Source organism: Miscanthus floridulus, chromosome 5, assembly GCF_019320115.1.
Source record: "Miscanthus floridulus cultivar M001 chromosome 5, ASM1932011v1, whole genome shotgun sequence".
In the NCBI taxonomy this organism is placed as follows: Eukaryota; Viridiplantae; Streptophyta; class Magnoliopsida; order Poales; family Poaceae; genus Miscanthus; species Miscanthus floridulus.
Genome location: NC_089584.1, coordinates 19,958,464 through 20,030,300, shown reverse-complemented (window position 1 = coordinate 20,030,300; position 71,837 = coordinate 19,958,464). Strand labels below are relative to the sequence as shown.

The 71,837-nt window shown below is 44.1% G+C and overlaps 4 protein-coding genes across 7 annotated transcripts in view; 2 read left to right on the top strand and 2 right to left on the bottom strand.

The window, feature by feature from the left end:
- LOC136451708 (uncharacterized) overlaps window positions 1-785 on the top strand; it is a 2,031-nt gene extending 1,246 nt beyond the window's left edge. The window contains exons 2-4 of one of the 2 annotated variants that reach the window (XM_066452393.1): window positions 1-237; window positions 374-567; window positions 753-785. The exon at window positions 1-237 is cut by the window's left edge and continues 26 nt beyond it. In XM_066452393.1, coding sequence (XP_066308490.1) covers window positions 90-237; window positions 374-528 — 303 coding nt within the window. In that variant the 5' untranslated portion in view covers window positions 1-89 and the 3' untranslated portion in view covers window positions 529-567; window positions 753-785. The other variant, XM_066452392.1, reaches the window with a different exon arrangement.
- Window positions 786-24,560: 23,775 nt separating this feature from the next.
- Window positions 24,561-43,328, bottom strand: LOC136449633 (metal tolerance protein 7-like). 2 transcript variants are annotated; one of them, XM_066449740.1, is made up of 6 exons: window positions 42,941-43,328; window positions 26,158-26,276; window positions 25,798-26,043; window positions 25,444-25,524; window positions 25,134-25,364; window positions 24,561-25,029 (listed from the first exon to the last, which is right to left on the bottom strand). In XM_066449740.1, exons 1-6 carry the CDS (start codon window positions 43,044-43,046, stop codon window positions 24,685-24,687), a joined length of 1,128 nt encoding a protein of 375 aa, XP_066305837.1. In that variant the 5' UTR covers window positions 43,047-43,328; the 3' UTR covers window positions 24,561-24,684. The 2 variants fall into 2 exon arrangements, with proteins under 2 accessions (XP_066305837.1, XP_066305836.1); XM_066449739.1 differs by lacking the exon at window positions 42,941-43,328 and adding an exon at window positions 39,074-39,659.
- A 24,613-nt stretch (window positions 43,329-67,941) lies between these two features.
- Window positions 67,942-71,048, top strand: LOC136454361 (uncharacterized). Its single transcript, XM_066454807.1, has 2 exons — window positions 67,942-68,177; window positions 69,695-71,048. Exons 1-2 carry the CDS (start codon window positions 67,942-67,944, stop codon window positions 71,046-71,048), a joined length of 1,590 nt encoding a protein of 529 aa, XP_066310904.1.
- Window positions 71,049-71,451: 403 nt separating this feature from the next.
- LOC136451706 (protein NEGATIVE REGULATOR OF RESISTANCE-like) overlaps window positions 71,452-71,837 on the bottom strand; it is a 1,783-nt gene continuing 1,397 nt past the window's right edge. Inside the window, exons 1-2 of one of the 2 annotated variants that reach the window (XM_066452390.1) lie at window positions 71,829-71,837; window positions 71,452-71,724 (exon numbers count right to left, since the gene is read on the bottom strand). The exon at window positions 71,829-71,837 is cut by the window's right edge and continues 1,397 nt beyond it. The gene's annotated coding sequence lies outside the window, so the exon portion shown is untranslated. The remainder of the gene's footprint in view (window positions 71,725-71,828) is intronic. The other variant, XM_066452391.1, reaches the window with a different exon arrangement.

The following is a 71,837-nucleotide window of genomic DNA, read 5'->3' as shown; positions in this document are numbered from 1 at the left end:
AGTTACAGTTATCTCTGAACAGCTGGACCTCTTACCAACTTCAGCACATCAGTGGAACATATCCATCAGCAAAGAAGCCAAGGATCAAGATGGCACTGCGACGGGCACTAGGATGGTCGGAAGGGGAGGTTATGCGACCAGAGTCAAAGCCCTGCTCCCGGTTGATGCGGCAGACTGCTGGCATCTTCTCTGTTGGTGGTGGTCTGGCTTTCTGGGTGCTCTGCCGCCTTCACTATGGTCAATGTTCCTATCCGTCCTGCTGTCTCCTTAAAGCTTTTTGTATAACTCCTGCATCTTGTCAGCAGTAGTTTTTCTTTCTCCTTGGGGTCAAGCTAGAACTCATACCATTTTGCTGAGACTGTCTATTCTGTAGGTCCAAGAATAACTGTTCCAAGGAGTCTCAGGTGGGCGTCATGCGGAGCAGTCTCTATGAGCGCGACATCAGCCTTGCTTGTGCGGCTCTTTAGCCCAGAGTGTGAACCTCAAAACATAGCTGCCTTTGACAAACCTGAACTAAAGGCCGAATAGCATAGAATTGGTGTTAATCTACCAAGAGGCAAGACCTATCCAAGTTTTTGTCCATATAATAATCCTAGCAGTTCCTGTAAGATACTTTTGCATGATATACAACCCGCCATGAAGTGTTATGTTATGTCATCATTTGAATTAGCATTACTGGTCACCATGTATGGTAGATTTACATCCGTGTAAGTCGGTAAGTGTGAGCTGGTGTAGATGCTCTGAGATTGAAATGTTGTATCGCTGGAATCCAGAAACTGTTGTTTGAATATATATATATATATATATATATATATATATATATATATATATATATATATATATATATATATATATATATAGAGAGAGAGAGAGAGAGAGAGAGAGAGAGGGAGGGAGGGAGGGAGGGAGAGGGAGAGAGAGAGAGAGAGAGGGAGGGAGGGAGGGAGAGTATATTGAGTAGCCGGCTACAAAATGAGTTATTTTGTAGCTACCTCTATTTACGATAATTTTATATACTAATTTATGATAATGTCAATACATATTTATGATAGTTGGGTTACTGTAACACATGGGGATATTTACTGTAACGTTATAGTAAATCACTTAGTAAAGAGGTACTATAATCTCGTAAATTAACATAGTAATTATTGTAACTCAATATGGCTACAGAATAAGGGCAGTAGTTCTCTCTCTCTATATATATATATATAACAAATAACGATCTGCATACAAAGTAACGATCTATAACACGACAAAAACATCTAGATGCCCTTATAAAAAGAGCTGTGGGCTCATGAAACATGCGTTGCTACGGGACAGCTAAACTTTTATACTAAAAACACATGGATCGCATGATAAGATAACAATACTGTAAAATTAAATACCGACGTTAAAGTGATATTTAATTTAAAAAACCAAAGTTTGTGAAATTAACATAGTCACGAAGAGCGCGGCATCACAAGCTCTACTGTATAGACATTTCCGTGCTAACACTACAGGATATTTCATAATAATGCAAATCAAGCTAGCAAAAGGCAATGCATATCTTGGTATTAAAGCATAGAGTGAGATATAAGGTTCTTAGGGAGAGAGAGAGAGGGAGGGGGAGAAAGGGGAGGGAGTTAGGGAGGGAGAGGGAGAGAGACATTATTTTAATTTGTTACTTAGCCATACAACGAAGCCTAAAGCACGAAGCCAAAAATCACACAAGCTAAGTGGTGGTGCAAAATCGTAACATTTGAACTTGAGCCTGACCAAAAGCTAACAGCAATAACTTGCAAGATTACTATATTCTCAACGCAATGAGTTCAGCTAGTCATCAATTTAACACTTTCAGAGATGATTTTTTTTACAAAACTGCATCCCATTCAAAAGAAACGCTATAATTATGGTAACTCAATCTAATATCATAAATGGCGATTCCCCTAAACAACATATAAGCCTTAAAGAGGAGTTATATCCTTCAATCTGAGAATACTCATTTTGTATCAATTAACTCCATCCTTTAAATCTACCAAAATATTTGATAATTCAGCAATAAATCATCGCAAGCACCTGACCTTTTTGCACATTCATTCAAACGCCCTCAGATCCACATCATGCCACACGAAAACTTTATCCGATTCACTCTGATTTTCGACTAAACGTCTAGCATCTTGATTGACAGAGGAACAGCAAACGCACACGGCAGGCAAGGTCGAATTGGGAGAGGATGCTGTCAGCAACCTTGATGGTCATGTCAATGTTCTCGTGCGCCGTCCGGATTGCGTGCGTCCTCACCTGCAACCCCACCAAGCAGAGGACATGTAGATCTATTTCAGAAAAGCTTATGAAACAAACAAAATCTAAATCTCTATCCCCTCTTGGCCGAATGTCTTCACGATGTGTCAAAGCAGGCTCCCCAATGAACTCCCAGTCTTGTCTAGTGTGAGAAGCAACAGCAGACAACCTACCGTGAGGACCGGTGTAAGTTATAGTTCGTTATTTGTCGCTAGATAGCTCAAAGATCCGAAATGCAATGGATCACTAAAAAGAAATGATACAACAGTATTGCGTGTGAGTTGCAATGTTATCTTGAATCAAGTCAATTTGAATGGATGATTTAGAGATGCGTCACTTCTTGGGAGCAATTTCTTATCATTCATGTCTTAAATCAATTAGATTGCTTGGTTGTAAAGCTAGATATAATTCATAAAAAAGACACTAAACTGGAAGCAGCAGAACAAGGTTGTAAAGAACAGATGCTCCATACCTGTGGGCATAACATGCGCTAAAAATTTTGAAGTCTCCACTGCTTGGGATTAACACCTTCCTTTTTCAACTTCTGAATGAGCTGTGGTCCAAGTCTCTCCTCAGAAACAGCTGTGTAGTTGTTTGCCGAATGAAATGTAACATGAAAAACAGAGCACACCGATTAAAGGGCAGTTCTACATCTAGTTGTTATAAGCAGAATGAAAATAATGAAATTGTAAAAAAAAAAAGTAGCAGCCTACGTGCTGGAGAGCACTGAAACTACAGAAAAAGTGATTTTTTAGACGTAGTCAATGCATATCACCAATTAAAAAAATTCAGAACAGTGTTTTCAGAACTGTTTCAAAAAATAATAACCACTAAATGGGACCATGCATTTTATAGAACATTTTGTTCTTCTAGTGATAAGATGAAACATCACAAGGCATATAGAGAAATGGGAAAGTAAAGCAATAACGAAGGAGAAAAGTCATGTAAAAATCAGTGGATAACAGTACCTAGTTTAGTAAAAAACAGAGGCCATAAATTGCAAATTATTCTTTGGAGCACAGGCATCTGGTTTTTTATTTTTATTTTTTTCAACAAATTCATGTACAGTAGGAACTGAAGACTTTGCATATGTAGTATTGTAAGCACCAAGATGCATTAAAACATTGATCCAAATGGAACCTGTAGGATCTACAGGAAGATAAAGGAGGCCTAGAGGGGGGTGAATAGGCCTGTAAACATTCAACTCAAAACTCTGTCAGAACAGAGGGTGGCACTGCCTGCCTGCAGGTCGGCACTACCGCTCTTCGAAAATAAATCTAACACAGCTAAGATTTTACAAAGATAAACCTGACCCCATTAGCTGCTTAATCCTGCAAAAAAAGATAAGATTCAGTTCGAAGATTGAATACCACAGAAACTCCACACAAGAGTGGATCGAGCAACCAAACCCTAACACCAGCTACCAAAGAGCTAAACCAGCAAGTAAACAAGATGAAGCACGCGAGACACAAGATTTATCCCATGGTTCAGCTCACCACAAAGGTTTGTCTAAGTCCACGTTGTTGAGGAAGCCACAAAAGACTTGGGCTTGCCACAAAGGCTTGCTTTACCCTCGTTCTCAAATCAAGAGGATGATCTCTTGAAGTGAGAGGTGATTTCTTAGCTCTGAGAATGAGGTTACAAACCTCCCAAGGCTGCCACATGAGTTGGCAAGTCCAAGGGCGACGCCTAGCCGGCTAGGAGCAAGCTCCAAGAGTAATAGACTCTAGAACCGCCAGTCAAATATGAACTAAATGCTCTTAGACTTTGGAAATCAGTGGATCTGCTCTCCAATCGAGTTTTGCTGCCTTTTCTCTCAAGTTTTGATGGTTGGAATCAAGGATTTGCTTGAGGGATAAAGGAGCAATAATAGAGGAGAGAGGGTGAGCTTTGGTTCTGTTCTGTTTCGAGCAGAATGACTGAGTGAAGTGGATGACCATTGTGGGCTGGGCCTAAAGGATATAAATACCCCTTGGGTCCAATGGTCAGTTAAGGGCGGCACTGCCGGCCTCAGAGGGCAGCATTGTCGTCCTGACTATATTGGTCAGGTAGCAATTAGGTTCCTACAGCAGATCATATGAATATAAAACAATCTAAACTCAGAATATGATAAGCTAAAACAATAACCATGAATACATGTTCATATCTAAAGCAAATTAAGTCATAAAGTAGCTTAATTTTACAAAATAGAGTTTTGAGCGACTCTCAAACTCACAACCTAACAACTATTCTCATAGGATCTGGATATAAAGCGCAGCTACAGAGAACTCATGGCATGCATCAAAAATCTATTGACCCCCTATAATTTTCTCTCCCTTTGGCATCAAGTACCAAAAAAAAGAAGAAAAAGAAGAAAAGTCACTCGTCACTGTCGGAGTCAATGCGGGCACGTCCTGCGACGTGGGTGTGTGAAGTGAAGCGTGCTGAACATCGCGGAGGAGATGCCCCAGCTGAAGTAGAAGGACCTGGCTGATCCATCGAAGGACGCGGTCTCCTGCAATATGTGCGAAACAAGGCTGCCTGAACCTGTGGATCAGCCTCTATGGAGTGAATCTCTGACCAAGGTCCTGCTGCCTTAGGGGCTGCTAAAAATGCTGCCTCTGTGGGTACCCGTAGTACTGACTGAATGGCTCATATGAGTGCCCATACTGCTCATCATCTGGTTGTTCATAATGGTGCTTATGTGGCTGATCCTGCTCCTCGTCAGAGGAAGAAAGGCGAGGCAAGTTAGGAAACTGAGGTGGTGACTGCACTGGTGGAAGGGTTGGCAGCCCTGCCATTTCCCTAGCATGCCTCACTGCTTCCCTGTTTTCCATTCTATCCTCATAAGCAGTCTGTGAAGCATATGCACAATGAGTAAAGATTGCCTTTATCCATGCACTCATCTTCCCCCACTTTGACTTCTTCTTTTGTTCCCTAGCCCTGGACAGCTCAGGAATATCTCTATGTGTAACTCTAGAAGAGTGAAAGCCTGCTACCCCACTATCTCCATGTCCTCCAGAACAAGTGCGCTGAGTAGCTGACCCAAGTCCCCTTAAGCCACCATGGGTCTTTTTGATCTTGTAAACAGTGTGCTCACAATCCTTAGGGAACCACATGCCAGTCACTCTCTCAATCACAAACATGAGGTAAGGAGCATAGGGCAAAGATCTCCTCCCATCATCCATGGCATATGCTAGCTCAATCCAAATAAACCTTGGAACATTAAACTTTCACTACTAGGAATCCTAGACAATACATTAGTGATGTAGCCATTCAAATCTGTTGCATTGTCTTTGGGGTTAAGAGTGATCCTGAAAAGATTGTTCATGATGTAATAGAAGCTCTTGAGCTTGGTCCTTGACCAATCAGGAACTACAAGATTTTGATTCTCCCACATGAAGCTTACTTCCATTGGCTCAAGACGACATTCATTATGAATCCTCTCATATCCCCTGTGGATGTGTCCAAAACCAAGAATACGACAGAAGGTGACAAAATCAATGCGATAATGTCGCACATCAGTCATCCAATGAAGCTCATCCACTTCCATGTTCCAATAGTAAGTGGCATGGAACTATGCAAGAATCTCCCTGTTCCAATCATGCCTGAAACTCATGATATCTGTCATCTCAAAGCAGTCATAGGTCTTGATGGCTACAGCAAACCCATGATCATCCCTGCTCTCCAAGTCACCAAAATCAATGTACTGCATCTTGCTAATCTTGCCCTTTGGCTTAGATAGGATGGTTGTGGCATAAAAATCAGATTGGAAAGCATTCCAAAATCTATAATCAATGCCACTGGACCTGTTAGAGGAGTAAGGATCAATCTCTCTAGCTTCATCTGTCTTCTTCTAGCTCATGGAATAATCAAGAACTGTATGATTGTCACTATTTTGGGGAGGATTGAGGTTGAACCCATCAGTGTTTTCTCTCATGTAGCTGTTATCAAATTCTAAAATGTGCAGAGGAGAATCAGGCCACAAACGAATGGTCATTCCCATCCTCTGAATTCTTTCTTCTTCAGCAAGGTCTTCATCAAGATTTCTATCACTGGGAATATAGCTTGCCTGTCCCCTGCCTCTCTTTACCTTTTGCTTAGTTGACATCACCTTCCTTTTTCCTCGGTCCATCTATGCAATTAAATAAGACTTGATAAGAAACTGTATAAGATAATGAGTTAGAAATAGTTGCAAGCAAGTTTTAACAAGAAAAAGAATTTTGAAAATGACACAGGAAGCTTTACTGGATTTGGAATCAGCAAGGTAGGGTGGCACTGCCGCCCCCTAAGGCCGGCACTACCTCCCTCAGTTGCTTCACTAGTTCATTTTCAACTTTCTCATTTTGGTTAAATTCTACTTCCAACAATGTCTATCCATCATCACAATTTCATAATCATAGTCTAAAAATAGATATATGAAACCCTAGCCATGGATTTGAAAGATTGAGTATGAAAAACTTTAGAAATAATTTTGATAAATGAATCAAATCCATTCTGAACTTCATCATTTTAATGAGATTGAGTATAGCCGTTAGAATCTGCTAGGGGTGCTATTAATGGTCCCATGGGTGGTATTGCCGCTCTCCCCAAAATCATCCAACCGGTGAAATTCAAAATCACTTCGATTTAATCATCAAAATCCTTTCTAAACCCTTCATACTCCCCCTAGAAACAAAAATCTATGACTAAAACCTTCACATTGCATAGATCGAATAGGGTTAGGGTTTCACCTTGCTTCCAAAATGATGGAATGGAGGGAGAAGAGGAGAAGGGGCTCGGCCAGGAGCTTCCTGCAGGGGGCCAGCGACGAGGAGACTTGGCCGGCTGTAGGGGCGGCACTACCGGGGTGGCAGATCGTAAGGAACAGCGACGGTGCGTGCTTGAGAGAGAAAGAGAGAGAAGCATGGGCGTCGGCGTCAGCTAGGAGAGAAGGAAAGAGTTGAGTCGGGGGCCAGAGAATGGAATAGATAGAAGAAAACGGGCCCCGCAACCCAGTCAAAATTGGTAGAAAATGGCCCAGTTTTCAGAGGGCAGCACTGCCGGCCATTATGGGTGGCACTGCCGCCCTGCCAATTTTGCAGGGGTTACACTGAAACTTTATGACCTCCTTTACCTCAGATATGGATATATATTATCTAAATATCATGACCAGTAAGCAATCAACAATACAAACAATGGTCATGACTCTTAGTTGGCCTTTTGAAGTGGTTTTGAAACACAATATAATATCCTTTTAAATTATTTTCCTATGGCGCTAGGTTGTCAAACCGAGGTTTGCCATATTTCAAACCATGTTACGAAAATCAAGTATATTTAGCTCACTACGTAAAGCACAAAACCTTGACTCATCGAGAGGCTTAGTGAAGATATCGGCTAGTTGTTTTTCGATGCTCACATGATGAATTTTGATATCTCCTTTGGTTTCGTGGTCTCTCAGGAAGTCATGTTGGATGTCTATATGTTTGGTTCTTGAGTGGCTTACGGGATTGTTTGCAAGCTTTATGGCACTTTTATTGTCACACAAGAGTGGGATTTTGGTGAATTGATATTCGAAATCACGAAGGGTTTGCCTCATCCAAAGTAGTTGAGCACAACATGCACCGACTGCAACATACTCAGCCTCGGCGGTGGAAAGGGCTACACAATTTTGCTTCTTTGAACTCTAAGACACTAGGGACCGTCCAAAGAATTGACATGTCCCTAAAGTGCTTTTTCTATCTACCTTGCAACCGGCATAATCAGAATCCGAATAGCCAAGTAGATTGAACTTGGAGCCCTTGGGATACCACAAGCCAAGGTTAGGAGTGTGTACTAAATATCTCAAGATTCTTTTAACAGCCACTAAATGATACTCTTTCGGGTTGGCTTGAAATCTAGCACACATAAACACACTAAGCATTATGTCCAGCCTAGATGCACATAAATAAAGTAGAGAGCCGATCATGGAGCGATATACCTTGATGTCCACGGCTTTTCCTTCATTTAGATCAAGATGTCCATTGGTTGGCATGGGAGTTTTGATAGGCTTGGCATTCACCATGTCGAACCTTTTTAGCATATCATGGGTGTACTTGGTTTGGCTAATGAATGTCCCTTCCTTCATTTGCTTGATTTGAAATCCAAGGAAGAACTTCAGCTCACCCATCATGGATATCTCAAATCTCTTAGTCATGATCCTACTAAACTCCTCACAATACACATGGTTAGTACTACCAAATATTATGTCATCGACATATATTTGGCACACAAATATATCATTTCCAACTTTGTGAGTAAAGAGTGTAGGGTTAGCTTTTCCTATTTTAAAGCCTTGTTTGAGCAAGAATTCCATAAGGCATTCATACCATGCTCTTGGTGCTTGCTTAAGCCCATAGAGCGCCTTTTGGAGTTTATAGACATGGTTAAGGATGGCAACGGATCGGGTTTGGGGCGAATATCCGTGGGTTTCAGGTTCTGTGGGTTCGGGTTTGGGGATGGTTTTTCACCCACGGTTTTCGGGTTCAGGGCCCCGAAACCAATCGGGTTCGGTTTCGGGTTTGGTTTTCCACCCGTGGATATCCAATGGATATCCAAAATAAATCATTTGGAATTAAAACTCATGTTTTATAATATACTAATAATAATTTGTTTACTTAGATTATTAAATTTATTTAAAGTTGACTCATGAATATATTTATTATTTGTTGCCTCTTGTTTATACATGTGAATATGTGTATATATATCCACGGGTTTCGGGTATCCATTCGGGTTTTGGGTATCCGTTCGGGTTTTGGGTATCCGCGGGTTTGGTTTTGATGATGGATTTCCACCCGAATCGGTTTTCGGGGCGGATTCGGGTTTTGATTTTGGGTTTCGGTTTTAGGTGCATGGAGACTCCACTCGATCCAAACCCGGCCCGTTACCATCCTTAGACATGGTTGGGGAACTTGGGATCTTCAAACCCCGGTGGCTGCTCCACATACACCAACTCTTGTATTGGGCCATTGAGGAATGCACTCTTGACATCCATTTGGTACAGCTTGAAGTCATGATGGGCAATAAAGGCTAGAAGCATTCGAATTGCTTCAAGTCTTGCCATCGGTGCATATGTTTCTTCAAAGTCCAAGCCCTCTACTTGAGTGAAGCCTTGGGCCACTAATCTTGCCTTGTTCCTTGTCACCATGCCATTTTCATCTTGCTTGTTGCGGAAGACCCACTTGGTACCAATGACATTGGTATTGGGCCTTTCCACCAAGTTCCACACTTGATTTCTCTCAAAGTTGTTGAGCTCTTCTTGCATGGCCATGACCCAATCCGAATCTCCAAGTGCTTGTTCTACCTTGAGAGGTTCCAAAGAGGAAACAAACGAGTAACATTGACAAAAATTTGCTAAATGTGAACGAGTTGTTACCCCCTTTCTAATGCTCCCAATGATGTTGTCAACGGGGTGATCCCGTTGTATAGTTTGACGTAGCCTTGGATGCTCAACACCTCCTTGTTCTTCTTCTGGACCTTTAGCTTCTTCTTGTTCAAAGATAGGCTCTAAGTTGAGCTCTTGAAGTGGTGGAGTAGGAGTTGAAGGAGCTGCTACTGAGGTGGATGGGGCAGCACTGCCACCCTCAGGGGCGGCACTGCCGTCCTGTTGATTTTCAGCAGGTGAGTGCTGCCCTTGTCGATGGAGTACGTCAGCAGAAATTTGTGCAGCAACAGCCTAGGGATCCTCATCATCAGTGGCTCGATCTTCTTGTGTCCTAATGTTGCCTATAGCCATTTGCTTGATTGCCTCACATGGTGGATCCTCCTTTTCTACAACACTTGAATCAACTTGCTCCACTTGAGAGCCATTAGATTCATCAAATGTCACATCTACCATGACTTCAACTCTACCCATGGTTTTGTTGAAGACACGATAGGCATGCTCATTTGATCCATAACCAAGAAGAATGCCTTCATCAACTTTAGGTGCGAATTTAGAGGTTTTGGGTCTTTTGTTAAGTATAAAACACTTGCACCCAAACACTCTAAAGTATGACACCTTTGGTTTATTACCGGTTAGAAGCTCATATGAAGTCTTCTTGAGTTTCTTGTGTAAGTAGAGGCGGTTGATGGCATGGCAAGCGGTGTTGACGGCATCACTCCAAAAGAGGTCCGACGTCTTGTACTCATCTGGCATTGTCCTTGCCATATCAAGAAGTGTATGGTTCTTCCTCTCTACTACACCATTTTGTTGAGGGGTGTAAGGAGTTGAAAACTCATGCTTGATGCCCTCATCATCAAGAAACTCTTCAACTAGAGTGTTTTTGAATTCAGTCCTATTGTTACTTCTCATCTTCTTGATAGGAAGACTGAACTCCCTTTGTGCCCTTCTCACAAATATCTTGACTTTCTCTTGCACCTAGGACTTATCATAAACAAAGAACACCCAAGTGAAACAGGAATAATCATCAACAATAACTAGACTATATTTGTTACCACCGATGCTCAGGTAGGCGACCGGTCCAAAGAGATCCATGTGAATTAACTCCAACGGTTGTGTGGTGGTCATGATGCTCTTTGGTGGGTGAGGTACACCTACTTGCTTTCTGACTTGGCAAGCACTACAAATCCTATTTTTCTCAAATTGAATATTGGTTAGTCCAAGGATGTGGTTGTCTTTTAGGAGTTTGGCCAAGTTACTCATCCCAACATGAGCTAGTCGGCGATGCCATAGCCAACCCGTGCTAGATTTTGCCACTAAACAGGTCTCAAGCTTAGCTTTACTTTTGCTAAAATCAACTAGGTAAAGCTTGTTCTTGAGGTGACCCGTGAAGAAAATAGAGGAATCCTTCCTCTTAGAGACTTCCATACCCTAATCCATGAAGAGACAATTGTAGCCCATCTCACACAATTGAGAGACAGACAACAGATTGTACTTCAAGGAATCAACATGTAAGACATTTGTAATTGAATGATCAAGTGTCATAGCTACTTTACCAAGTCCAATCACACCCCCTTTTGAATTGTCACCAAATATGATATTCTCATCTAAGTTTGTAGTTGGGGAGTATGATAAGAACATACTCCTTTCTCCGGTCATATGATTTGTACAGCCGCCGGTCGGAAAAACATGCCTCGGGGAGCTTACTGGAAACGATCGGACACTGGGGCTTCAGCGTCCGGTCAGTTTTGATCGGAGCGTCCGGTCAGCGTCATAACCGTTGGAATCTGACGAACAGCGTTTGAAGGCGATGACACGTGGCGTCCATCGGGCGACCGGACGCTGAGGGCCAGCGTCCAGTCAGAGCGCGTTTTGCCCAGTGAAGGGGTATAACGGCTCTATTTGATTGGGGCTCTATTTATAGCCCCATGGCCGGCTATGGCTCATATCTTTGGCCATTTTCATTGACATAGCAACCTTGTGAGATAAGCCAAAGCCCTCCCACTCATCTACATCATTGATTCATCATCATAGTGAGATTGGGAGTGATCCAAGTGCATTGCTTGAGTGATTGCATCTAGAGGCACTTAGTGATCGTGGTTCGCTGCGGATTTCGCTTGTTACTCTTGGTGGTTGCCTCCACCTAGACGGCTTGGAGCAGCGAGGATCGTCGAGCGGAGGTGGTGATTGTCTCCGGCTCCGATCGTGGTGATTGTGAGGGGTTCTTGACCTTTCCCTGGTGGAGCGCCAAAAGGTACTCTAGTGGATTGCTCGTGTGGCTTGTGTGATCCTCATCTTGTGTTGGTTGTGCAGCACCCTATTGAGGGTTTGGCGTGTAAAGCCAATTAGCGCGTGAACCTCCAAGTGAGTGAATCGCCACAACGAGGACTAGCTTGCCGGCAAGCAAGTGAACCTCGGTAAAAATCATTGTCTTCATCATTGATTCCGAGGTGATTGGTCATCATTGTTATTCATCTTTGTGATTGATTGGTTCATTCATCTACACGGCGGTATAACCCTCTTAATCACTCTCTTTACTTTACCGCAAACTAGTTGACAAGCTCTTTAGTGTAGCTAGTTGTGAGAGCTTGCATGCTTGGTTGGTGTGGCTCTTTAGTTAGCCTTTAAGAGCACATTAACATAGGGTAGTGTCATTGATCTTGTGTGAATTGACATCAAGTACCCAACTTGGCCCATCAGAGGAGTATGCTTGCAACACAAGTTTAGTTCCTAGTTTTAGGTCCCCAAATATTCTTGGGGCCTTGCACGTTAGTCACAAGAACTTTAGGAACCCAAATGAAAGCATTAAGATAAACATTTTGACCATTGCCAACAAACTTGGCAAACACTTCCCCCTTGCTGTTGTGCTGTAAAATAAAGTTAGAATTCAAACATTATTGATGTGTTTTTGCCTTTGGTTGATAAGCATATCTATTTGGAGTGACCTAGATAGATTTATTTGGATTCTAGACAACCTGCTCAGGATGAGACACCTTCTTCTTGGGCTTGACATGAGTAGAGGAGGAGGAGGTGGTCTTCCCTTTTCTATGGGGGGCGGCACTGCTGCCCATAGGCTGCGGTGCTGCTCTGGCCTGGCCTTGTGCCACCATCTATGTAGACCTATCTATACATTCCTGCCCTTTGCTCATGAACTGAACACACTCATATCCATTGATTACCTTTCTCCCATTGGTTTTACCTCCATGAGTGTGCCCAAGCCCATCCTTGATGTGTGGATTTCTTCCATCTTTGTATTGTGGCCTCTTTGGTTGTTCAACTTTGCCACCAGCAGATTTCTTGCCTTCCATGCACCTTTTGCCTAACATAGCATTGAGCCTCGCAATCTCCTTTTTCATAACCTCTATGTTTGCAAGGTTAGTGGAATAAATATTTAAGTCAAGATTATAGCATTTTCCACACCCTTGGCTAGTGAGGGAATAAAAATGGCATTTGTGTTAGAGGGCAGTGGGGTGCTCTCCCATAGAAGATTATATTGCTCCTCAAGTTTGTTGTGCTTTTCAACTAAGACACAATACTTGTCATTGAGTCCAATATTTGCCTTCTTTGTGAGAGCATGTTCTCTTTGTTCTTCGGCCAAGGCCTTTTTCAAAGAGTCCACCTCACTCCTTTCTAACTCAAGAGCTTCCTTGCAGCCAATATACATCTTTTCTGTTTCCTCAAGATTTTCATCTCAATCGGCTAGCTTGGCTTTGACACTTTCTAATTCCTCCATTAGATTTATGATGAAGAGCTTGGTCTTAGGATCCAAATTTTTAGTCAATTTAGCATATTTCTCAACATCACTAGTTTCATCATCACTAGAATCACTAAGTTCACTACTAGAGATGTCACTAGGAGGTGGAGTAGATTTGGCTCTTCGTTTTACCTTCTCACCCTTTGCCATAAGACAAATGTGAGTGGAGTGGTGGTCATCATCATCGGACATGTTGTTGAAGAGCCTTGGTGTAGAGGATGGCTTTTGAATGGCCACGGTTGCAACCTTCACATCCTCATCACTTGACTCCTTAGTTGAGTCCCATTCATGCCCAATGTGTGCCTCTCCCATTTGCTTATATCTCATTTTGTGTTCATGATTGCCTTCATTGTTGTCCCTCTTGTATTTGTTGTCTTTCTTCTCATAGGGACACTTAGCAATGAAATGCTCGGTGTTGCCACAATTGTAGCAAGTCCTCTTCTTCTTGTTTGGAAACCTTCTTTACACTATTTTATACCCATTCCTTTTCAGCCCCTTATGATAGTTCTTCATGAACAAAGCCATGTCATCAATCTTCATGTAATCAGCCCCATCCATCTTCATCTTCACTTGAGGATGAACTTGGATCATCATTTTGTGGAGTTGACTTGATTTCCTTGGGCTAACTTGTTGATGTTTGCTTGCTGCCCTTTGCCTTGTTGGAGGTGCCTTGATTGCTTGATTTATTGGCCTTGAGAGCTACTTCCTTGATTTTCATGCCTTCTAGCTTGGCTTGCAACTCACCAAGTCTTCTCTCATTGGCTTCTTCTCTTTGCATGTCAAATATCAATAATCTTCCAAGCACATCATTTGGTGTGAAATGCTCAAACTTCTTATCTCTAATCAAGGTAACTACGGTCTCATTTCTTGGTGAGTAGGCTTCCAACATAACCTTCACCACTTTGTGATCATCAAGCTCATCACATCTATAGCATCTAATCTTGCGCACCAAGGTCATCAATCTATCAAACATCTCTTGTGGCCCCTCTCCATCAACAATCACGAACCTATTGAGCTTAGCCATCAACGAATCAATCTTTGCTTTCCTCACTTTATCAACACCTTCATGTGCTAGATGCAAAGTGTCCCAAATCTGCTTTCCAACATTGACATTCATCACTTGGTTGTACTCATTTCCATCCAAGGCACTAAGAAGAATGCTAGTGGCTTGGCCATTGAGATGGACAGCAGCTAACTCCTCATTTGTTGGCTCTTCGGGATCTTCCGGTAGATGCAATCCATTCACCACAATCTCTCAAAGACTGGGGTGAAGACCTACAAGATAGGCACTCATCAAGTGCTTCCACTTGGCACTAGTTTGTCCCATCAAAATGAGGCAACTTGCCCACGGGTACATTGATAAAGGACCTTTTGTTATGGTTAGACAAATAAGAATAAATAAAGGATATGGCAGCATATTTGTTCTTGTTGTTGTTGCTACCCTTGTCATCGCTATCCTTCTTCTTGTCCTTGCTCTTCACCTTCTTGCTATCTTTTGAAGCATGGTATGACACATCATCATCTCCATCATTCGAGCTACTAGAGAGCTCACTAGATGATGCATCATACTCATTCTTCTCTTGCTCTTAAGCTCTTGCTACCCTTCTCTTGACTCTTGCCTATCTTGTGATTCTTCTAGCTTCTTTTCTCTTCTTTTTGTCCTTGAGCCGCTGCTCTTCCTTCTTCTTTTCTCTAGCTTCTCTTATTGCGATCTTGGCGGCTTTTCTTTCTTTTCTTGCCTTTCTTCTTTCGACATCGGTGGTCTTGGCTTCTTTGATGGTGGCATCACTTGCTGTCGACATGGATAGCTCGCTGCTGCTGCCGACATCCTCGATGTGCACACTGACTTGTGTTTGCATCGTGAACGGTCCTCGACCCTCCTCCTTCTTCCATACTTCACGTGGTGAAGCGTATACGAAGCAACCTCGCTCTAATACCACTTGTAGGATCTAGAAGAAGATAAAGGAGGCCTAGAGAGGGTGAATAGGCCTGTAAAAATTCAACTCAAAACTCTATCCAAACAGAGGGCGGCACTGCCGCTCTTCGAAAATAAATCTAACACAGCTAAGATTTTATAGAGATGAACCCGACCCCATTAGCTGCTTAATCCTGCAATAGAATGATAAGATCTAGTTTGAAGACTGAATACCATAGAAACTCCACACAAGAGTGGATCGAGCAACCAAACCCTAACACCAGCTACCAAAGAGCTAAACCAGCAAGTAAACAAGATGAAGCATGCGAAGACACAAGATTTATCCCATGGTTCAGCTCACCACAAAGGTTTGCCTAAGTCCACTGTTGTTGAAGAAGCCACAAAAGGCTTGGGCTTGCCTGCAAAGGCTTGCTTTACCCTCGTTCTCAAATCAAGAGGATGAACTCTTGAAGTGAGAGGTGATTTCTTAGCTCTGAGAATGAGGTTACAAACCTCCTAAGGCTGCCACATGAGTTGGCAAACCTAAGGGCGACGCCTAGCCGACTAGGAGCAAGCTCCAAGAGTAACAAACTCTAGAACCGCTGGCCAAACATGAACCAAATACTCTTAGACTTTAGGAATCAGTGGATCTGCTCTCCAATCAAGTTTTGCTACCTTTTCTCTCAAGTTTTGATGGTTGGAATCAAGGATTTGCTTGAGGGATGAAGGAACAACAATGGAGGAGAGAGGGTGAGCTTTGGTTCTATTCTGTTTTGAGCAGAATGACTGAGTGAAGTGGATGACCATTGTGGGCTGGGCCTGAAGGGTATAAATACCCCTTGGGTCCAACAGTCAGTTAAGGGTAGCACTGTCGCTCTTAACAGGGCAGCACTGCCGCCCTTAGCCAAAATAGGTAAGTTGAGGTGAAATTTGGATGGCTATTTTGACTAGGTGAGAGGATGTAAATCTGATAATATGAGCATCTGGTTCAACAGTTGACCAACTGTTCTAAAATCCCTCTTAATAGTACGGCTTTCCCTAAACTCAATTTCAAAACATAAAAGAATTTAAACCTGCTTTGAGCTAGGTCTAGCCACCTTTTGTAATTAGGACACCTGCAACCTGTACATCATCCTCATTTTTTAATTCCCTGCTTGTCATCTCGATAAATCTCATTAGTCCTATAATTTGGTGGTCATTAATGCCAAAACCCACAATAGGACTTGATTGCACTTATAGAACCACTAACCTTGGTTTTAGCAAAGACATGTCTCTTGGGTCGACATGAACTGAGAGGGTAAAGAATGCAATGTGAAAGTGTAGTCCCTCACTTTAATAGTAGAGTAACATCCTAGAGCACATGAAAACTGAATGAAACATGATGGGGCATCGAAATGGTAAAGAATGCATTTACAAATTATTCACAAGCCATGAAAATATTAGAAGTCCGAAAAATTACTGAAGTATATAAAAATGGCATGTTCATATCCTGCTGGTACTGATCTAGATTTAGGATATTACCTTAGGCCTAGGAGTTCAAGTGACATTCTGGATGCTCCTAGTTAGATAGTTTTGGATGAAGCCATGCAATTTCCATGGCCGTGCCCCACCTGAACCTGTCAATGTGCTAAATAGAATTGATAGCAACAAAATGTTGGCTGGCATAAATTTGCTAGGTTATGTCTTCAGTCTGCCAAGCATAAAAACATATATTGAAAAACCTCAATGTGTAGATGATGCAAACAGGAAGTATAACTCACATTCAGATCTAGTCTCATAGGTGCTTTCTGGAGCCTTCGGTAGGAAGGCAACAGCCAACAGTACTCTAAAAGTGAAAACCACACAGTGTGCATAAATCGTTATATATTTCTACTACAAGAAGTATTTATAAATTATAACTGGTATAACAATTCACCAAAGCAGTTGCAGCAAAAAGGAAATCATTAGTATGTTGCCCAGCACTGACTTCATCAAGATCATGATAAACATGTATGCAAACAACTGAAGAAGAGCAGCAAACAACCTATGTTAGCCTCAACATATGTTGTACGTAGCTGAAGAAGAGCAGCTGAAGAAGACCCGTGATAAACATGTATGTGAAATACCTATTACATCATTACTCAATTTTATGAGACATATACCAAGTTTCTACAACTGAAGAAGAGCAGCAAACAACATTTGTTGTATGTAGCTGAAGAAGAGCAGTTGATGCTAATCTGACAACTGTGTAACAAGAACACAACAAAACTTCACTGATCATCATGGGTAAACATTGAGAGCTTGATAATTGAATCTAAACAATTGGGACTTTATTGGAATTGAATTGATGTGCAAAAGCTATGGCATTTGTAGGACACATGCTGTGTACTGCAACCAAGATAGACATGCTTGGTGTTTTCACAAACATCTTATGAGCAATCACAGTAGTGCCATGATCCTAAGACTAAGCAAGATTTCCCTAATCTCTAACCAGCAAGATTTCCATAATCTCCAACCCAACAGAGAGTTGGTCAAACCTACCAGCAACAATGGCATGGATAGGTGCTTGTAGATGCACTTCCTTGTTTGTGGCAATATGCTGATACGTATGGGTGGCCGGCGTGGTGGACGGTTATCGCGGATGGTGGCGAAGTCTTCAGCGATCGCGTCCCTGGTGAGTGCGGCGAAGGCCCTCTTCCTGGGTAGGGCCGGCGGTGGCGGCGACGACGTGAGCGGCTGCAGCAGGTGCCCTCCACCCCCAACATGAGATGTGTTTACTTGTAGTACAAAACCATGATGGAATAAAAAGAGACTATGAACTATCAATTTACTTATATTCAGGATCAAACTTTAGATGCTTTGTACAGAACTATCAATTTCCAAAGAAACTGTAAACAAAATGACTTTAGAATAAAACACACAGACGTGACCTTAAACTTGTTAGTTAACTCTGGGAGCCTTGAAATTTGTAGTGCTCGATAAATTTAGGCCCCTCAGCCACGTTCCCGTGTGGAAGGATGAAAGACCACCGAGTATTAGAGTTGAGGATGACCTAAAAGTGTACATAATTTACCCAGTTAGTCTAACGCAGCGTCAGGAATTGCATGGTTTCAGATTTAGAGATGATTCTAAACTCGAGCAATATATCAAAGACCATCCCTATGCAAAGCTTCAAGTAAATTTTGTGTAACTATGATCTAGGCATCTATTTTCCCCTTATTCTTACTAAACTTCACCGTGTGCGAGTTTCAGTTGTATTGTAGTGTAGGGTGTTTTGTATAGCAAAGAAACTCATGCTATGCTAGTACAGATCACCATCTACCGCTTGTAAATTTTCCATGACAATGAACAGTAGTTCTATCGACAAAAGATGCTCGATAGTCCTCCGAGAGGTATCCCATGAAGGTAGATTGATTGGTGGAGGTGCGCATAATCAGGAATCGGATGGTGACACAAGACGCAGAGACAGCGATTTAGACAGGTTCGGGTCGTCTGATCAACATAATACCCTACGTCATGTGTCTTTGGTGTATTGTATTGAATATGTGATGTATGTATCTTATCCGCTAGGGGACCCCTGCCTCTCCTTATATACTCTGGAGGGGTAGGGTTACAAGAAAAGTATCCTATTTGGTACTATACAAAATCTTGCGGTGCACGCCGAGCAGCGCCATGCACGCCTTGATCTTATAGGCTGGGCCACCTCTAATGGTACGATCTATGTCTTGTCTTGTGGATATCGGGGCCATACCCCCACAGCTAGTCCCCGAGCCTGATAGTAGGTGACATGGTCACATGGTGCTAGGGTCAGAAAGTAAAAGAAAGGCAGAAGACCAGCCGAGCAGGCAACCAGTCCATGAGCGGAGCCCTAAATTGAAAAGCGCACATTCATCGTAGGGTGAAGTGTGCCCACTTAGTCCCCGAGCCTGCTGTAAGATGAAGAATGAATCTTGTAGCAGGGTCAAAGAAAAAGAAGTCTGAAAGCTTGTCGACATCATCTGACATGCGCGTATCAAGACCCCAGACGTGCTACCCAAGATCAGCACCCTGATCCGAACATCATGGAGTAGCTTGATAGCACACCGATGAGAAGTTGCAAGATCTAACCACCAAGGGAGTCCCCGGTGTAGCTGGCCACGTCTGAGCACCGAGGAGCCCCCGGTGTAGCTGGCGATGTCTGAGCACCGAGAAGTCCCCGACATAGCTGGCAATGTCCGAGCACCGAGGAGTCCCCAGCGTAGCTAGCAATGTTGAAAGGTCCTTGTTTGGTTTTGGTAATTGAGTGACAACCTAGGTGGACTAATTGTGTTTATGTGAGATACATAGGTGATTAGTCCACAGGTACATGTGTGTGAGCAACATATGCCATAAAAGTGAAAATGGCTTGGAGATGTTGCAAAGCTCACACATGTGATGATGAAGGAGCTTAAATGCACATGAGACATGACATTGAGTCATGTGATCAAGGTGGAGAAGATCAAGACAAGACTTGGCTTGATGGACCGGTTGCAAGCGTGAAGGGCAAGTCGAAGGCTTTGAAGTGATGGACCACGTGGTGGTGAAGCTTGAGCAAGACTTGGCACCGATGGATGATGGCAATGGTGAAGAGCAAGTAGAGTCAAGATCGATGAACCAATATGATCACATGATGATATGAAGTGGATCATATCATTGTTGATCGTGTTGGTGCATGTGTTGCATCGACATTGAAGGAGATGGAATGGAATGCGCAAGGCAAAGGTATAACCTAGGGCATTTCATTTCACCGGTCATAGGTGTGTAGAGAAGTTTTATGACCGGGTTTAGGATAGATGGCCAGTACTATCAAGAGGGGCAAACTTGTTTGCATATCGGTCATCTAGTGCCACTCGAGTGATCTAACTTTGCATTAGTCGCTAGGATCGAGTGGCGTGGCAAGTTGAGTGGCTAACATCCTTTGGGAAATGATTGTGAAAATGCTAACACACTTACACATGGTGGTGTACACTTGGTGGTGTTGGCACATTTATAAAGGAGGTGCGCTTTAGGGAAAATGGAATGCCTATTTTCTATTGCGCCGGATGCAAATTCTTGTGGTTAGCACATTGGAGCAAGGGTGAAGAAGTTAGAAGTGGAAACGAGTTAATCGCGAAGATGCTGGCGTCGGTCAACTGATCGGACTGCTGGATCTGAATGCACTGGACGCTGGGTCTGAAAGCATCGGACGCTGGCAGGCTGCGTCCGGTCAGGCTGACGTACGGTGACGCAGTAGCTGGAGTGTGACCGGACGCTGGCTAGCGTCCGATCGCGTTCGACCGGACGCGTCCAGTCATGCTCCGGAGCTTACTAGGAAACGACCGGACGCTGAGGGTCCAGCGTCCGGATCAGTTGAAGCTGCTGTGTCCGGTCAGGTCAAGTGACCGTTGGAATTGGGACACGTGGTCATCTGCGAGCGACCAGACGCTGAGGTCCAGCGTCCGGTCAACTACGACCGAAGCGTCCGGTCGGCCCGACCGTTGCCCAGTGAAGGGGTAACGGCTAGTTTAGCCCTTGGGGCTATAAATAGAAGTGGCCTTCGGCCATGGCTGGTGTGGAGCACCTCAAGGGACTTAGTGTCCATGCTTGTGAGTGCTTGGGAGCCCTCCATCATACATATACTTGATAGTGATCATTCGATTGTGTGAGTGAGCGATTCTAGTGCGATTGCATCGTGAGGTTGCATCAAGTGGCACTAGGTGATCGAGTTGCAAGCCGGTGGTGCTTGTTACTCTTGGAGGTTGCCACCTCCTAGATGGCTTGGTGGTGGTCTCCGTCGAAGCGCGCAAGAAGCTTGTGCGGCGCTCCGGAGAAGTGCTTGTGAGAGGCATTGTGCTCGCCCCGCGGGAGCCGCGAAGAGCAACTCTAGTAAAGCGTGTCATTGAGCTACCCTCACTCAAGGGGTAGGTTCTTGCGGCGCCCGACGTGCGGGCTTAGCGGGTGATGCTAATTAGCCGCCGAACCACCAAGTGAGCGGTCGACACAACGGGGACTAGCGTGTTGGCAAACACATGAACCTCGGGAGAAAAATCATCGTGTCAACATTGTTCTTCCCGTTGGTTTACATCCCCATTACACAAGCTTGCAATTACTTTTATACATATTAAGCTTGTGTAGTTGCTCTTGTAATTAGATAGCTTGTGTAGCTTGCTAATTACCTTCTTGCTTATGTAGCATAGAAGTAGCTCCCTTGCGTGGCTAATTTGGTTTTAGTAACCTTGTTAGTCACATTGCTTAGTTTGTGTAGCTAAGTATTTGCGCTCTCTAATTAGGCATTGGTTGCCTTGTTATTGAGCATTGCTAGTGAGCTTAGTTAGCTTTGTGCTTTTGCTTACTAGCATGTGTAGGAGCTCTCTTGTCACTTAAAGTACTAGTGGCATAGGTTTGTGTAACCTTGCTCCTAGAATTGTTTAGGAGAGCTCTAGCTGGCCCGGCACCTTTGTTGCATAATTGTTATCTTTGTAAGGTGCTAGTGAACATATATAGTGAGGTATAGTCTTGGCTAGACCATTAGTTTAAATTCCGCATTTGTATCGGTTAGCCGACGCGATTCATTTTAGAAAAGACTATTCACCCCCCCCCCTCTAGTCCGCCATCTCGACCCTTCAGATGTCCGAGCGTCGAGGAGTCCCCGACGTAGCTAGCGAACACCGACGATGTCCGAGCGCCGAGGAGTCCCCAACGTAGCCAGCGATGTTCGAGCCCCGAGGAGTCCCCGGCGTAGCTGGCGACGTCCAAGCATCGAGGAGTTCCCGACGTAGCTGGCTATGTCCGAGCACCGAGGAGTCCCCGGCGTAGCTAGCGATGTCCGCAAGGTGAAGTGGAGTGAAGTGTGCCCACTTAGTCCCCGAGCACAAAGAATTCGAGCACCGAGGAGTAACCGACGTAGCTGGCGATGAAGCACGAGCGACGAACAGTCTGGTCAACTGGTCGACGGTGAAGTGAGCATTGAGTAGAAGCGACCGGCGAACAGTCCGATCAACTGGTCGGCGACAAAGTCCATGAACCTAGCAGTCTGACCAGTTGATCGGTGGAGAAGTCCGAGTACCAGGTGGTCCAATCACCTGGACGATGATCCTGCAATACAAATATGTAGAATGGGTAGTACATGATGTAAAAATATATGAACTCCGTAGAAAAATCAGCAATGGTGATGAAGTAGCGTATGTAGCTCAGCGATCAGTTGGTGTGAAGATGTATTTATATTTAATACAAACCGCCCGAACAGTTAGTGTGTAGCTGAGTCTCCAGCCCTAGCTAGCCCGTTAACCATAACGCAGAGCGCGGAGCCCAGTGTGCGTGTAGGAAGAACTAAAGCGTCGCTAAGAAGCCGCTGCCGACCACCCATAACGCAGAGGGCAGACGCTCGTGCACGTGTAGGGAGGAGCCGGAGATAGGGCCATCTCTGGGGACATCCGAGCGTCAACATGACTGTTCGAGGGTTCGAAAAATTATTTGGAGAGCAAACATAGAGAAAATAGCTCGGAGAAAAATTATGGCGATATACGGAGATTAGAGAATATTTAGAAGAATATTAAATCGTGACTTAGCTTTAGACGGAACGTCTGGTCGGTGGCGCATGGCGTTATCTGGTCGGCATTGACGAAATTGCTTGGCCCTCAAACTTTCCGAACTGTCGTCATGGCGGCGGTCGCGGTTGTCACGGCGCCATTCTTCGCGACGATCATCATTGCGACGTGCAGCAGTTGGTCGGAGTATGTAGTCCGAGGCGACTGTCATCCTTATATTAGTGGTCGGCGACGTGGGCAGCTCGCTTAGCGGCTCGCTTGACTGGCTGGAACGAAGTTGCTCTCGTGTTGGAGGACGGACGTAGTCGGAGCTTGACGGTGTCAATCCGTGTACGAAGATGTGCGCCGTGGTTGTCGAAGGATGTCGACGCAATCAGCTGAGTTGCCGTGAATGATGTTGATCTTGAGTTACGCCATCTGGTTCGCCAGGGATCAGTGCGCACATCCCCTACCTGGCACGCTAACTGTCGACAAAAGATGATCGGCAGTCCTTCGAGGGTTATCCCACGAAGGTAGATTGATCGGTGGAGGTGCACGTAATCAGGAACCGGATGGTGACACAAGACGTAGAGACAGCGATTTAGACAGGTTCGGGCCGTCTGATCGACGTAATACCCTACGTCCCGTATCTTTGGATGTATTGTATTTGAATATGAGATGTATGTATCTTGTCCGTTAGGGGACCCCTGCCTCTCCTTATATACTCTGGAGGGGGAGGCTTAGAAGGAAAGTATCCTATTGGTACTATATAATATCTTGCGGTGCACGTCGAGCAGCGCCGTGCGCGCCTTAATCTTATGGGTCGGGCCACCTCTGATGGTACGGTCCATGTCTTGTCTTGTGGATACGGGGGGCATACCCCCACAAGTTCCTTCCTTCAGGAACAACCGCAACAGTTCTTAGCTAAATCACATCAAATCTCACTGCAATTACTGAAAGAACCCCATAGCCAAAGCTTCCCTGATCCCACAAACGCGCAAGCAGGAATATAGTGTGGTGATCCAGACGGGGATAGGAACAATGTTATGCTACCTATGCGGCTCGAGCTGCGCGACGAACCGATCGTACCCGAGAAACGCGTCGGCGTCCTCGGCGTTCTCGAAGAGATGGCCTGGGGGGGCCATGGATCCAACCGCCCGGATGGCTGTCGCGCCATGGATCTAGTGTCGCGCCCTTGTTCGAGCAGAGGGGACAACCCCTGGTGTTGCCTTGTTCGTAGAGGATGCTGACGAGGAGCGACGGGGATAACGACGCGACAGGGTGCGGGGTGCGGGATGGGGAGCGGCGTGCGCGGCGGCGGCGGCCCGTGGGATCCAGCGGGGTGTGGGATCCAGTGAGGACGATGGCACGGGTGCACGGCGTGGGCACGCACGGCGAGGACTACGGCGCAAGCGACGGCTGCGGGTCGTAGATGGTCTTGCGGCGGCAAGTGCGGCTTTTTGTGGAGCGCTGTGGAGTACGGGTCGTGCGGGGAGGATGTCAGGATGGGGAGCGAAGGCAGCGCGGCACAGGACACGGCGGCGCACGGGCGTAGTTTCAGACCTGCGATTGTCGCGAGGCCGAGGGCGAGGGCAAGAGAGAGGATTAGAGGATTGCTGGGACCGAGCGTGATTGGTGCCTGGATCTCGCGATGGGGAGGCGGGGAAGTTTCGCACGGAAGGCGGGGAGGGGAGCGACGGACTCGCGGTTTCGCAGGGGAGACAGACGGACGACACAAAACAAATGTCGCACGAAAAAATATTCACGTTTTGTTTTTTTAGTTGTAGGAGAGAACATATGAAGTGAAATGTGCAGCAGCATTACAGCTGGTCTGAGTTCTGAAGTAACCACGCACTCAGACCTCGGCCTTGTGCTCGGGCCGGTGCGTGAACTCGAAGTCCACATGGACGAAGGCGCGCTCGACCTCGGGCAGCTGCTCCAGCTTCTCCTGCAGCGACTCGCCGATGTCGTGTGCTTGGCTGAGCGGCATGTCGCCCGGGAGCACGATGTCCACCTCCACGAAGTAGTGCGTGCCGAAGGTGTAGGCTCGCACCGTGTCGATGTGCTGGATCTCCTCGTGGTGGTTCCAGATCAGGTAGGTGAGCTTCGTCAGGTACTCCGCCGGCGCCGACTTGCCGATCAGCGTGCCCACGTTCTCCAGCACCGTCCGCGCCCACGTTGTGATAGTGTACAACGCGATCTACATTTTTCAGAGTTCATTATAGTCAGTTATTCTGACGGCACTGTTCTACAGTAAGGCCAGTAGCTCACAAAGTTCATATATTGTATTGCAACTCTGCTTACCAGTATGGCGCCAGCTGGGTCCATCCACCATTTGTACCGGACGGCAAGCAGCGCCGAGACCAGGCCGACCGAGTTTGTGATCACGTCGAAGAAATGGTCCTGGGCGTAGGCCCTCACGATCTCATTCTTGAACGTTCGGCAGTAGAGCATGAGGAAGAACTTCACGACCGCAACAGAGGACATGCTGCCTACCATCCAAAGCTCTTGCTTGAGCCCGAATTTCGCGTGCTCCTGATTGGGTCATCGCATCAGAAACCAACTCAGAAATAAGATTTAATGTTACGATAATTCTGAACCACAGATCATGTACCTGAGTTATGAGCTGGCGCCCTGATTCAATCAGCACTTGGAAGCCAAGTGTGCCCATTACTGATGCGAAAACTATTATTCCCTGCAACAACAAACGTCAAATTATTCAGTTTGCCGGCAACAAAAGTGGACACTCTGAATGATGTAGGTATTGTGGAACTCAGAAATACGCCAGTGTGTAACTCATTCTAGCTATGCTCTCTGAGGTAAACTGATTCTGAGGAATGGATAAGAACACAAAAGTTGAGAACTGACAGCTGAGTAGGCTTTCTGATGTCATGCAAAATAGGTATCATCTTTAGTTATATGATAAAAATCAACCAAAATACTTCGGTTTGACGAACAATGTCCTTACCACTGGTTGCATGCGCCGCTTTCCAATCGGATAGTTGTACTTGTTGGGCTTTTTCATTTTGTACGCCGTGAACCAAAGTATGAACCCTGACAGGAGGTCCAATAGAGAGTCCAGCGTCGACGCTATAACCGCCATGGATACACTTTCGATTGAAGCAACGACTTTTGTGACGAAGAGGATCAGATTGATTACATTCGACAGGTTAATAGCAAACCTCTCGCTCTTTGCCAACTGCTTCTGCTCTTCCTGAGAACAGAAGAAGCAGGTATAGTTCACAGCATATCAACATCGATGGTCTAGGTGCATATTCCATAATCGCATAAACTGTACATAACGGTAAATCTGTAGTTGGGCTTGCACCTCGGAAGCAGCAGCATTCGGATCCAAGCCACCAAGTTCGTTCATGGTCTCCATTTCGCTGAAATCCTTGAGTAGATTTTCTTGTTTCTTGTAGTACTTTGCGATCTTCCTCTGCTTCCCTGAGATGAGGAACTGAACTGTCAGAGGTGGTGCAGGACAAAACAGAACAAAAGGGAAAACATTGATTGATGAACCAAAGGTAACTTGGAAAACATCTTGTCCAGCCAAAGGGTTGGGCTTCCTATACACTCCAGTATCATCTTTTATTAAGGGCACGCAAAGCAAAGTCACCAACTGACTTTTGCCGCACGAGATGATCCAGTCTTACCACACCAATTTTGGATATATTATGGGCTTGGTCCGTATAATATTTAATAAATCAAATAAAATTTTATGTTACATAACATTAAGTGTTGTATGGTTTAATACCGTATGAGATTTTGACTGAACGTTTACTCAGCTTATTTGGTTGGAAATTATCCATCTTAATTGAGAAGCTGAGAAAAGGACAAAGGAGTGCCACGCGCGCGCCGCCGCCGCCGTTGGCCGGGCCAGGCAGACGGCGAGCGAGCGGACGGGCGGGTGTGGCCAGGTTTTGCCACTTAATCCACATAATTATGGGAGTTTCTCTCCTTGATGGGGGAGGCGAGTTTATTGCGCCAGTTACCGTCTCTCCGTGTCTTCGACTCTTGAATTCCTCCGCTGGCTCTCTCCCTCCCGGCCATAGGCATAAAACAGAAAGTCCTCTGTCAGTCCTCTTCCTCTTCATTCGCTTTCGAGAGACCACATCTCAGCCGCCCTTTGGCTTTCCCCGTTGAAAGCTCTAGTTTGGTTTTGGTTAATTGATGAAACCCTAAGTGTTAACCTAGTTTATCAAAGTAATTATGAGATAGATAGCACTACTCTAAGTGATGAAGCAATGGCGAAGATCATGACGATGGTGATGGCATGGTGATAATCAAATGCTTGAACTTGGAAAAGAAGAAAGAGAAAAACAAAAGGCTCAAAGCAAAGGTATAAATAGTAGGAGCCATTTTGTTTCTGTGATCAAGACACTTAGCGAGTGTGATCACATTTAGGTTAGATAGCGAGTGTGATCATATTTATGTTAGATAGTCGTTCTATTAAGAGAGGTGAAACTCATATTGAAATGCGGTTATCAAAGTACCACTAGATGCTCTAACTCATTGCATATGTATTTAGGATCTAGTGGAGTGCTAACATCCTTAAAGTATTTTGTGAAAATATGCTAACACATGTGTACAAGGTGATACACTTAGTGGTTGGCATATTTGAGCAAGGGTTAGAAACTTCACCGGTGGAGTGTCCGCCCGTAGAGTGTTGACAGTCCGATAGTGCCACCGGCGCCCTATACAGAAAAGACAGGGGTTCACAGAGTGATCGGACGCTGGTGGTGCAGTGATCGGACGCTGGGTTTAGAGTCCGGTCAATGACAGCAGTAAGCACACGGTCTCGGTCTTGTGACCGGACGCTGGCGTGTAAACTGACCGGATGCTCATGGTCTGAGTCCGGTCAGTGCTGACGTACGCTGACGTGAGGCGCACAGAGAAAACGTTGAGTGACCGGACGCCGGGTGAGTCCGGTCATGAAATTTCACGTTTGGAACCTTACTGGAATCGACCAGACGCTGGGTCCTGTGTCCGGTCACTTTCTAACTGACGCGTCCGGTCATCTCTTGACCGTTGAGATCGGGAGATCGACGTTCAAAGCCGATGACACATGGCAAGCATCGGGCGACCGGATGCTGGGGTCCTGTGTCCGGTCGAACTGACTGGAGCGTCCGGTCACCCCGTGTTGTGCCCAGTGAAGAGGTACAACGGCTCTATTTTGTGGGGGGGCTTTTATTTAAGCCCCATAGCCGGCTTAAGCTCACTCTCTTGGCCATTTGCATTGACATAGCAACCTTGTGAGCTTAGCCAAAGCCCTTCTACTCATCTCCATCATTGTTTCATCATCATTGTGAGATTGGGAGAGAATCCAAGTGCTTTGCTTAAGTGATTGCATCTAGTGGCACTTGGCATTCGTGTTGTGCTGCAGGATTCACTTGTTACTCTTGATGGTTGCCGTCACCTAGACGGCTTGGAACAGCGAGGATCGTTGAGCGGAGGTTGGTGATTGTCTCCAGCTCCGATCATGGTGATTGTAAGGGGTCTTGTGCCTTTTCCAGCGGAGAGCCGAAAGGTAATTCTAGTGGATTGCTCGTGTCATTGAGTTACCTCACTTGTGGGTAGGTTCTTGCGGTGTCCAATTGTGTGGACGAGATCCGTGCAACACCTCTTAGCCACCGAACCACCAAGTGTTGGTCGACACAACGGGGACTAGCGTGCCGGCAAGCACGTGAATCTCAGAAGAAAAATTGGTTGTCTCTTGCCCTTTGGTATTCTCCCAGTGTTTGATTTAGTATTTATCTTGTGATTGGTTCACTCTTCTATACGGCGGTATAATCACCCTACTCACTCATTTATATTCTTGCAAACTAGTTGTGGAAGCTCTTTAGTGTAATTAGAATTGAGAGCTTGCTTTGTTATTTTAAGTTCATCTAGTGGATCTCTTTCGAGTAGCAAGATTAAGAGCTCTTAGTGAGTAGTAACATTACAAGATGTGTGCCTAGTAATTTTGCAATTAGAATTATTGGATAGGTGGCTTGTAACCCTTGTAGAGCTAGAGTAAGTTTGTGTTTCACTATTTGTCATACTAATCAAATTGCTCTAGTTGATTTGTAGATTTTTAAATAGGCTATTCACCTCTCCTCTAGCCATATTAGGACCTTTCAAGTGGTATCAGAGCCGTGGTCACCGTTTGATTGAAGGCTTAACAACCTCGGTGTCAAATTATTGCTCAAATTGTGTTCAACCATGTGGGGGGGCAAACCACCGTTCTTTGATGGCACATGCTATGATTATTGGAAGAGAAATATGAGGATGTATCTTGGTTCAATCAATGATCAAGTATGGGAGGTGACCGATAATGACTATGCTATCATTAATCCCGATGACCCCACCAACCAAGACAAGACCAACAAGCAATATAATACAATGGCTCTCAATACCATATATAATGCCATTGATTCCAAGGTGTTTGAGCAAATCAAGGATTGTGAAAGAGCAAATGAGGTGTGGAGGAGATTGGAGAAAACATATGAGGGCACACCGGCGGTGAAGAGTGCTAAGTTATACATTCTCAAGGATAAGTTGACAAGCTTCAAGATGAAGGAAGATGAGAGCATTCCGGAAATGTTCCATCAGTTGCAAGTGATTGTAAATGACCTGAAGGCCTTGGGAGAGAAGATCAAGGATGATGATGTCTCTCATCAGTTCTTGATGTGCTTACCTCCAAGATTTGAGATGTTGAGATTGCTTATCATAAGAGGAGGATTGAAGGAGATTACCCATAACCAAGTACTAGGTGATGTCATGACCCAAAAGACATACCATGTGGAAAGAGAGGGGGATGACAAGGATGACAAGAAGGAAGAAGAAGAAAAGAAGAAGAGTATAGCATTCAAGGCTAGCTCATCATCATCCAAGAACAAGGGCAAGTCCAAGAAAGAATCAAGTGATGATGATGATCTTAGTGATATCGATGATGAAGCTATGGCCCTCTTTGTACGTAAGATGGGAAAATTCATGAAGAAGAAGGGCTATGGTGCAAGAGAGAGAAGAGATCACACCAAAAGTAAAGAATATGTGAGAAGATGCTATAATTGCAAGAGTTCCGATCACGTTGTAGCAAATTGTCCCTACAATAGTGACAATGATGAGGATGAGAAGAAGAAGCACAAGAAGGATAAGAAAGAAAAGAAGGAGAAGAGAATGACCTTTCAAAAGAAGAAGAAGGGTGGAGGCTATGTGATCACTTGGGATAGTGATGGCTCTTCGGATAGTGATGACTCTAGTGATGATGGCAACAAATCTATCAAGAGAGCACTAGCAAGCATCTCCATCAACAACAAGCCCTCCATCTTTGACACTCCTTCGACATGCTTCATGGCAAAACCTACCAAGATAAAATATGATGTGAGTGATGATGATGAATGTGAAAGTGATGCTTGTAGGAGTGATGATGATGATGAGGAGTACTCTAAGGAGAAGCTCATGGACATGTGTGAGCAAGTGCATACTTGCTTTGAGATGAAGAGAAAGGAGTGCAAGGAATTGAACAAGAAAGTCAAATTTCTTGAGCAATCCCTTAATCAGCTCAATGACACTCATGAGAGGCTAATGGAAGCCCATGAGAAACTTGGCAAAGCTCACTCTAAGCTTGAGAAAGCTCACTCCTCTCTCATCGAGCAAGTCAAAGAGGAAGCCAAGAAGGAGCAAGTGATTGTATTATGTGATGTGGGACTAACATGTGATCTTATTGATGAATCTTTTTATAAGCCTATTACAGTTGCTCCCACTAACACTTCTTGTAGCACTACTACTTCTACTTCACCTTTGAGTGATGGTCTCACTTATGATGGCTCATGAATGGTAGACAATAAGACCCTCAAGAAAGAGGTGAATGAGCTCACTCGTGCCTTAGGCAATGCCTATGGTGGAGATGCCCGATTGCTAAAGTGCTTGGGTAGCCAAAGGTTTTATCTCAACAAAGAGGGATTAGGTTATACCCCTAAGAAAGGTAAGGCGGCCTTTGTCACTCCCAAAGTTAACTTTGTGAAGGGCAATGGTCGGTTTTGCAATAGATGCAAGCAAGTTGGGCATGTAGAGCAATATTGCAAGATTAACAAGAACAAGCTACCTATTGTATCCTCAATTAAATTTGATTCTTGTTACATGCTTGTTAAGGGTGCCAATGATGTGAAGGCTAAGTTTATTGGTACACCAATTGTGGGCCCAAAGAAGAATACCATTTGGATACCAAAGACCTTGGTAACTAACCTTCAAGGATCCAAGCAAGTTTGGGTACCTAAAAAGAATTGATCTTCTTTTGTAGGTCAATTATAAAGCCAGAGGAAGGCATTGGATGCTTGATAGTGGGTGCACACAACACATGACGGATGATCCAAGAATGTTCAATTCAATCAATAAAAACAAGAGCAATGGGATTGATAGTATCACATTTGGTGACAATGGCAAAGGCAAGGTCAAAGAGCTTGGTAAGATTGCAATATCCAATGACTTAAGTATTTCCAATATGCTACTAGTAGAGAGCTTGAACTTCAACTTTTTGTCGGTAGCTCAATTGTGTGATCTTGGTTTCAAGTGCATATTTGGTGTGGATGATGTAGAGATTATAAGTGTAGATGGCTCTCACTTGATATTCAAAGGATTTAGATATGAAAATCTATACTTGGTTAATTTCAACGCTAGAGAAGCTCAATTGACAACATGTTTGATCACTAAGTCTAGCATGGGTTGGTTATGGCATAGAAGGCTTGGATTATGTTGGAATGAAACAATTGAACAAGTTGATTAAGCATGACTTAGTTAGAGGCTTGAAAGATGTCACATTTGAGAAGGATAAGCTATGTAGTGCATGTCAAGCCAGAAAATAAGTTCGTAACACACATCCTAAGAAGAGCATAATGAGCACATCTAAGGCATTTGAGTTGATGCATATGAACTTGTTTAGACCAACCACATACACAAGCATTGGTGGAAACAAATATGGATTTGTGATTGTGGATTATTTCACTAGATACACATGGGTATTCTTTCTTATTGATAAGAGTGATGTGTTTGCAACATTCAAATCATTTGTCAAGGGCATTCACAATGAGTTTGAAACAACCATCAAGAAAGTTAGAAATGAAAATGTTAGTGAATTCAAGAACACTAGAATTGATGAGTTGTATGATGAATTTGGAATTAGACATCAATTCTCGGCCAAGTACACTCCTCAATCAAATGGCTTAGTTAAAAGGAAGAATATAACTTTGATTGACATGGCAAGATCAATATTGAGTGAGTACAATGTGAGTTATTTATTTTTGGCCGAAGCAATCAACACAGCTTGCTGTTATAGCAACCGACTCTATTGTCACCCCATGACGGAGAAGACGCCTTATGAGCTTTTGAATGGAAGAAAGCCCAACATAGCATACTTTTGGGTTTTTTTGTTGTAAATGCTACATATTGAAGAAAGACGCCCTATACAGAAAAGACAGGGGTTCATAGAGTGACTGGACGCTAGTGGTGCAGTGACCGAACGCTGGATTTAGAGTCCGATCAGTGATAGCAGTAAGCACACGGTCTCAGTCTTGTGACCGGACGCTAGCATGTAAACTGACTGGACGCTCATGGTCTGAGTATGGTCAGTGCTGACATACGCTGACGTGAGGCGCACAGAGGAAACATTGAGTGACCAAACGCCGGGTGAGTCCAGTCGAGCATGACCGGACGCATCCGGTCATGACCTTACTGGAAATGCGGTCACTTTCTAACTGATGCGTCCGATCATTACTTGACCATTGAGATCGAGCGATCGACGTTTGAAGCCGATGACACATGGCAAGCATAGGGTGACCGGAAGCTGGGGTCCTGCGTCCTGGTCACCCCATGTTGTGCCCAATGAAGGGGTACAACGGCTCTATTTCATGGGGGCTTCTATTTAAGCCCCATGGCCGGCTCAAGCTCACTCTCTTGGCTATTTGCATTGACATAGCAACCTTGTGAGCTTAGCCAAAGCCCTCCTACTCATCTCTATCATTGTTTCATCATCATTGTGAGATTGGGAGAGAATCCAAGTGCTTTGCTTGAGTGATTGCATCTAGTGGCACTTGGCATTCGTGTTTCGCTATGGGATTCACTTGTTACTCTTGGTGGTTGTTGCCACCTAGACGGCTTGGAGCAGCGAGGATCGTTGAGCGGAGGTTGGTGATTGTCTCCGGCTCCGATCGTGGTGATTGTGAGGGGTCTTGTGCCTTTCCCGGCGGAGAGCCGAAAGGTAACTCTAGTGGATTGCTCGTGTCATTGAGTTACCTCATTTGTGGGTAGGTTCTTGCAGTGTCCAATTATGTGGACGAGGTTCATGCAATACCTCTTAGCCGCCGAACCACCAAGTATTGGTCGACACAACGGGGACTAGCGTGCCAGCAAGCACGTGAACCTCGGGAGAAAAATTAGTTGTCTCTTGCCCTTTGGTATTCTCCCGGTGTTTGATTTAGTATTCATCTTGTGATTGGTTCACTCCTCTACACAGCGGTATAATTACCCTACTCACTCATTTATATTCTTGCAAACTAGTTGTGGCAAGCTCTTTAGTGTAATTAGAATTGAGAGCTTGCTTTGTTATTTTAAGTTCATCTAGTGGAGCTCTTTAGAGTAGCAAGATTGAGAGCTCTTAGTGAGTAGTAATATTGCAAGTTGTGTGCCTAGTAATCATTGCAACTAGAATTGTTGGATAGATGGCTTGCAACCCTTGTAGAGCTAGAATAAATTTACGTGTTTCGCTATTTGTCATACTAATCAAATTGCTCTACTTGATTTGTAGATTTTTAAATAGGCTATTCACCCCCCCCCCCTTAGCCATATTAGGACCTTTCACCCGCCCCGTACCTCTACGCATACAGAGTAGCGGGAGAGCAGGTGCCTCCGGAACCCTCGTCCACCTACGAACCCTCGTGAGGCAGGCGATGAGTGGGCGGGCGTGGCCAGGTTTTGCTTCTTAATCCATATAATTATGAGAGTTTCTCTCCTTGATAGTGGAGGCGAGTTGATTGCGCCAGTTACCGTCTCTCCATGTCTTCGACTCCTGAATTCCTCCGCTGACTCTCTCCCTCCCGACCGCAGGCATAAAATAGAAAGTTCTTCGTCGGTCTTCTTCCCCTTCCTTCGCTTCTGAGAGACCATATCTGAGCCACCCTTTGGCTTTCCCCGTCTCGTACCTCTGCGCACATAAAGTAGCGGGAGAGCAGGTGCCTCCAGAATCCCTTGTCCGCCTACGAACCTTGCACGGGGTGTGCGGTGATTAGGTTTTTAGGGAGTGATTCTGCGACTACTCGTCCGATGTCTTCTTCCTGGTGATCGCTCAGTGGAACCCGTCTTCTTCCTGATGGCTGTTCATGGGATTGCACTGCGAACATCTTCCTACATCGACTGTGGTCCACGACTTTGAGCAACGCACTATATCTGGTGCGAATGAAGCCTCCGATGCCCTCAGCATGGGACCCTCCGCTGGGTACACTCTTATCTCTGTGATTACAGTACTTTGCATTATTTTAAAGTATATAAAGCTAAGGTAGAAACTCAACTTGAGAAGAAAATCAAACGTTTGCGGTCCGATCGCGGGTGAGAATATTTCTCAAATGAATTTTCTGAGTTTTGCATGGTTCATGTAATTATTCATGAGAGGACGCCACATACTCACCACAGTCCAATGGGATTGCAGAGAGAAAGAACCACACTCTAACTGATTTGGTTAATGCCATGTTAGAGACTGCGGAACTATCTAAGGAATGGTGCGGTGAAGCTATATTGACAGCATGTCATGTCCTGAATAGGGTGCCCACAAAGAACAAAGAAATTACACCATTCGAGGAATGGGAGAAGAAGAGATTAAATCTATCTTACCTGCGAACTTGGGGTTGTTTGGCAAAGGTGAATGTGCCAATAAACAAAAAGCGAAAGCTTGGATCAAAGACTGTTGATTGTGTTTTTCTTGGGTATGTTATTCACTGCGTGGGTTATAGATTTTTAATTATAAATTCTAGTGTTCCTAAGATGGCTATTGATACAATCATGAAATCTAGAAATGTTACATTTTTTAGAATGAATTTTCCATGAAAAATGCACCTAGCGCGACTGGTTATGAATTTATAATTCCCCATGAGCATGAAAATTTTACTCCGATAGAACAAATTGAGGAACCCTATATGCAAAATTCTGAGGAGGATGACACTATAGTCACTACAAAAAGTAAGAGATAGAGGACTGCAAAGTCTTTTGGTGATGACTATATTGTGTACCTTATGGATGACACACCAACGACCATTGAAGAGGCATATTCTTCTCCTGATGCTGACTTATGGAAGGAAATAGTACGGAGTGAGATGGATTCTATTATATCTAATGGAACTTGGGAAATAGTTGATCGTCCCTATGGGTGCAAGCCTATAGGGTGCAAATGGGTGTTCAGGAAAAAACTTAGGCCTGATGGTACTATCGAGAGGTACAAGGCAAGAGTTGTGGCCAAGGGTTATACTGAAAAGGAAGGTGAGAATTTCTTTGATACTTATTCACTGGTTGCCCAATTGACTACAATTCGAGTTTTGCTTTCCCTGGCAGCCTCCTATAGTCTTATCGTTCATCAAATGGACGTTAAGACATCTTTCCTAAATGGAGTGTTAGAGGAGGAGATCTATATGGATCAGTCGGATGGGTTTGTAGCAAATGGTCAAGAAGGCAAGGTGTGTAAATTATTAAAGTCATTATATGGCCTAAAACAAGCTCCTAAGCAGTGGCATGAGGAGTTCGACAAAACTCTAACATCTATTGGCTTTGTTGTGAATGAAGCTGACAAATGTGTGTACTATCGGTATGGTGGGGGTGAAGGAGATATTTTGTGCTTATATGTTGATGACATACTGATCTTTGGATCTAGCCTCAAAGTGATTGAGGAAGGTGAAGGAATTCTTATCTAATAATTTTGAAATGAAAGATTTAGGAGAGGCTAATGTTATTCTTAATATCAAGCTTCTGAGAGAAGGTGATGGTGAGGTAACTCTATTACAATCCCACTATGTGGAAAAGGTGATGAGTCGCTTTGGGTTTATTGACTGTGAACCTGCTCCTACACCTTATGACCCGAGTGTGCTATTGAGAAAAATCGAAGAATAGCAAGGGATCAATTGAGATATTCCCAGATCATTGGTTCGCTCATGTATCTTGGTAGTGCAATAAGGCCTGACATCTCATTTGCTGTGTGCAAGCTAAGCCAGTTTGTGTCAAACCCGGGAGATGATCACTAGCGTGCTCTTGAGAGAGTGATGCGCTATCTAAAAGGCACTATGAGCTATGGTATTCGTTATACCGAACATCCGAAGGTGCTGGAAAGCTACTGTGATGCCAATTAGATCTCTGATGTTGATGAGCTTTATGCCACAAGTGGATATGTGTTTTCGCTTGGAGGTAGTGTTGTTTCCTAGAAGTCTTGCAAGCAGACTATCTTAACGAAGTCTACAATGGAAGCAGAACTCACAGCATTAGACACTGCTGGCTCTAAGGCGGAGTGGCTTCGTGATCTCCTTATGAATTTATCGGTTGTTGAAAAACCCATACTGGCTATTTCTATGAACTGTGATAACCAGACTATGATTACGAAGGTTAACAGTTCTAAGGATAACATGAAGTCTACAAGGCATGTTAAGAGACGACTAAAATCTATCAGAAATTTAAGAAACTCCAGAGTAATAGCGTTGAACTATGTTCACACGTCTAATAATCTGGCAAACCAGTTCATTAAGGGTCTGTCACGTAATATGATAGAAAGTGCATCGAGAGAGATGGGTTTGAGACCCACATGAAATTTACTATAGTGGTAACCTATTCTATATGATCGGAGATCCCGTAAAGTAGGATGGTGAAATAAGCTAGTAGTAAATTATGAGGAAAGATCCTTAGTAAGACTCATTTATGATGCATATATTTCCTTTCTGTAAGACATGTTGGTTTTTACCTTAATGTGTTTCAAGTGGCTTGCTAAAGCAAAGATGTTATCCTACAGAACATCTTTTGAGAAACACACCTATATGAGTCAGACTGCTGGTCACAGTCTATGAGATTTGGATAATCTCTAAATACTCATGAAAAGCACTGAAGTATAACTTATATGCTTTAAATAGAGGGGATGTCTTTTGCAGCCTAGTATTAGCTAAGGACTTTAGTGACATTCTCCTCACACAAAACTGTCAATTCAAGACTTAGTCCATTGTTCAGTTGTGACTGAGTGAAACTATTGCTCTAGATGGATGTTCAACTTAACAGTCTTCATCAAACCACTAGTATATAAAAAAATATGGTTCTGAGACTACTTTGTTACAAACTCTAGAGTTTGGTGGGGATTGTTGGATATATTATGGGCTTGGCCCGTATAATATTTAATAAATCAAATAAAACTCTATAGTACGTAACATTAAGCGTTGTATGGTTTAATAATGTATGTGATTTTGACTGAATATTTACTTAGCTTATTTGGTTGAAATTATCCATCTTAATTGAGAAGCTGAGAAAAGGACAAAGGAGTGCCACACACGCGAGGCAAATAGGCAGGCGGCGAGCGAGCGGACGGGCGGGCGTGGCAAGGTTTTGCCACTTAATCCACATATTTATGGGAGTTTCTCTCCTTGATGGTGGAGACGAGTTGATTGCGCCAGTTACCGTCTCTTCATGTCTCCGACTCCTGAATTCCTCCGCTGGCTCTCTCCCTCCCGGTCGCAGGCATAAAATAGAAAGTTCTCCGTCAGTCTTCTTCCTCTTCCTTCGCTTCCGAGAGGCCACATCTCAGCCGCCCTTTGGCTTTCCCCGTCCTGTACCTCTGCGCGCACAGAGTAGCGGGAGAGCAGTGCCTCCGGAACCCTCGTCCGCCTACGAACCTTGCACGAGGTGTGCGGCGATTAGGTTTTTTGGGAAGCGATTCTACGACTGCTCGTCCGACGTCTTCTTCCTGGTGATCGCTCGCGGAACCCGTCTTCTTCCTGGTGACTGTTCGTGGGACTGCACTGCGAACATCTTCCTGCATCAACTGTGTTCTATGACTTCGAGCAACGCACTATGTCTGGTGCGAATGGAGCCTCTGATGCCCTCGGCATGGGATCCTCCGCTGGGTACACTCTTATCTTTGTGATCACAGTACTTTGCGTACTTACTGTATCGATCAGTATATCATATATGCATGTTGTAGCGTTTGCTAGAGATATACACATGCACATATATGTCGTCACGAACTTGCTGATGTTTTATTTCTGGATTAAATTGACCATAAAAATGCCTAATTATCTAACACCAGTCGGTTAAGATCACAGTCACACATTTGAAGACATAAGAAGCAGCTTGTCTGAAACACAGTGAGAGTCTGAGAGGTAATTTGTGATGGTCAAATGCACATTATCGGCTATGCTTACAGTCAGGAGTCTGAAAGGTAATTTGTGATGGTCAAATGCACATCATCGGCTACGCTTACAGTCTTACAGGCAGGATTCAGGACATCGGTGTGATCATGGAGACAAGAACAGTCTTCTCCACCAAATCAAAGATTAAATTAAGGCAACCAACGGAAATAGTACATACAAGTGCCGTTCGAATGGACATATTATGTGTGGTGTGAATTGAAAACAAAGACTTGTCGTTATCATATTAGTTTTCAGTTGTAATACAATAAACGCATTGTTTCCTTTCCTGCAGTCGAATTCGGAGCATCTGCCCTGACTAATACTTGTTCTAATCACCTTTGTACGGTTAGATTGTTTACTTCCACTACAAAGATATGGGAAAAGCTGTAAGTACTCTGTAGTAAATATTGCTAGCTACTTCTTTTTCTTTTTCCCCCCTTTTTTTGTGTGTGTGGTGGCTAAACTTTGGCATTTAAATTCGGTGAAACGAGCTAAGGTTGTCTATTGTCGTAGAATGAAAATTAGTGGATGCTCACACCTGCCAATGGCGTCGAGCGTTGCAGGCACATAAAAGAACAGCTCTAACTTCAGAATTTATAGAGCCGCCAAATCATCAACAGCGACGAGTTGTGAGTTCAGTTCCAATAGCCTTGCTGTCAATTTTCTCGTGGGAGGATTTTGTCGTTCTCCTATACTACACTAATAATGAGATTGCATTATATAAAGAAGAAGACAGAAACTGCGCGGCGAAACCGAAAGCAGACGGGAGCAAACAATAATAATAAGACTTGGCGGAAGAGACAAAATGGAAGATGGAGTGGGGGTGCGTGGGTGCGTGCGGCGCACCGTGCGAGCCGCCGACGAAGATCCTGGCGTAGAAGGGCGGCGGCTGGCGGTGGAACCGGTCCGGGACGGTGAAGCCGCCGCTGTCCATGCGCAGCCGCCACGACCCGACATCGCCCTCCTCGCCGCCACCGTCAACGCCGCGTCCTTGGTTCGGGCTCCCCATGGTCTCCGCCCCGCCCCGCCCGTGGCTGGAGTCGGCAGGCTGGGCTAGTGGCCACCTGCAGGCTAGTGTGCGTAGCCGCCGCGTGCAAGTCAATAAGCTCTGCCTCTGCTCCGACTCACCACCGCCTCGGGAGAGTTTATCGCCGCTCGCGTGACCAGGAACGGAAAGGTGCGGGACGCAACGCAACGTTCCGGATCGGCTTGGCCTCCCTAAACCTAGGCCCGTGTTTGGCGCCGTGGCCCAATCGTGCGTACGCCACGCGCAGGGCGAAACGGGGAGCGGCCGCGTGTTGTGTCCAATCACGAAGCGTCTAAGCGGCAGGCGACCCAGGCGGTGTTTCGCTGCTTCCCCGGGACGGAAAGGGAGTGCGACCCGGACCGACGGACGTGACGGGGTTAGGCGCCGCGGGCCATCGATCTCATCGGCCCCGCCTCCCCTCCTCCATCAGCAGGACCAGGACAACGGGGAGAGAACGAGACAGAATTGGAGACGGCACCGCGCGCAGCAACATAAGCCCACACCTGCCCTGCCCAAGTGGCCGCCGCTGGCGAAGGCGACGTACGGTACGGGAGTCCAGAGCAGTCGTCAGGCGAAGGCGAATGCTTGTTATGCTTTTTTACCAGAGCATTCTCCAAAAGAAGATGGTTTGGTGGCAGTGTCCCAAAGACATCATCGATCTGACGAGAGGGTTGTCAAGTTGTACAGGGATTGCTACACAGCCACGGAATGCGTCGAAACTTCTTTGAGGTTTCGCACTTTCGCTGCTGGAAGCGACATCGACCGACGTTAATAGTGCGAGTGGTTCCATATAGCTTTCCACTTTCCGAAAGCAGATGGTTGCGCCTTGGTAGTACTTATCTGGGAGTAGTAAAGGCACGCCCAGTACAAGCTAGCACAGTCGTATGCCCCGGAAAATTCTACAGGCCACGAATAAATTCTACAGCCACGGCGGATAAATTCTACGGGCCACGCATGCAAAGAAGACGCTACAGGCCACGCATGCGAAGAAGACGCGGGAACGTATATGAGCATGTTTGGTTGGCGAATTCGTATCGTTGCTGGTTCGTGAAGAAGTACTGCTGGCTGGTTTGTGTGAGAGAAAAATACTATTTCGATGAAAAATTTACGATCGTTTACGACGAGCTACAGCCAAACGAACAGGCTGTATATCCAGCAACAAGAACCATTTGCCAAACCTTTTTACCATTCCATGAGACGAGGCATCAACATTTCCCACCACAACTCATGTTTCAGCAGGTTCTTTAGCATTTTTTTAGCCTACGTACATCTGGAGACACTTTTGACGACCCTCTGCGAAGCCATCGCCAGTGATTTTGGATGATGCACGTCCACATGGATGCTGGGGCTCCAAGCCTTATCTGCGAGCCCTTGCTTGCGCCATTCAACTTGGCTTAGTTTGTGGTGCGTTTTTGTCTTTCGGCTACATCTTGACCAGCGTAATTTAGCATGGCAGGGTTATCAAAATTATACTTTAACCTTTTTATTTACTTTAGTTTACATTGTTTATATAATTGTAAAATTATAATTACTCAAAAGTACTTATCATTACAAATTTAACTGTACTAAATTATGGGTTAACAAATTTTGAATTTTAATTTACATGAGCGCCTTATAAAGTGGGATAAGAAGGAATACCAGCGCAAGTAAAGATTTTGCTAAAGTCACATTTAACTATACTATACGGCAAAAATTGCACATAGTGATAGAGCACAACGGGATAAAGATTAGGCCTTCGTACTCACTAATACGTTTCCATGGCTAAATAGGGCTGGCCTGGATTCCAGCAAATTATGGAAGCTGGCTTCTAGAAGCTACCTAGGGATCCAAACATTTCTAATAACTTCTAGCCAACTTCTACAATCAGAAGCTTCTAGATTCCACGATCTAGTAAGGTGAGGAAATCTAGCTTCTTTCAGCTTTTGGATCTAATTTCGCCAATCTGTACATTGCCTTTTGGCCCATCTGGCCATCTAGTCCAGAGATGGAGGCCATTATAGTAATTTTGCTCTACAGACCAGTCTACCCCAGCTTTTGCGATGTATGAATCCAAATGGTAATTTTGCTATACAGACCAGTCGACCTCAGCTTTTGCGACGCATGAATCCAAATAGGAGTCTCTTAATTGAGCTTGTATGATCCGGCTTTTAACAATCTAACTTTTAAAAGCTAGCGTCTACGATCCATGGGTATCTAAACGCAGCCATAGTCCAGCTGCACGAAACCTTTCAGTATTTTACACGGATCATTCTTTGACTCCTGGCATCTAGCATATCCTTTACTTGCACGAAATGTGACGCGTGCGACGCCAAATCTGGCGAGGCTGCCGAGTTGCGTGCATGCACTGAAGCAATCAATGCGCATGCTGCGTACGTACGTACGTGGAACAGTACAGATACAGCAGCCCAAACCATTTTTTTAAACGAAGGCCAAAACAATTCTCGCTCGATCGTTGTCGTACCCCTGCGGTTCGCCGACAGAAATTTCATTCATTTATATATATTTACCAAAGAAACAAGCGTGATTGGACTTCTCTAAGCGATTACGTTGTCCTAAGCGTCTTGTAATTGTCAAGCTCACAAGGAACGTTCCCACAGAGATGCCCTCGACCGTGTCCATGACAAAAAACGAGACTAGCTAGGCTGCTTCAGTTGAAACGCCTTGCAGTCACGAACAACAAGAAAAGTGTACTTGGACGATATATAGGTATAGTTGCATGCAGCTGGAGATCGACCCCACCACATTTTTTATCCGATTTCCATATTCATCAGTAATAAGCCGAACTCAGAAGACGTCACCAGTTTCACATATGTAAATAATACGGAGTATATATCAGATTATCAGTGCAGTGTGCAGTTACTGGACCAGCCGGGGTTACTACTTCTGTCCAACTCTGACTACGACTACTTTCTCGAGTGTGTGTGTGTGTATATATATATATATATATATATAAATAAAAATAGCAAATCGCCAATGTTTTCAAACTATGCTCCGAAGAAATATACCTGCCGTCTTATCTCTGTTCTCGCGTACGCTCAGTATCGATACTCCGAGCTTAAATATAAAACGTAAAAGAATTCAAAAGAAAAAACAATGGAAATTAACGAGCAGATATCGTCCGGGGCTCCGGGCTACCGGAGCGTGCAACATATATAAGGACCGCGAACAGACTAAAATACAGGCCACTGCTTTCATGACAACAATTTGAATCCACTACAAGTATGTAACTATCGCCACTTTGATACTTTGAACTTTTGGAGTGTGGAAGCAGGGCCATGCATGCACGGCATGATTGATGAAAGGATCACACAAAAAAGGTGTATACAATTATACGGTCCACATGGGACTCCACTAGTTTGTTGTCATCGCCATAGTCGGTTTGCCATGATCTTTTCGGTGGTATTATCTTGGAGTTAACTAACCCAGATCACTACGAGAAGCAAGAATTGTGTGCCTGCTGGCCTTAGCAGTTTCAGTCAGTTTTCTGCCAGTTGATCAATCAATCAGTTATGAGTTACCATGAGACACGGAACGTGCGTGAACACGAGATATGTACTAACCCGCGACAATAACTAGCGCCATTTTGATCTGCCGATCGAACTGAATATATATTGCAGACATGGAGTAGTTGTGTGCATGCAGGCAGATCAGAGGATCGGAGCGAGTTGAGGGGGCGGGTGCGGTACCGTGGCTACGGAGGAAGACTCTGGTGACGAAGGCCGGCTCCTTGGGCCGCTCCGGCATCTGGAAGTCGCTGACGTTGAGCCGCCACGACGCCGCCGGCCCCGCCATTCCTCCCCCCGCCTTCAGCCCCTCCTTGTGGTCGCCGCCGCCGCCGGCCGTCGCGCCCGACCGCGAGCCTATAGCCGGCCAGCCAACACGGCCACAGGATCCGATCGAGGAGGACAAGGATTCGTCGGAAGAAGAAATGGACTAGTGTCCGCGCAGCCACAGGAGGAGGACGGCACAGGAGGGAAGGGCCAGCGATCTGTGTGGTGGTGGTACGGTGGTGGTTTATATATATAGATGAGCAGTTATAGTGGTGGTGGTGGTGTGGTGGTGGCCACACTCCCGCACAGATCAGATGACTAGATCAGCGAGCATGCGCAACGTCAGCCGTCGGGGACGGCGAGGTGCGCGCCGCGCGCGTACATACGTTGTCCCGTCCGTTGCTGCTTTCTTTCTTATATATATCATCCGAGGCCGGGCGCGGATCGGAGGCAGGGGCAGGCAGGAAGGCGCGGGAAGGGAAGTGGCGCGGTTGGGGGGTCGTGACGACGGCTTGGTGGATTTGGTGCCTCGCTTTGTTGTACGCTAGCGCACGTCCAGTCGCCTTTGTTACAAAGCCACCGTCGGAAACCGTCAAATTTATCGAGTGTTTTTAGCTTTACCGAGTGTTTTTTTTTTGAGCACTCGGCAAACAAGTTTTTTTGTCGAGCGGTGCTATAAAAATACTCGGCAAAATAAAACACACGGTAAAGAGGTGGTTTGCCGAGTGTTAAAAAAAACTCAGCAAATATGGGGTTTGCCGAGTGTTTTTTTTTTACACTCGGCAAAGAAAAAAAAATTGGGAAAGAAAGAGAAAAAAAAATAAAAAAAAATCTTTGCCGAGTGCTCAAATCTAGGACACTCGGCAAAGTAAAAAATATATTTCTGGGAAAGAAAGAGAAGAAAAAAATGAAAAAAAATCTTTGCCGAGTGCCCAGATCTAGGACACTCGGCAAAGTAAAAAAAATATTTTTTTTCTGGGAAAGAAAGAGAAGAAAAAAATGAAAAAAAATCTTTGCCGAGTACACAAATCTGGGACACTCGGCAATCGAAAAAAAAAAATCATTTTTTAACCCCAGCGCCGCGGGCTCCCCTTCTCCGCGCTCGGGCACGCGCCGCCCCCTCCCCGCGCACCTCCCTCGCGCCGCCCCCTCCTCCCTCTCGGCCCCGGCGTGGCCCCGCCCTCCCCTCCTACCTCTCTGACGTCGGCGCGGCCCGCCCTCCCCTCCTCCCTCGCCGGCGCACCTCCCTCCCTCCTCCACCGCCTCCACCAGATCCGCCCCCCGCGCGGGCGGATCCGGCGACGGTGGCGCACGGGGAGGCCGGATCCGGCCCCGGTGCAGCCGCCCCCCTCCTCTCCTTCTCTTCCCACCACCGGCGCCCTCCCCCTCCTCCCCCTCCTCTCTCTTCCCCGGCTGCGGATCCAGCGCGGCCGTCCCCTCCTCTCTCTTCCCTGGATCTGACCCCGACGTGGCCGCCCCCTCCTCTCCCTCTCTTCCCACCGCCGGCGCCCCTCCCCCTCCTCTCTCTCTTCCCCGGCGGCAGATCCGGCCCGGCCACCCCCTCCTCTCCCTCTCTTCCCACCGTCGGCGCCCCTCCCCTCCTCTCTCTTCCCCGGCGGCAAATCCGGCCCGGCCGCCCCCTCCTCTCCTTCTCTTCCCCGGATCCGGCGGCAGCACCCTCCTCTCCCTCTCTTCCCCGGCGTGGCGGGTGGTGGCGTGGTGGTGGTGGGCGGCGGTGGCGTGGTGGTGGTGGCGGGCGGCGGTGGCATGGTGGTGGCTCGTGGCCGCTGGATCCGGGTGGCTTTTTTTGTGGTGGTTTTTTTTATTTTTCGAAAAAATATTTGCCGAGTGTATTTTTGGCACTCGGCGAAGTCTTTGCCGAGTGTCCGACAAAAAACACTCGGCAAAGTCTGTTTGTCGATAAAAATTCACCGAGTGTCGTTTGCCGACAAACCCTTTGTCGAGTGTTTTTTAGGCTTTGTCGAGTGTCAGAGGCACTCGGCAAATCTCCTTATTCCCATAGTGAGCCTTTGTTGAGTTGCGATAGGACATGGGTCAACCCCTCCATCAGCCGGTCAGGTCACACCAAACCGGCAACCCCTCCCGTAGTGAGCATGTTCGCTTGCTCGTATACGATCGTGGATTATAAGTTGAAACAGTATTTTTCTCTCACACTAAATCAGCCAGCAGTAAATAGTTCACTATCGAACGATCAGGCTGACAGACTCCGGCCCAGCTAGCAGCCCTCGCTTTGCTGCATGCGGAGTCGCGGACACTGAGACACGACACGGCGGTGTAGAGCCATCTTCGACCACGGCTCAACTCGTCTTGCAAATTATATCATCATCACTGACTGTGTTTATGGATGAATAATACAAGTTCTGTTGATTTACTCCCTGTCCCCGGCCTCATGCTTTGTTTCCTCTCGGCATCCTTTCGTTCACATACGACACATGACAACACATGTACATGTACGTACAGGCCATGAAGAACTTGCTGATGGATCTTTCAAAAAAAAATGAACTAGCCGATGAGTTGGCACTGTTGGAAGCGCCCTTGGATATGATGCTCCCAATGTCCCAGTTTACCGTTAAAAAAAAAGGCCTTAGTTTACTTGTGCCCTGTTCGCTGGTTGGTTTCAGCCAGCTCAAACCAGCCAGCCAATAGTGTTTTTCTCTCACAATAAATTAGCACCAGCCAGCCCAAACCAACCTAGAAACTAACCAGCGAACAGGCCGTTGGAGCTTAACACATTGGAATCGAGATCGACGGTGAGGCGACAAAACAAAATAAGATCGAGCAGGTGTTTCCTCGGTTTCTGTACTTCATCGAAGAATAGGCTATATATGAGCCTACGGCACTCTTTTAAACACGAGTGCGCGCGGCGTCGATCGGTCTGTGTGACGATGTTCTTGGACGCGTCAACCGACCAACGGAGCGCATAGCAGACTAGCTTGCGCCCTGTTCCTTCGCTTATAACGAACAATATTTTTTCTCACAATAAATCAACCAACAGTACTTTGAGTCATGCTTATCGGTCAAACGAACAGGGCATTGAACGTTGGCGGGTCGTGTATTTGTGTGATCCTGACAGTGCGTGCTCTGCTGCCCTCGCATCGTCGTAGGGGCATAGGGAGCAGCCAAAGCCCCGGTTCGCATGTCCTTAAACCCGACTTGATTTGTTTTTTTTTATTCAGAATAATATTTTTTTCTCACAAGTTCCTCCAGATTCCTCAAATTTATCCATAATTTCTCCGAGCGAACGAGGCCAAAGCAAGATCGATCGGTGGCCTGGCACTGGCACCACATCAGACCAGATCTGGCATCATAGGTGTGCTCATAGCCCAAACCTGTTGGGCTGTCGTGCCTCGGTGCCTGGCATCAGCTTCTCGTTGCATCGATACTGCCAAGCTGCAGGCAGGGCCGTTTAGGTGTGCGGTGTGCCCATAGCCCATAACCTGTTGGGCTGGCAGTACGGCGAAGGCCGAACGATGTGCATCGATGAGGATTAACGTATGGACCGTGGGCGTGGCACGCTCCGTTAGACAGTTAAAATCGTGGGCCTTGACTGGAAGCCACCTATGTCAACCAGTCTCCTGATTTCATGGGCTGGGTCCACTACTAACAGGAAACGGCTACGGCAATTCTACATCGGCCTCAGTTGGATCACAAACCGATCCTACTGCCTCCTTTGCATTACCACGTTCGTGGGCCTAAACCTCAACGAGGCAGATGATGGTTTCGGGTAGAGAGAGCACGGATGCCGGATGGGGGTCGGGGGGTACATCGAAAGAGACAGGCAATGAGCCAATGACCCGGACCGTGACGCGATGGGTCCGTCCAAGTCCAAGACGCATTTTATATTATTTCTAATTCTGTGCGAGCCATGATGTACTATCCCCCCACCCCCACCCACCCACAAGATTTTTCTCAAATCTCCGTCTCTGTCAACACCGCCCCTCCTGTTTCTTGCGTGGAAGCCACAGACAACAATCCAAGAAACGAGACGAGAACTCGAGGAGCAGGAGGAGCTGTCTGCTGTTGTCCTCTCTCCTCCCACAGGCCACGAGCTACCGCGACGCGGTGTCCACTCGGTGGCATTAAAATATCCGGCGCCCGGCAACCCAACACGCAACGGGCACCGCGCGCGGGCGCAGCGCAGGCAGAGCACGGCCCGCACGGCGCACGTACACCTCACCTCAGGCATCACGTCTCGGCTCCGCTTTGGCACCAGTGTGTCCACGTTGACAGTTACGGACACTAATTATAAACCGTCAACGAAGAAACACCCTTGAGCTTAAAAAGAAAGATGACATCGATGAGCATGGAAGTTATTTCATGAACACCTCGTCAAATCCATACTCACATGAGATCTCCTGAATCAATCGGTGTTTTCAATATTGCCACACATGAGATCTTCAATCCCTTCATACTTTCTATTCATAAAGACTTTGAAAGGATGGTTGTAGATGTATATATTTATCATAAATATTGCAAATCTTGTTGGCATGAATCTTGAGATAGGCACCCTTGGAGGGAAAACCACTTCATAATTAGAAACATAATTTGAAGGTTTCCCAAGGACGAGCTTCTGTCCTAAAACAAGCACTTTCGAAAGATAATATGAGTTTTCACCTTCTACTGTGATACCCTTGTGAAGTGAGCATAGAAACATAATTGTAAAAAATATTCCTTCGGGTATTATTGTCACTAACCATTCTAGATTTGAAGCAAAAAGAACGAACGATGATGACTCAAGGTATGTCCAACCAATCATCATGCAACATTGAATCACATCTATCCAAACTTGATTTTGCCTTCTAAAATTCAAGTGTGGAGGATGAACTTTTCTGAAAATCTTATGCCATGTTGCTAATTCATCTTGGTTGTCTCTACCTTTAAGCCATGCTCAATTTGCTAAATAACAATCATTCTCTTTCATCTCTATTTGAATAAACCTCTATAATACTTTCATGCTACCTTTGTTTACTATAGTATGCTTAAGGTTTAGAGTATGATCTTACATCTTCTAAATTAGGCATGGTGCTTAGTTTAAACTGTTTTTCTAAATTAAATTAGACACGGTGTATAGTTTGATTCTTGAACCAAAAGGTGTACTGATTTTATTTCTAAAGGCTTTTAAATTAAGCATGGTGGTTAGGTTAAAATGCATTTCTAAATCAAATTAGACGTCGTGTCTAGGTTGATTTTTGAGCCAATAGTATGCTTTAGTAGGCACTGGATATTTTGTGGACTAACTCCTACAGGAAACTCTCATATCAATATTGGTAAGTCACGAGATGAATTTAAATCAGAGATGAAGCCAGGCACATGATGAACTCCAATAACAGTGTGCAAAGAAGACACAGCTCACTCATGATGAATGGAAGAACTAGATGAACATGAGCTACGCCTGTTCATGGTTTGGTACAAATCTACAAACCTAGCCATCACTACAGCTATGGAACAACGAGGAAGAAGACGAGTGCATAAAACAAAGGGTGAGACGGAAGGACCAACAAAGTGACAAGATCAAAGAAGCAAAAAGATGACATGACAAAATGATGAGAAAGAAAATGTGTGATCTAGAAAACAAGAAGCTCATGAATAGCTCAAGATGCGAGACTAGCCAAACAAGAAAAACTTCAAGCAAAAAGGAAGAACCATCATAAGTCATCTACCCTTCGTCATATGTTGTCTTCACACTCTAATGACAAAGGTAACATCCTAAGATAAAAGGTCATTATTTAAAAAGCTTTTCTTGATTCTGGTAGACACACAAATAAGAAACAAACATGTTTGGGTTACAACTCCATTACTTGATTCAACCAGATTAGCTCAACATGTTAAGCTTGTTCCTAGCATCACTTTTTTGATCTCATAGTCTTAATCAAATAAGTTAAAAAGTGCACATCTTATCTCTGGAAGATGATAGTCATAATCATGTAAAGATTGATACATTACGTAGAAAAAGACAATCCTTCAGTAGGTTAAGCAATTTAACCCTTTTGGCCAAATGTACTTAAATGTTATATTCATGTTCAATCTTCTGATCTTACCACCCATGTTATAATTAAACAAAAGCACATAACATCAACTTCATCTTGTCCCATGTGCCTAAGGTTAGAGAAAAATAAATAAAGTTTATGGTTCTGTTGGTATTTTCCCACCAACAGAGCCCATGCACTTGATTTCTACCTTGCCTTATGAGCAGGACACACTTCAAGCAAAGTGTAAGGAAAAGATAGTCGACTCCCCAATTTCTACAAGTGAAGGTCCAGTACCTGTCAAACCAAAATAAAAACTCAAAACTAAGACAGGTTTGGCAGAAGAAGGCGACATCACCATTAGAGGCGCCACCTCAAGAATTCTCAACTTCAGAGCAAACCAAGGTACTTGATCAATGAACTTCACAAGGAGAAGTCCGGTTCGAAGGACTTACAATACCGAACACTCATCGAATGAGCTAGCTTAGGGGAGAAGAACTCCCGTGTATCCAGGTAAGTATTCTTTCTCTTTTTTGTTTTAATTTTAGTTTATTTTTAATAGTTAAAAAATGAATGATGAATAAAAAACAAAATAAAAATTTATCTTTACATTAGTCATCTATAGTAATAATGTGTTATCTAGTAAAATTGAAAATAAAATAAAAAAGTGTGTCTAGTTTACTTTAATTTATTTTTAAGAGTTCAATAAAATAAAGAGAACTCAGAATAATCTCTTAAAATATAAATGATGAATAATTGCTCTGTTGTAATTCCTTTCAAGTATCTAGTTTTCAGCCTTGAATTCTCCCTAGTTTTGGATAAGATTATGTTGATATAATGATTTACTTTAAGCTTGAAACTCGTGGGTAGCATATGCTTGATCTAAGTCTAGGTAATTGATGAATATGATATGAGATGGTCTGAGCTGTTGTTTATCTTATTCCAAGTGACACTAAAGTTCTGAAGATTTATCTTTTGTAAAGCACAAAAATGCTATACAATGAGTTCCTGTATGATAAAGCTTGAATTTTCACCAGAGTCATACATGTTATTTAGGCTAGGAAAACTTCCACATATATGATGCTTACTTTTGTATTGAGTTTTGTCAAGCTTTGTTGACCCTTATGAGAGATTTGTCATGCTCTTAAAATCAAGATCACGTACACACCACCCACATATCCATTACTCCTACACTAGGGGTAGGCGCAAAAACATTCCTTTCATCTAGATCTATCCAAAAATATTCTATTCCTACACTAGGAGTAAACCCAAAAACATGCTTGTTAGGTTTTTCATCCAACAAATAAATACTCTAGGTTCTTATTGATGTCTCTCTCAAAGTTTTGTTGCAGAAAAGAGACATGGGGCTATGCAAAAGTTATTCAAAAGTAAAAAAGAAAGAACAAAAAGAGATTAAGAAAAAAAATGGACAAGTGTCTGAGATATCTTAAACAATAGGTACTTAGATGCCCGCCTGAAAAAAAGATGAATAAGATAGCCCCTGCTATCTAGCAAATGTTTTCTCAAGTTTTAAAAGAGAGATATGTTTTCAAGGAGCAAAGTAGAATTAGGTTAGCCATCATTTATATCCACCATATATCCACACACATGCACATCTTGATTTAATTGTATGACTCAACTCTCTTTGGATCCGTTGTTTGACTTTACAATATATGCATTGCAAGTATGCTCTAGCTTTCTCCATACCTATGAACTCTACATAAGCCTTAGTAGAACGAAGAGAAAAGACATAACATCTTTATTTCCTTGGTGAGGATCCATAAATACCACATATATTGAGAGACTTGAGAGTGTCATACAATGGAATCTCTGAGTTTTATTTTGAAAACTTATAAAAACTCTGAAATAATGGTGGAACAAAGAACTTGAGACATAGTGTTTGACTTTATCATTGTGTCTTTCAATTGCTCAAGACCCAAGTGAAGGTTAAGAAGCCCCATGGTTGAAGGTAATACGGGTAAGTCTGAAAGTCAGATTAGTTTATTTTAATCTAGAGGAGAATTTTTGATTGAATGCATGTGTACTTTTGAGACGTAAAAATATTGTAGCAACTCCTAATCCATTGCTGGGTTTAGCTTTGCTCAGGGACTGGCAAAGGTTAAGCTTGGGGGAGCTTGTTGACGGTCACTAACACCAATTATAAACCGTCAACATAACATACATTTATTCTTAATTCCATCGCCAAACATAGGTGCAGGGGTTTAAACTAATAAATTCCATGAGTTTTGATGAATCTATGTTTTCAGCAGGGTTTATCCAAAAAACCATCAAAGGGGACCTATTCGTCAAAGGAAATTACAGAATTCTACCGCGTAAACAGCGTGGAAAGATTCTAGAAGACTCCAGGAGGCTCTCCACCAAAGCAGACCCCAAATGGCTGCCATGTGGGGCCAGTCGGCCCCACCTATAGCCTGGTCGGCCTGTGGGTCCCATCAGTTAGCCTCCGCTTCGAAAGTGGGTTTCCCACCGCCATTGAAATCCAATCTTCGCCGTTTATTCAAGTCAGTTTGATCCGAGGGCTCAGGATTGATGCTTCGGCCTATATATATCAGCCCCTACCCTGCTCCCTCAGCAGATCCCTAAAACCCTAATTCATATCTTCAGGACCAGAGCTAGCTATCTAGAGAAGATCAGTCCTCCATAGGCTCTAGTCTTGTAAATAATAGTGAGATAGAGAGCGAGGGAAGAGTTTGGAGGAGATGCCGGCCTGTCGGTGCTCTCTCTATGGCTTGTACCTTGGTGGATCCAAGTTCTATCTGAGCTTGCCTCTGAGATTTCTCTGGTAATCAACTTCTAATTCAAGTAAGCTTCTTGTTTATATTATTCATTAGGTTCACAACTTGTTTGAGTGCTTTATTCTTTATCCAGGAAGAATAAAGTAATAATTGTAGTGTAAGCATGGTGCTTAGATTCTGGTTACTTGTGGATGCATCCTATATTTCGGATCGGTGGTGACTCTTATAGCCTCGTTGAATACTTTGTAGTCCACCTCCTGTTTGTAGGGCAAGTAGGACACGGTTACTATAGGAAGTGTAACACCTTGGTGTTAAGCATGCATTACCATTTCATCCCATGAGCATAATCATCATCACCTCATGCATAAGCATCATTCATGCATTTCATTTCAAAAGAAATGAAGTATCATTTCATGTGGTGCTTAAGTTGATTAAAGTCATTATGTTTAAAACAATGTGAAATGCCATGCTCATGTTTGGATGCCATGATTTATTGTTTTGATCACTAAGATAGCTTATAAATGTTTAGGATACAATTTGGAGCGAAGTTCATATTTAAACTTTTACCAAATTTTGTCTTTAAAAATAATTCTTCAAAATTAGGGTTTTGAGTTAATATTGATTTTATTTTGTAATTCAAAATCTATTTGGAATGGGACTTTGATCATAAAAACAAAGTTGTAGATCTTGAAAAATGGAACAACTTTTATTTTTGGGCCATTTTTCAAAAGAAGTCATTTTCGTGCTCAAAATAGTACTTGAAAACTGATATTTGAAAATTCATTAGAAATTTGAAATTGGAAAATGTTTATCTCATTTAACGGGCCACCGCCTCACTTTTGGCCCATCAGCGAAAGCTGGCCCAGCGCTCCTCACCGTGCCCGCGCCTTCGCCTTGGCCCAGCTCGCTCGCCCAGCCTGCCTCAGCGTCGAGCCGCGCCCGTTCCCGCGCGCCGCGCACTCCGCCTACCCGACCGCGCTAGGGCGCGCACGCCACATGGCCACCATGCGCCGGCGAAGCTCGCCGTGCGTCACAGCCGGCCTACCCCACCCTCCACGCACTCGCCTTCACCTGCCGACCGCGCTGCGCTCCTTCAAACTCCTCCACTTCCCTCTTCACTCCGCCAGCCACAGCGTAGCAGCAGCAGCAACTCCCGTGCTGCATCTATCCCTCGCCACCGTAGCTCCGCCGGTGAAATTTGCCGCCGGTGGTCCACCGTCGCCCGCAATCGTGCGCACATCACTCCGCCTCGCTCTCTGACACCCAGTGCTCGCTGCGGGGTCACCGTTTGAGCAAGGTAAGGCTACCTTGTGCGGTTTTGCCGCCGTCGGTCATGGCGCCGCTGCACGTGACCTCACCATGGAAAGGGCTTCCCCGTTCCTTCTCTACCCCTTGAGTCACCTTCTCGTGTTCCCCATCTCCTTGCGGACCCAGCGCGCGCTCTTTCTTGCCCGATCATGGTCGGCAACGGCCGTCGGCCCACTGGCAGCGGCCGCACCATCATGGCGCCTGGAACGCCAGCGTGGCGTGACCGTCTCGCCTCGGCCCTTGCTAGGCCAGGTGGCCTTGGGCTGGAGCCCCGAGCCGGGCCGGAGCCCCTTCCCTCCGCTCGGTTACTCAGGCCGAAAGCGGCCGTGGGCCAGTCGTTCTCATGAGCCGGCCCAGTAGTAATAGGAAAAATGTTTTTTGGTTTTTCTTTTATTATTTGGGAAGAGAAATACTTTGGAAAATGTTTGTGTACTCATTTTTGCTCCAAAAATGGTGAAATAAATTTTGTTGTGATCCTCATGACAAGATCTAGGGTTTAAAAATATTGCATGTCAGTTTGGTGACACTTTTCTGTAGAGTTTTATTTAATCATTAAAATTGCTATTTTCTTGAGAAAGGCATAATAAATCATAAAAAGATTAGGAAAATATGAATTCCAATTTTGTTACTCTTCTTGTGTAATGTACTTTCTAGGAAAAATATATGCCATGCATGTCCTGTAGAAAAATTATGAGGTGTAGTTCAAGTGCCTTTAGTGACTGATTTTTGTTATTTTTGCTAGAGAGCAAAATTTGTATAAAACATGCATGTGATAATTTTTGTACAGTGATTATTTACTATTTAAAACCTAGAAAAAATACTAAATCTATTGTTTGACACTTTTCATAATACAAAGTATTTTCATGCTCATAATTAGGTCTAAGCTTGTCATTTTTGTGTAGGCTATTTCACTTATTCAAATGCCATAAAAATTGGATGGTAGACTACTTAGGGTAGTACTGTGCTATGGTAATTTTTTAAGATTTTTCTATGCTATAAAAATAGATATTGCTATTCAAACCTATTATTAATTAGGGTTTAATCAAATGATGCTTTATGCATGATTAAGAAATTAGTGAAGCTTTGGTGTATCTTTGAAGCATTTAATGAGATGTGTTGATGTAGCATATTAGTAGTAGAAGAGAATGCAATAGATAACATGTGCTTGTAGTACATGTTCTTGGATGATGTTGACTACCTTGCATGCAAGCATATTCAAATCGCCATCGCTCCTGGATAGTGAGCACTTGATTTGAGTGACTTCATCGTAGTAATGTTGATGGAACACTTGGACAGTTATAATGAATATGACATTATGGAAGTTGTTAATAATCATTGGTTATCATTATTTGCTTAATCACATGCTTGCTCTAGTATAGGTGCAAATGTAGTCGACAGGTTAATAATAATTAACTTGACAATAATGCTTTTGGAAAGGTTCTTGAAATACTAAAAATGCCTCTTTTTGCAAATGAGTTAGCTACCCTACTATAAAGCCCTTCATAATCCTTGGTGTTACTTTATTTTCAGTTATGTCGGGTAAGTCTAGCTGAGTACCTTCTTGTACTCAGGGTTTTATTCCCACTTGTTGCAGATGGGCTGATGTATTACGGCTACTGTATCAACTGTCTTTATCCTGCGATGGGTGATGCTTAGGACCATGGGCATGGTCATTCCTTACGTCTTGTCTAATGCTTTTGTTGGAGATGATCATTAGCTGACACTGTATTTGAACTCCGTGTGAGTGTGTGTGGTTTTGAACAAATGGCTTCCGCTACTTCTATTTGAACTCGTTTTGTAATAACTATGTTTAAACTCTTATGTACCTGTGATGCGAACTTTTATGTAATATGTGATGGTGACCGCTAAACTTATTACGATCTTGGCTGGTATGTGAGTTGGTTTGAAATCCTTCGTGATTTCACGAACTACCAGGTTATACGGGCTTAAGTTTGCTAAATCATCTGCACTAGCGGGTGATTTTCTTACTTAATTTTGTATAATTGGTCGGTTCTGTTACAGGAAGCATCCTCTGCTGGTTATACTGGCTTGCGTAGTCATGATAAGCTCAAGGTAAGAAAGCAGAAGAAGAAGCAGGCACGTGCTATAGCTAGTCTGCAGGAGCAGTTGGCTGATATGAGCTTACAGCGGGACCAGGTGGTAGAGAGAGGTGATAGGGCTATGCAGTGGGTGCATACATTGACTCAGGCCAACAACAATGCAGACCGCATGATTGGACAGTTGGTTTAGGAAAGAAATGAAGCCTAGAACGAGAGAGACCTTCTGCTGCAGAGGGTCGATGAGCTAGAGGAGTACAATGTCAACCTACACGAGGAGTTTCACGCGCTCTACAATGGAGTTGGCCCATATGCTCCTCCAGACGCCGCTGGCATGGACATCGACGACGACGACGACGAGCCTATAGTTTCACCTGGGGGCGATGGTGACGTCTCCGACCCCGATGATGGCCCCGAGGAGTAGGCTAGTTGCCTTGCGCTAGTGTTTAGGTCCTGTCGCGATGACCTTTCTTTTGTTGGCATATAACCTAATGTATCTTGCTTCAAACTTATGAGGCTTGGCATGTGATTGGAACTTGGCTAGTAATGCGATATCTGAACGCATAAAAGTCCAATGTATGTATGCTGGCAATTCGATTGTATGAATGCGATGTTTGCTTTTGAAGTAATTTAATTAGTGATGTTGTTTTAATTGGGATGTGATTATTGTGCCTCTGTTTTATTGTATGAATTTATTCTCTCCAGTAAATTTAGTATGGCATAATTTTTCCTTCACTCACAATTATTATAGCTTCACTCAATCATTACTTGTTGCTAAAATATGCAGATGACAAATACTCACCGTACCACTTATGAGGCCGCTGAGACCGGTGCTAATGGTGCTGGGACTGGTGGTGGTGGTGGAAACCACGTCAACAACAATGAGCCCCCCATGAACCGCATTTGCCACCTCCTCCCCCGCTCACCCCAGAGGTTCTTCGCACAGTTGCTCGAGAGTCAGCTCAACACGGAACAATCCCAGAAGAACATGGAGGATTTTCTAAGTACCATCACCAACAATGTTCAGCGCGGTAACAATCAGGGTGGTGGCATTGGGGTGAATAAGTACAGCGGCTTCAAAGATTTTATGGACACTAGGCCGCCAATATTCAAGGAAGCAATAGAACCACTCGATGCTGAAGAATGGATCAACACTATGAAAGATAAATTCCATGTGTTGAGTATGACTGTGGTATTAAAAACTGAGTATGCTGCACATCAGTTGCAAGGACCAGCGGGAATGTGGTGGAAGCACCATCGCACCACCTTCCCTCCAAATGCTCAGATTACGTGGAGAGAGTTCGTTAAGGCCTTCCATGGAGTTTATATTCCACCTAGGCTGACCGAGATGAAGTTAGGAGAGTTCTTGGCGTTGAATCAGGGCACCAAAACCGTGACGCAATATTTGCATGCTTTCAACAACTTGTGTCGTTATGCTCCCGACATGGTTGACACCGATGCTAAGAGAATTGCTAGTTTCAAGAGAGGACTCAATCCAAAGATGATGAAGCATGTGGGTACCAACACCCGTGCTAGATTCAATGACTTTATTAGTGATTGTCTGAAGCAGGAAAAGAACAACAACGCTAGTACCGCAGCCAAGACTCACAAGAGAGCACTAGAAGGTGGTCCGTCCCAAGCAAGAGCACCTGCGGGAGGTCGTCCTCCCTATCGTCTCTCTGCACCTGGCGCTAGGTTCAGGCCACCATAGCAGAGACGTTAGAATTTCAGGGGACCATAGAAGCCTTACAAGATGGCAGTGCAGTCCAACAAGGCAGCTGCAACTGTGGTACAGGGCAGTTCTAAGGGAGCTATGGGATCTACTGGTACAATAAGGGGACCCTGCTATAATTGTGATCAACCCAGCCACTTCTCAAGGTTCTGTCCTTATCCACCGAAGAAGCAGCAGCAGACCTATACAGGTCGGGTGCATAGTACGACTATGGATGAGATTCCTGAGGGAGAGCCCATAACCGCTGGTAAGTTTCCTATCAACCAAAACCCTATAGTTGTTCTATTTGATTCTGGATCATCGCATTCTTTTATGAGTCAAGCATTTGCATGGAAACATGAGCATCTATGCATAGAATTGGGTTATAGTTATCGTATAAGTTCAGCAGGGGCTGATGTTTTGACCAATCGAATGGTTTGAGGGGCAACCCTTGAATTAGGTAGCAAAAAGTTTTGAGTAAACTTGATAGTTATGCCTAGACTAGTTCTGGATGTCATTATAGGGATGAATTGGATGAAGGATTGGGGAGCAGTTATAGATACAGGAAGTCGGGTGCTTACCCTTAAGGATCCCCTGGGTGAGGGTACTTTCCAAGTACCATTGCCTCAGAGAACAGACCTTATAAGTGTGACATGTGCTACTAAAGTTATTCCTATTCATCAGATTTCGGTTGTGTGTGAGTTTCCGGATGTATTCCTAGATGAGTTACCTGGTCTTCCGCCAGATAGGGATATTGAGTTTGGAATTGAGTTAATCCCCGGAATAGCTCCGATTTTAAGGAGACCCTATCGGATGCCTCCAGATGAATTAGTTGAGCTAAAGAAGCAACTAGAAGAGTTATCGAAAAAGAGGTTTATCCGCCCAAGCAAGTCTGAATGGGGATGTCCCGCCTTGTTTGTGAAGAAGAAGAAAGAGGGCACGTTGAGAATGTGCGTGGATTACAGGCCACTTAACGCTGTAACCATCAAGAATAAGTATCCCTTACCTCATATTGATGTTTTGTTTGACCAGTTAGCCAAGGCTAAGGTGTTCTCCAAGATAGATTTGAGATCCGATTATCATCATATCAAGATTAGGCCCTAAGATATACCGAAAATCGCATTTTCCACCTGATATGGGTTATATGAGTACCTTGTCATGTCCTTTGGCTTGACAAATGCTCCTGTATACTTTATGTTTTTGATGAATACAGTTTTCATGCCAGAACTAGATAAGTTCGTGGTTGTGTTCATTGATGACATTTTGGTGTACTCCAAGAATGAGAAGGATCATGAAGAGCATCTAATAATTGTCTTGACTAGACTTAGAGATCATAAGTTGTATGCTAAGTTTAGCAAGTGTGAATTCTAGTTGAAGAAAGTTCCTTTCCTTGGTCACATTCTATCAGAAAATAGAGTTTCAGTCGATCCAAGTAAGGTGCAAGAGGTTATGGATTGGAAGGCACCGACCATAGTTCCTGAGGTTAGAAGCTTCTTAGGATTAGCCGGTTACTATCGTCATTTCATATCAGACTTCTCGAAGATTGCCAAGCCAATGACAAGTCTGCTATAGAAAGATCACAAGTTCGTGTGGATAGAGGAGTGTGAAGCAGCTTTCCACACCTTGCGGAAACGGTTGACCACTGCTCCTATTCTAGCACAACCGGACATTGAGAAACCATTTGATGTGTTTTGCGACGCATCGAAAACTGAATTGGGCTGTGTTCTTATGCAAGAAGGAAGAGTCATTGCTTATGCCTCACATCAATTAAGAAAGCACGAGGTCAACTATCTGACACATGATCTTGAACTTGCTGCAGTTGTGCATGCCCTGAAAATTTGGAGACATTATCTACTTGGTAATGTGTGCAATATTTTCATAGATCACAAGAGTCTCAAGTACATCTTTACCCAACTAGAGCTGAATATGAGACAGCAAAGATGGTTAGAATTAATCAAAGATTATAACTTGAATGTGTAGTATCATCTTGGGAAGGCCAATGTAGTGGCAGATGCTTTGAGTAGAAAGTCACATTGCTTGAATGTGCAGCCATTACTTGAAGATGGGTTCGATCTGATGCATCCTGCTGTGTTACATAGTATTCAGATTAGTTGCTCTTTGAAGAGTAAGATAATAGAAGGCCAGAAAACAGACAAGGGAATATTCCACATTAAAGAGAAAATAAAAGAAAAGTCGTCTAAGCACTTTAGAGTGGATGAATAGGGCGTGTTGTGGTTTGACGACCATCTTGTGGTTCCCAAGGATCGAGAGCTTAAGAATAAACTCATGGATGAAGCTCATCTTTCTAAGCTATCTATCCATCCAGGAAGTAGTAAGATGTATCAAGAACTGAGACCTCGTTTTTGGTGGACCAAGATGAAGAAAGAAGTTACAGCCTATGTTGCCAGATGTGACACGTGTTGTAGAGTAAAAGCTATTCATATGAAACATGCCGATTTGTTGCAACCTTTGTCCATACCTAGTTGGAAGTGGGATGATATAAGTATGGATTTTATCTTAGGTTTGCCCACTACTCAAAAGGGACATGATTCGATTTGGGTGATTGTGGATCATCTTACCAAGACTGCTCATTTCTTACCTGTCCAGACAAATTATCGACCACCTCAATATGTTGAGAAGTATATTACAGAAATTGTGAGGTTGCATGGTATACCAAAGACTATAGTATCTGATAGAGGGCCATAGTTCATGGCCCACTTTTGGGAATATTTGCACAAAGGCTTAGGAACTAGTTTGGTTCGTAGTACCGCTTATCATCCTCAGACAGATGGTCAGACGGAACGAGTGAATGCTATTCTAGAGGATATGTTAAGAGCATGTGTGTTGTCTTCTAGGGGATCATGGGAGTCATGGTTACCTTTAGCTGAGTTTGCTTACAATAACAGTTACCAAGAAAGCATCAAGATGGCTCTATTCGAAGTTTTGTATGGCAGAAAATGTAGAACACCACTGAATTGGGTCAAGCCAAGAGAAAGAAGGTATTATGGCATTGACTTTGTAGAAGAGGCCGAGAAGAAAGTTCATATTATTCAATAAAATATGAAGGCGGCCCAATCACATCAGAAAAGTTATGTAGATAGAAGAAGGAGACCCCTTGTGTTTGAAGTTGGTGACTATGTTTATCTGAAGGTCACGCCAATGAAGAAAAAACGGTTTGGAGTCCGAAGAAAGCTTACCGCTAGATTCATAGGACCATACAAGATCTTGGAAAAAAGAGGTCCAATAGCTTATAAGATAGAGTTACCTGAGACAATGAGTACCGTCTTTCCAGTTTTCCATGTATCACAACTCAAGAAGTGTTTGCGTGTTCCGGAGGAAAGAATAGAACCTTGGGGCATCAAACTCAAATCAGATTTGGTGTATCATGAGCAACCGGTCCATGTGTTAGACACTAAAGAACGTGCTACTTAGAATAGTGTGGTGAAAACATACAAGATACAGTGGAATCATCATGACGAGGGAGATGCAACTTGGGAAACGGGAGAATATCTACAAAAAGCTTATGAAGATTTTTATAACAAATGGTTCGTAACCCAAATCTCGGGACAAGATTTTTATAAGGGGGAGGGCTATAACACCTCGGTGTTAAGCATGCATTACCATTTCATCCCATGAGCATAATCATCATCACCTCATGCATAAGCATCATTCATGCATTTCATTTCGAAAGAAATGAAGTATCATTTCATGTGGTGCTTAAGTTGATTGAAAGTCATTATGTTTAAAACAATGTGAAATGCCATGCTCATGTTTGGACCATGCTCATGTTTGGATGCCATGATTTATTGTTTTGATCACTAAGATAGCTTATAAATGTTTAGGATACAATTTGGAGCGAAGTTCATATTTAAACTTTTACCAAATTTTGTCTTTAAAAATAATTCTTCAAAATTAGGGTTTTGAGTTAATATTGATTTTATTTTGTAATTCAAAATCTATTTGGAATGGGACTTTGATCATAGAAACAAAGTTGTAGATCCTGAAAAATGGAACAACTTTTATTTTTGGGCTATTTTTCAAAAGAAGTCATTTTCATGCTCAAAATAGTACTTGAAAACTGATATTTGAAAATTCATTAGAAATTTGAAATTGGAAAATGTTTATCTCATTTAACGGGCCGCCGCCTCACTTCTGGCCCATCAGCCGAAGCCGGCCCAGCGCTCCTCACCGCGCCCGCGCCTTCACCTCAGCCCAGCTCGCTCGCCCGGCCTACCTCAGCGTTGAGCCGCGCCTGTTCCCACGCACCATGCCCGTCGCCGCGCACTCACCCGACCACGCCAGGGCGCGCACGCCGCGTGGCCACCATGCGCCGGCGAAGCTCGCCGCGCGTCACAGCTAGCCTGCCCCGCCCTCCACGCGCTCACCTTCACCTGCCGACCGTGCTGCTCTCCTCCTCACTCCTCCACTTCCCTCTTCACTCCGCCAGCCGCAGCGCAGCAGCAGCAGCAACTCTAGAGCTGCATCTCTCCCTCGCCACCGTAGCTCCGCCGGCGAAATTGGCCGGTGGTCCACCGTTGCCCGCAATCGCGCGCACGTCACTTCGCCTCGCTCTCCAACACCCGGTGCTCGCTGCAGGGTCACCGTTTGAGCAAGGTAAGGCTACCTTGTGCGGTTTCGCCGCCGTCGGTCATGGCGCCGCCGCACGTGACCTCACCGTGGAAAGGGCTTCCCCATTCCTTCTCTACCCCCTTGAGTCACCTGCTCATGTTCGCCATCTCCTTGTGGACCCAGCGCGCGCTCCTTCTTGCCCTGTCATGGCTGGCAACGGCCATTGGCCCGCTGGCAGCGGCCGCACCGTCATGGCGCCTGGAACGCCGGCGTGGCGTGGCCGTCTCGCCTCGGCCCTTGCTGGGCCAGGTCGACCTTGGGCTGGAGCCCCGAGCCGGGCCGGAGCCCCTTCCCTCCGCTCGATTACTCAGGCCGAAAGCGGTCGTGGGCCAGTCGTTCTCATGGGCTGGACCAGTAGTAATAGGAAAAATGTTTTTCGGTTTTTCTTTTATTATTTGGGAAGAGAAATACTTTAGAAAATGTTTGTGTACTCATTTTTGCTCCAAAAATGGTGAAATAAATTTTGTTGTGATCCTCATGACAAGATCTAGGGTTTAAAAATATTGCATGTCAGTTTGGTGACACTTTTTTGTGGAGTTTTATTTAATCATTGAAATTGTTGTTTTCTTAAGAAAGGCATAATAAATCATAGAAAGATCAGGAAAATATGAATTCCAAGTTTGTTACTCTTCTTGTGTAATGTACTTTCTAGGAAAAAATATATGCCATACATGTCCTGTAGAAAAATTATGAGGTGTAGTTCAAGTGCCTTTAGTGGCTGATTTTTGTTATTTTTGCTAGAGAGCAAAATTTGTATAAAACATGCATGTGATAATTTTTGTACAGTGATTATTTACTATTTAGAACCTAGGAAAAATACTAAATCTGTTGTTTGACACTTTTCATAATACAAAGTATTTTCATGCTCATAATTAGGTCCAAGCTTGTCATTTTTGTGTAGGCTATTTCACTTATTCAAATACCATAAAAATTGAATGGTAGACTACTTAGGGTAGTACTGTGCTATGGTAATTTTCGAAGATTTTTCTATACTATAAAAATAGATGTTGCTATTCAAACCTATTATTAATTAGGGTTTAATCAAATGATGCTTTATGCATGATTAAGAAATTAGTGAAGCTTTGGTGTATATTTGAAGCATTTAATGAGTTGTGTTGACGTAGAATATACTAGAAGAGAATGCAGTAGATAACATGTGCTTGTAGTACAAGTTCTAGGATGATGTTGACTACCTTGCATGCAAGCATATTCATTGTGTTCATTTCATTCGATGCACCTTTTGCATAAGCACTTATGCACCTGCATCATACAGGATCACAAACCGAGAGCCTGGTCATCATACCCGAGGAGCCCGAGGAGCAGCTCGAGGTGCAGCCGCAAGAAGTGACCGAAGCAGACGAGGAGGACATTGAGGAACTTCTGGAGTGCCCCAATCGCTGCCTGAGCTCCTTTGAGAGAGGCAAGCCCCAGAGCATTTTTCTCCCCGATTTGCGTTTATTAATTAATGCTTTACTTTAATTGATACATTACGTTCAGGAGTTGTTTGCAACCGTTGCTGCATTATACCTTGTTTACCTTTGTTATACTATATCCTTGTTACCCTGGTATCCGCAGTCGAGTCAATGCTTAGCTGGCTTAGACCGGTAGAAGTCAGGTGATTTCCTATCACCTGCGAGCTATAGGTGGTTACCTGGATCTGCTTGGATAACTATATAGTCATGGTATAACTAAGTGTTAATTTGAAGTTGAGATCGGACGGAGACTTACAAGGTTTTGGACTATAGTGCTTTCCGTCTATGTCGATTAAGGACCGACTATTGTTGGGCCTCGAGTCATGTTGAACGCATGCCTTACATTTAGCTGGCTGAATAAAGTATCTTTCGACCGCGAAGCTGGAAGATTATTCGAGCCGAGTAGATTGCCCGCAGTGCACTGTACCGGAGCAGGTGTGGTAGGACACGGGGGCGCGATGATAAGACCGAAGGGCAGTCGGTTGGCCCCCGGGTACATGTGGTTCCTGGCAAACTCGAGATTTTTCCAGGATAGTTGACTCGGTGACCGATACCTCACTTTAGCGGGTGAGTGAGGTTTGTGTAAGGAATAAATCACAAGCTGGTTAGGAATCGATTCGAATCGCCATCGCTCCTGGATAGTGAGCACTTGACTTGAGTGACTTTAGCGTAGCAATGTTGATAGAACACTTGGACAGTTATAATGAATATGATATTATGGAAGTTGTTAATGATCATTGGTTATCATTATTTGCTTAATCACATGCTTGCTCTAGTGTAGGTGCAAACGTAGTCGACAGGTTAATAATAATTAACTTGACAATAATGTTTTTGGAAAGGTTCTTGAAATACTAAAAATGTCTCTTTTTGCAAATGAGTCAGCTACCCTACTATAAAGCCCTTCATAATCCTTGGTGTCACTTTATTTTCGGTTATGTCGGGTAAGTCTAGCTGAGTACCTTCTTGTACTCAGGGTTTTATTCCCACTTGTTGCAGATGGGCTGATATATTACGGCTACTGTATCAACTGTCTTTATCCTGCGATGGGTGATGCTTAGGACCATGGGCATGGTCATTCCTTACGTCTCGTCTAATGCTTTTGTTGGAGATGATCATTAGCTGACACTGTATTTGAACTCCGTGTGAGTGTGTGTGGTTTTAAACAAATGGCTTACGCTACTTCTATTTGAACTCGTTTTATAATAACTATGTTTAAACTCTGATGTACCTGTGATGCGAACTTTTATGTAATATGTGATGGTGACCGCTAAACTTATTACGATCTTGGCTGGTATGTGAGTTGGTTTGAAATCCTTCGTGATTTCATGGACTACCAGGTTATACGGGCTTAAGTTTGCTAAATCGTCTGCTCTAGCGGGTGATTTTCTTACTTAATTTCGTATAATTGGTCGGTTCTGTTACAGGAAGCATCCTCTGCTGGTGTCTTTTCTTAAGTAATGTCCCCAGTTGAATAGTTGAAGACATAGCTTACCCAAGTCAGAACTAGAGAACCTTAGTTTTTCTCTCTACGCTCCTATTTATCTTAACCTTGTTGCTACCCCTAGTTAAGTTAGATCGTAGTTAGTCTCACATGTTTCCCTGTGGATATGATACTTGGAATACTTCTAGGTGAAAGCTATAGCGGTATCCGTGCGCTGGTGGATTTATCTATGTGCGTTAAATATACCAACAGTCCACATGTCCCTCGCTCCGCTTTGGCAACAACATGTCCATGTATCTGGCGCATGGTGACCCAACAGACACCCACTACCCGCAGACGGAACAACAAAAGAAATGGACGGTATGGCAGGTACATAACTTCGGGGCCGCGAAAATCAAAACGTCCCACATCTCTACTCCCTCCGTCCAAAAAAACTCGATCCGCGGTGGCTAGACAACCCCTGGGTATTAAAAGACATTATGGATGCGTGCATATAAAATTTTCTCAACTTTGACTAGGTTTGTAGAAAATACGTGCAACATTTATATCTCTAAATAAGTTTATTATGAAAGTATATTTAACTATCTATCTAATGATACTAATTATATATTATAAATATTAATATTCTTTTATATATAATTGATCAAAGTTAAAAAAAAAAGTTGAATTCTCGGAAATCTAGAATGACTTCTGTTCTAGGACAGAGGAAGTACTCCGTATGGCAAGATGACAAACAACACGAAGATGGTGACCGGACAACGCACGAAGCACAAGCAAATGAACAGCTGCCACAAAGAATGGGGGTGCCTCTTCACCAAGCCCAGGAGCTCGATTGCTGGCTCTCACATCCATCGGCGCCTCAGGTGCTCAAACACAACAGCAGGGCCGTCTCAAAAATTCCAAGGGTCCTTAGGCAAGCAAGATAGTAAGGGTCCAGTAATCTAATTTTTTAATATGATGATTAAAGTATATAGTACTAATAATGATAGTTAATTTGCAACATAGGTTTCTCATGGGGAAGTGGGGCTTGTCCCTCATCGCGTGTGAACGAGTGGCATCGGCGTGTCATGGCTTCACGACGTTGTCTCGCCTCGCGAAGCAGCGTCACTGTGTTTAGCAACTGGGCAAGGCACTTGGGAGGCGAAACGATTGCTTGATAAGGATCGGTTGGCGATCGGGAATAGCTAAATACCTGAATAGGAAGCGATGACAAGCTAATTCCTTAATCTTAGACTTGTGCTAAGTGTATGGACTTTTAAATTTCTATTTCAATATGCCAAATATATTTACTAAAATACTATATACACTAGGTAACGTGTTCGTGCGTTGCTACGGGATAACTAACAATTTATACTAAAAACACACGGATCGCACGATAAGATAACAATACTGTAAAAATTAAATTCCAATGTTAAACTGACATTTAATCTAAAAAGCAAAGTTTATGAATTTAACGCAGTCACGGAGTGTGCGGCGCCGCAGGCTCACAAACTCTACTTTATAGACCTTTCCGTGTGCGGCTAAGATAATGTTTTATATTGGCAGGAAGAAATCTCTGATATCCATTTTTTTATTGTAATCCATTTATCTGGACAATGTTTGAAGTGAGGGCACGGTTACAGTTTTTAGTAACTTTACGATATTGTCCGAAGCTATGAGATGATTGATGTCTTGCAATGATTCTTTCATTAATTTAGTTTTCTATCTATGTTTAATTGTTTATTCAATCTATTTTATAGGCACGCCGGTAGATAATGGATGACAAAATTCAAGCATCCATAATTTATCTCTTTGACTTTGAGCATGAGTTTTGTTTTTATTTTTTAATTGATATATTGTCCTTTTGTTTTTACCGTAGCGTTAGCATGGGTATGTATGAAAAACGAAGATGTCTTTACACTGCAGAAATCTTTCAAGAAGAACAAGTATATATTATTCTTGTATTGAATATTATATATATACAATCATTTAAAAATTCTAATTAAACTACAAAATTTTAAATTAGAATACGAGGTAAGACATGCAGACAGGTATTTCAAAACTACTTGTAGAGTACAAAGAACTTAATAAATAAATCCTTCTGGAGGCAATGCAAATTTTCTCTAATATTTCATTTAGTGTAGTTAGTGCTATCATAGTACCTGCATGTATTCATGAAAAATAAATCGTGGATAAAACGTGAACACTTTTTGGTACGACATTACAACATGGGTCCATCGTTCTGCCAATATCCTTGAGGCAGATCACATAAAGGATGAGAGTCCCTCTATGAGATTACTCACAAGAGACTCAAACTTATATTTTATCGTGGTAATGTTGAATTGCTTTGCATCAAAAGCATCGGCAATGACAAACGGGGACATAGGTTTTAGTATGCATAGTTGAGGAAAACTCAACCTTGATCTTCTCAGCAGCTTTTCTAATCTTTTACGGTGCTAACTTGTCCTTACTCAGATAGTCAAGAGATGCACCATAAAATTATGCACCACTAAGAAAAGTGTCACCATTGGTTGCCTTGACCTGAAAAATATGTCGAAAATAAGAATTACAACACCTAATTCAACATCTTGGAACAGACACTCAAGTGGATATCTTATTCTACAATATATGTCTATGTGGAATAGTCCTAAAGCCACACATATTTATACGGTGAGTATAACATACTTTGTTTTAAAATTTTATGAGAGATTTTTTAAGACACGTAGTATTATCCATGTGACAGACACTAATATTTATATATATACTCGAACCTGAGTGTACAGGATTATATGGAGATGCAGCGGAACTTATTCATGGATTTATTGGCGTATAAAAGAAATGGATATCGGAGAATTCTTTCTGCCGATATAAAATATTATCTTAGCCATATCACGAAAAAGTCTATACAGTAGAGTTTGTGAGCCTGCGACCCCGCGCTCTCCGTGACTGTGTTAATTTCACGAACTTTGCTTTTTGAATTAAATGTCACTTTAACGTCGGTATTTAATTTAACATTATTGTTATCTTATTGTGCGATCCGTGTGTTAGTATAAAAAATTTAGTTATCCCGTAGCAACGCACGGGCACGCTACCTGAAACATCAAGCGAGGGCGATGGAACATGTGAGCGTGAAACCAAATAAAAGGAGAAAAAAGCTGTCCCTTTTGCAAATATAAAGAGGGAAAGTAATTAAATGTAGGCAGATTTGGCAAGGTCCTCAAAAATGCAAAGTGATTCCTTTTGTCTTAATTCTCTTTTCTTCTATGTTAATTCTCTTTTCTTTTGCTCGTTGACATGTATGTTGGTGTATGTAAACATGCAATGTGTATATGGATAGCATAATAATTTTCTACTTCCTATTTTGCCATGATTACTCTTGCGGGAGATGTCGTGGGATCGTAGACGTGGGCAGATGAAAATAAATGTCGCGCTAAAAAATATTTATACTTTGTTTTTTTTAATTGTAGGATGTAGGAGAAGGAGATAGATGTACCCATGGGCCCCTTCGTGGCACGGAGCCCTGGCCGTCGCACCGGCTGCACTCCCCTCTAAGAAGAGATGGCCCTGCATAGCAGCCATGCAGCAGACACCAGCGAGCACCTTTGCAGGCGGCCGTTCTTTTGACCGAGTCCAGGGCTTCGACTATGAACTCACAGGCACCGCCTTGGGCACACAAACTGACAAACACAGCACGCTTGCAGCCGACAGTGGCATGAACCTCCCGCCACCTTTTCCAGTGCCAGCGACAGGCAAGGCAACCAGCTCAGGCATGCGGCTGGCAACAGCATGCAGGCCGTCGACTGCTTGGTCAAGGTAACAGATTTTTCATTACAGGATCAATGAATGAATGAAGGGAGCACACATAATGATGCTGAGCACCAGCCGATTCCTGCCTCGGCACTACCGGGACCGCCTCTGTATAGAGCTCTGGTGCCGGTACCCCTCCCGGGCACAAGGTGCTATAGGGACGCGGCTACAATCAGGACCTATTCGGCTGGTATTAAAGTCGACTGATAAGATCACTGAAATTGTTTTGTTGTGAGAGAAAAATACTGTAGATTATAACTGATAAGCCAGACTCTCCAATGCAAGTACCAAGACACATGAACAATCAAGCACATCTGCCTGCGCAGTGACGGACCCACAGGGTATGCTGGTGGGCCACTGCATACCCTGGGTCCAGCAGTCATACATACATAATAGAAAATTTATACGTAGAAAGAGAGAGAGAGAGAGAGAGAGAGAGAGAGAGGAAGCAAGCAACGCAAGTACGCAACGACTCGGTTCGGCTTCTGCGCTTCCGCACGCGCGCATACCGCGGACGCGGAGTTTGCGCCGGCCTGGGCCTGGGAGTAACTGCACGAGGAGAAGACGAGCCGTCTGTCGTCGTCTTCGTCTCTGCGCCAGCGCCCAGCGCCCGGCCACGGCGAAGCTTTAGCAATTGGACGTTCGGCGACGGCGCGTCGGGCACTCGGGCGGATCGCGTCGCCGCGTCGGGCATCGATCGACGATCGGCACTTCGGGCCTTCGGCGGAGCTTCGACAGCTTGGCCCAGTTCGGCGCGGCGCGGCCGCACGGGCTAGGAGGCCCAGGACGGCAGGATCATCCGCGGTACGCCGCCGACTGCTCGACTGATCGGCAGTTCGGCACTCCGAATCCGACGGCATTTAGTTGCAGACTTGCAGGACTGCAGGTATTGATGATCTTGTTATTTGTAAAAAAAACTTTGTACTGTACTCGTACATTTTTATTTATTTATTTATTTATGGGTGATTTCTTATTATTTCAATTCGTGTTCATGAGTTTGTTCAACAGACCACTGATTAGCAATTTAGCATCAATCGCATGTGACTATACTATTTGAGTTTCGCACGTTTGGTAATTATAAACTATTTTTCAGAAGAATTGTTGAATGATGAGTAGAAACGGCGACATTCGATCCTTTTTTACAAAGCAGCAAAGAAGCCGGCTGCAGCTGCTTTGAACCCTACCCCACCTCCGGTTGAAACTGTTGTGGAAGAGCATAATCGAGAAGATAGAGCAGAAGTTGAAGAAATTGTAGATCCTTCGCCCCCGCTAGCGTCATCACCACTGCCACCGCCCGCATCAAAGCCACCGGTGTATGACATCAATCTTCTACCATATGATCCAGGTGAAAGGCTGCCCATAAAAGATTATCATGTTAATGATCAAGATGCAATCCGTAGAGCATATATTACTAAAGGTCCTTGCAAACCTTATATACATGATTTCCCGTATCGAAACATTGGAGACACACCTCGTCGATTCAGTTTACAGTGGTTGTATAATTATGAGTGGCTTGAATATAGTATCAAGAAGGATTCTGTATTTTGCTTTATATGCCACTTGTTCAAGAAGGGCAGTGGGTCAGATGCATTTGTTGTTAATGGATGGGATAATTGGAATATAGGAAACGCCGCACTCATCAAACATAGTGGTTCTAAGGCACACAAAGCAGCTCAGGAGAGGTATATTGGTTTTATAAATCCCAAGGTAGCAATTGATTATCACATTGACAAGTGGACTGATGAGGAGCTTCGTCTTTACAAGAAAAGATTAACATATTCACTTAGATGTATCAAGTTTCTTTTGCTTCAAGGATTGGCATTCCGTGGAAATGATGAAAGTGAAGAGTCTAGCAACAGAGGCAACTTCATTGAACTTTTGAAGTTTCTTGCAGGAAATAGTGATGAAGTGAACAAGTATGTCTTGAACAATGCACCAGGTAATTGCACTTTGACTAGCCCAAAGATACAAAAACAAATTATTCATTATTGTGCCATAGAAACTAGAAAGAAAATAATTGAGGAACTTGGTGATGAGCCCTTTGCAATTTTAGCCGATGAGTCTAGTGACATATCACATAAAGAACAATTAGCTCTTTGCTTGCGTTTTGTTGATAAACTTGGAAGGCCATGTGAGCACTTTATTGGAGTTGTTCATGTAGATGATACTACGTCTTTGTCACTTAAGGAAGCAATCAAAGGTTTACTTGATAGTAATGGATTGAGTATGACTCGGATTAGAGGTCAAGGTTATGATGGGGCTAGCAATATGAAAGATGATATTAAAGGGCTGAAAACATTAATCATGAAAGAATCACCTTCTGCTTATTATATCCATTGCTTTGCACATCAACTCCAACTAGTTCTTGTAGCTGTTGCCAAGGGAAATACTGATTGCAAGACCTTTTTTGATCAAGTATCTATCTTGTTGAACATTGTTGGGGTTTCTTGCAAGCGTCATGGTATGCTTCGAAATGCTAGGCTGGAGAATGTCAACAAATCACTACAGTGTGGTGAGCTTGAATCAGGGAGTGGTTTAAATCAAGAGATGGGTTTGCCTAGGCCTGGTGACACTCGGTGGGGCTCGCATTACAAAACTATATGTAGCATCATCGCTATGTATTCCTCAATCCATGATGTGCTCGTTGAGCTTGGTGCTGATATTGCATATAAGGATGATTGGACAAAGATTCATTTTGTGCTTGGAGCATTTGAAACCTTTGAGTTTGTTTTCTTTGTGCACTTAATGTATGTTATTCTTGGATACACAAATGAGTTATCCGAGTGTTTGCAGAGAAGGGATCAAGATATTCTTAATGCAATCTCACTTGTTAATGTAGCAAAGAGCAGAATGCAACAGTTGAGATCTGATGGTTGAGAAAGCGACGGATCAATAAGTAATATTGTAAGTCTCTTATATGGCTATATTTTAAAGTATTTTGTATTTCATTTGAACAATTTATATGGTTTTAGAATATGGTTTTACCGAATGAGAATATGGTTTTACCAAATTATATATGGTTTACCGAATTGCATAAGAATTTTTTTTTCTGCGCATACCCAGAGATAAAAACCTAGATCCGTCACTGTGCCTGTGGCCATCTACATCAAAGCAGCGCAAACTCTTAGCGGCGCAACCTCTGTGCTAATGGCTGAAGTTGCGGCCTTACCAGATTGTCTCCGCACTTGGCATCTAAAGCCCGTTCTTTCTAACGTAGTACAATCAACAGCTCGTGACTTTCTTCAACGGGAACGACCTCGCTGGGACATCAAGCTAGCTCTTCACGCAGCGTTTCATTAATCATACATCAAGTAACAATGCCAAGATCTTCAAGGTCCCAAGGAAGCTTAACACCACATCACACATCCTAGCTAGTCAGGCCTTCAACTCATCATCTACAACATCCTTTGGATCGCAGTTTACCTGCTCCAATCATGCTCATGTACCCAGTTGCCCCTCCATGGTGGGTCTGAAGTTCTGAACTCTGTACACTGTACTTGGTGATGACATCACCATCATTGCAGCTTCTTGCTGCTAATCTATATGCCATTTACTAAAAAAAAAGTAAATAAATAATAATAATAAAAATACCCCGCGGACGGGACGAGCAGAGCGCGCGGGCGCAGCGCAGGCAGAGGCAGAGCACGTACACCTCACCTCAGGCAT

Bases quoted from the DNA above. Each gene is read 5' to 3' on its own strand.
- LOC136449633 (XM_066449739.1), bottom strand. From the start codon at position 39,236: ATGGGGAGCCCGAACCAAGGACGCGGCGTTGACGGTGGCGGCGAGGAG. The intron at 26,277-39,073 runs GTGCGCCGCACG...TCCTCATCTCAG, and splicing joins CTTCGTCGGCGGCTCGCACG to GGAAGCAGAGGAAGATCGCA. The intron at 25,030-25,133 runs GTAAGCAGAGTT...TGAAAAATGTAG, and splicing joins ACCCAGCTGGCGCCATACTG to ATCGCGTTGTACACTATCAC.
- LOC136454361 (XM_066454807.1), top strand. From the start codon at position 67,942: ATGCAGCAGACACCAGCGAGCACCTTTGCAGGCGGCCGTTCTTTTGAC. The intron at 68,178-69,694 runs GTAACAGATTTT...GCTTGAATATAG, and splicing joins CCGTCGACTGCTTGGTCAAG to TATCAAGAAGGATTCTGTAT.